Below are 70,768 nucleotides of genomic sequence, written 5' to 3'. Positions count from 1 at the left end.
AGGTCAAAACTGTCCAGGTAAAATATGGGCTTCTTGTCTAACTGTATCTTAAATACCATGCATTAAGTTACTTTAACTTAATGGCAGGCGTTAGCTGTGCAGACGTCCAATTGCAGTTTTTCAGCCTACGTCATTGCTTATAGATAATGGAGAAAAACAGTCACCTCCAGGGTCTGAATCACATTTTGTAAAAGGTGCTTTCACGATAGGATAAGGTGAGGCATCCCTAGAATATAATGGGCCAAACAGATTAAATAAAATGTCAGTAAAATAGAACTTCAAAATGTAGAAGCCTGAATATAGGCATTCAGTGCCATCATCGATCTCCTCGACCTCCGAGTATTCAGCAGTGTGCAGATCTCTTGTAAATGCTCTATCATATCTGTCTGCCCTATATGGAGCTCCAAAATAATCCAGTGCTTCTAAAGCTGAACTAGGCAACTGTCGTGGTTTGGCCTCAGACGGCAACAAAGAACCACGTGCCGCTCGCTCGGGCCTTCCTAATACAGGAAGAATCAGAAGAAAAAGGCAAGACTCTTGCGTTGAGACAAAGGCAGTTGAACAGAACAGCAAAGGGAACAAGAAAAAAACAACAATAACACGGACAGAGGCATATACGATTACGGAACCGCTGCTCCCCGCCGCTCACCGATCGGACCCCGGGACGCCCCAGCCCGCTCCCAAACGGCGACTTCCTGCCCCCTCCCCCGGCAGCTCAGGGTGGGCATGGCTCACATGGCATGGAATACCAGGAAAAATTAACCCTATCCCTGCCGGAACCAGGACAGCAACTATATCCATTTTCAGTAGTGACAGAGAAGGTGTTCACATGGAAAAATCTACTTTCAATCAACTACTTTTACCTTGTCCCATCAAACTGACTTTCCCCTTACTGCAGTTTCAATCTCTGACTGTCTCTCCTACGCCTCCTTGCACAGAAGACAGATCATCTCCTTCCACTTACCAACTGTAGGCTTTGATTTAAGGTGATGGGACTTGACTTATAAAGCACAAGCTGGTCGGGAATTGTGATAATCATGCAAGGTCTGAGTGAGAGCTGGGAACTTAATTCTGGAAAGGAAATGTGATCAAGGAAAGGATTATGAAGTGCAGAGTAGGTGGCTTTCAGTTTAGGCAGGTGGGTGAGGGATAATAGTCACAATCAACAAAAAGATGCTATCAAATTTTATTTTCCATACCTGTAAAAATAATTTATATCTCTCTGGAGCAAATAGACTTGATTCAGTTGTCCACACAGAGGCCTGTGATTCCATTTGAGATGCCTTACCATACTCAGCCTTCGTCACGTACCTTTCTAAAAGAGTATGAGTGTTATTTCAGTCCTGTGTCATGACTTTTGGCCCCATGCAAATGACTCACCACAGGTCCCTAGTACCAAAGGTTCCTAGTTACGTATCTGTGGGTACTTGAGTCAAGCCCAGTCTCTTCCCTTCATTGACTCGAAAGACTGTGAAGGCAGGCAGTTCATATGACCAGAATAACTCCGATGCCTGTGCATAAGCATCAGGAGGCCTTTGAGATATCTAGCATATCTGAGAGATCTGCACAGAGCTGTACAATATGACACACGATTTGTGGGAAACCAAGACCTTTCTGTTGTGTCAGCTTGAGGCCAGGCTAGGAAGGCTACCAAGAGCATATTAAAGAGCAGATGGTAGCGTACTTATGACTAACCTTGCTCCCCATATGCCAATTCATCTTGGTCTGCTAATATCAGATGATTTTAGAAAGGAAAAGGAAAACAACTACAATGCTACTTTGGGATGGTGAGGTCAGCTATGCTTCTGAATACCGAGTGACAAATCTGTTTGATTTCTCGCAGGGACTTGGTTTGAATTCACTCCACATGAGGCTGGATATACCGCTTTAGGTGCTTTTGTGAGTACCAAAAACTTTGGAAGTGAATTTGAGGAGGGCAAGCTGAAGAAAGATGGGAAGAAGAAAACCATCTGTTACTTGCAAGGTGAATCTTCCTATTTCTGCTTTGTAGAAAAAAAAAACAGATTTAGCTATTCTCTGTCTTTCTGTAAGTTAGAAGCATGCATCTAGTATTCCATGAATGCATGCGTAACAATGTATAAATTCTGGAGAGCAGTTTGTCTTACTTAAGTATTCAAACTGGAACACCTGAATACCTTTCTATCCACTCTCTCCATTGACCTGTCTTCTGTGGTTGTTACGGGAAATTAGAGACCTACGCTGTAGATTACTGAAGTTAATAAAATACTTCCAACCTGGATGTCTAAATGTTCTATAATCCCAGCATGTCCACTTTACAGAGAGAGATGCTTCCCAAATTAGATACATCCTACTGTAAGGATTGGTAGCTCCTATTTGGCTAATTTGTTTCACGCTGTTTCAGTCCAGCTCCAAAGTTCTTTCATTCCCTACCTAAGCAGCAGAGCTGCAAATCTCCTCTCACTTGTCTGTGACACAACTACACATATCTGGCATCCTTAAACATATCTTGCATTTAATGACTTCATGCCCCAGCCTCTTCAAAACACACCTTTGGCATCATGCTACAGGGGAAAAGAAAAAAAAAAAAAGCACTCTGATTTGTACTATTTAATCCACTCAGAAAGAAAAGGAAAAAAAACCCACAAATAAATACAACACATCCATGAAGAGTACTTATGCCTCCAAGCTCATGTATGAGGCTGGACCAGGGAAGTGCTTGACCAAGACTTCTGCAATGTGAGAGCACCCAATGGTTCCCATGGGATTCTGGCCTTCCCTAACGTAAAAACCTGATCCACAAAAATGTGTAGACCTAGCAGGAGGACGAGGGAGTAAATAATCTCAGGGGGTATATATTCCTATCAGTATACAGTAAGGGAAGGCAAGGAGTTTCAATTTAGACATCTGTCTTACAGATTTTAACAGAAAGTTAAATTAGAGAAGTGTACTACTGAAAGGCAAACTTGGATTGAATTCTTAGTGGGACTATCGTAAAGCAAGTACTTTTAGCACGTTTTCTTTTTTGTTTCAGGTTTATGGGGGAGTGCTATTGGAAGCATGGAAGAAATTCTGAAATTTATACAAGGTACTACATTTTTTCTCTTGTCCATATGCTCAAATCAGTTGTTGCACCTGTTAAAATTGAGCACATACTTCACACTACCCTTGAGTTATCCCTGCAGTCCTCTAGTTCCAAGCACAAATACAGCTATGCCTAACAGAAGCTGCATTGGTACTCCATTTGTCCTTCACCCAGCATTCAGCAGAATCCCAAGCAAAACTGCTGATGCTAGTTTGAAATACATTTACGCAGAGCGGAAAGAGTGAAAGCAGCTTCTGTGATGAAAGGTTGAAACAGTCATCAGAGACCTCCATCAAAATGGAGCTACACAAGGAGGCTGCAGCTCTGCAGGTCTCAGGCTGCAGAGAGTGCTTGTGGCCTTTTGCTGGGGCTGGGGAAGCAGAAGATGGTTTTGCAGCTTGCAGTAGAAGCGTGATACCTGAGGATCTCTGTTTCAAAGTAAAGGATCTGTGGGAGAGGCCAGCAGATTTCACAGCATCAGAGAAGACAAGACAGAGATTGTGCAGTTGTTATCCAAGACTGCAGCTTGAAGAGCCAAAATTCCAACTGTACCAAAGGAGGAGTGCTCTGTGGGTATCCGATTGGGAAGTGGAGACTCACAACTGCAAAAGCTGGAAGCTGGTGACTTCTGGCACAAGGAGGAAGGCTCCTGCTCCACCTGAAGATTTGCAATTATGGAATACATTTAGTATGCTCAGAAAAGATGAGGGACTGAGAGCTCTGTCAAATGAAGCATGAGAGCCAGAGGATCCCAACCACCAATAGAAGGAAGCGGTGAGTGATAGTAGTGAGAGGCTCCATGCTGCAGTGGACAGACACCCCCATCTGCTGATCTCATGTCTTGTTTAGGGAGGTTTTCTACTTGTTGAGGGCTTGGCTTTGGGAGACTTTGTGGAGAGATCGCTGTTGTTTGTCTGGCCTTCAGTTATCACCCCTCCAGTACTCCTCATTGTGGGAACCAAGGAAACTGCCGAGTGAGACCTGAGGTATCAAGCATGGCTACATCTGAATGTGAAGGGCAACAAGAAAGGCTTCCATAGGTACATCAGCAGCAAAAGGAAGACAAGGTACAATGTGGGCCTGCTGCTGAATGGGGCGGGAGTCCTGGTGACAACGGACGTGGAAAAGGCTGAGGTACTCAGTGCTGCCTTTGCCTCATTCTTTACTGTTTAGGCTGGGCTTCAGGAACCCCTGGTCCCTGAGACAAGTGTGAAAGTCTGGAGATAGGAAGTCCCTTATCCTTGGCAATCTGTAAACAAATTACAGCAGGTTAAGGAACATGCAACCAAAGTGGACATATGCAAGTCCATGAAACCTGATGAGATACACCCTCAATTGCTGGTGGAGCTGATTGATGTCTTTGCAAGGCCACTCTCAATCATCTTTGAAAGGTCATGGCAAAAGAGGGAGGTTTCTGATGACTGGAAGAATTATGTCATTCCTGTCTTCAGAAAGAGCCAGAAGGAGGATTCAAGAAGCCTTGGGTCAGGTAGGCACACCTCAGTCCCTGGGAAGGTGATAAGCAAATCCTCCTGGAAGACCTTTCCAAACAGATTAAGGATAAGAAGCCAATGAGGACTAGTCAGCATGTATTTATGAAGGGCAAATCATGCTTCACCAACATGAAAGCCTTCTACAATGAGACGGTTGTCTTGGTGGATGAACAGAGAGCAGCAGATGTTGTTTGCCATCCTCTTAGTAAGGCTTTTGGCACTGTCTCCCGTCCCATGGACAAACTAAGGAATTATGGTCTAGCTAAGTGGACAGTGGAGTGGATTGAAAACTGCCTGAATTTGTGACCCCAGAGAGTTGTGTTTGGTGTCATGAGGTTCAGCTGGAAGCCAGGCACTAGTGTTGTATTACAGGATGGAATTCTAGGTCTGACACTTTTACCATCATCATTAATGACTCAGATGATGGGACAAAGTGCACACTCAGCAGATTTGCAGATACTATGAAACTGTGAGGACTGGTTGGGTAACACAGAGCAGTCTTGGCAGGCTGTAGAAATGGACCAACAAGAACATCATGAAGTTTAAGAAAGGGAAATGCAAAGTCCTGCACATGGAGAGGAAAAACCCAGGCACCAGGACAAGGCTGGGGACTGACCAGCTGGAAAGCAGCTTTTTAATTGAGACCTGGGGGTCCTAGTGAACCCCACATTCAACATGAGCCTGCAGTGTTCCCTTGTGGCAAAGAAAGCTAATGATATCCTGGGCTACATTAGGAAGGGCACCACCAGCAGGTCGAGGGAGGTGATCCTTCCCTTCTACTCAGTGCTGGCAATGCCACACCTGTAGTACTGTGTCTGGCTCTGGGATCCCCAGTGTGAGAAAGATGTGGACATACTTGGAGGATGGAGGGATTGAGAGCAGCCCTGCAGAGAAGGGCTTGGGGGTACTGATGGATGAAAAGCTGGACATGAGCACCCACAGCCCAGAAGGCCAACCATACCCTGGGCTACATCAAAAGAAGCGTGGCCAGCAGGTCGAGGAAGGTGATTTTTCCCCTCTTCTCTGCTCTGGTGAGACCCCACCTGGAGTCTCACCAGAGTGTCCAGCTCTGGAGCTCTTAGCACAGGAAAGACATGGACCTGATGGAGCAGGTACAAAGGGGTACCATAAAAATGATCAGAGGGGTGGAACTCGTCTCCTATGAGGACAGGCTGATAGAGTTGGGGTTGTTCACCGCAGAGAAGAGAAGGCTCTGGGGAGACCTTATTGCGGACTTTCAGCACTTAAAGGGAGCCTACAGGAAAGATGGGGACAACCCTTTTAACAGGGCCTGTTATTCTGTTCTCTTTCTCCTTCTGGAAAATTCAAATTTCCCGTGGATTTTTTTTTGTTGTTGATTTTTTTTGTTGTTCTTCTTCCATATTGAATTGTTCACCTGGAAAATTTAGATTTTAATGACTGTGAAACACAGAATGCAAATTTCCCACAGTGTTTAAAAGCTTTCCCTTGGCAATACTGGAATAAATCACACCAGGCTTCACTCAAATCATCATCACATTTCTTATTCTTTTATGTATTTGGTATTTTTTTAAATTCAAAGTTGGAATGAAGTATCTGAGCCATATTAGATAATTACTCCAATTGCTGTATTTCTGCTCCTCCTCCTGCTACTTTTTTTCATGGAACTTTTCCTCTGAGATGAACAGGAAGGCCATCTAAATCCTAATATAGTTGTGCAGCTGTCCAGATTTGAATGCTCAGTGTTCGGTTGTTATTGTCAAGAGAGAAATATGCACTTTGGCACACGGTTCCTCTCACCAGCTTTAACAACTTCTTTAGGATAAGAGGAATGAGATCAGTGTTTCTACATATTCCACTGAATGCAGGGACTACATCTTCATTAATTCACGTCTCAGTCACTGTCTAATCAGATGTTTGGTAAGATGAATTCCACTCTGATGTAACTTTTATCTTGTCTTTCTTAGCGAGTAATTCAGATACCTTCAGGGATTATGAGCCTGCTTTTCTTCTACTGGACCTTCAGTTGTGTGCTGTAAGTGGGAGTGATCCTAAGGAAGTCTTCAAGAAATTGTTGACTATATTGTCAGGCAAGTGAATGATGCTGAGCACTTGCATTCTTAGTAAACTGGCTTTACAAACAGTGATTCCTTTGTTGCGGATTCTCATATTTTCTTTTTCTTCTTTTTTTTTGTTTTTTTTAAGAAGACAGGGGAAAAAGCATACCCTACCTATTTAAGTATAGAAATACATAAAACTTGGGCAATGAAAACAAAGGAGGAAAGAATTGAGAGCTGTGATGAACTGGGGGAGAAGATAAAAACAGGAATTAGGAGGCAAGTATTGTACATTAATGCTTATCATAACGATGATCACCTCTCCACCCCAGGTGGAAATGTCCACCTGTATTTGTAGTACAAAGTTGCCCTGTAGGTTGCCACGTATATGACTGGTCTTTGTGCTTTTTCTCAGATTGTTCTTACTCCATGAGTGTTGGAGAAGAAGGTACTCTAGCAGAAGTGTTACAACCATCCCGTGAACACCTAGGCAAGTTTATCTCATTTTTAATATCTTTGAATATTTTTTGTATTATATGTACTTTGAAAAATTTCAGCTTTGGAGTTTTGTGAACATGAATTCCAGTGTAAATCTTGGGTACAGCCACTGTAGGAAGACTTGGTGAAAAACATATTGTTTTCAAGTCTCATGAAAGCACTTAGAATCTGCCTACCTAAGTAAATAAAATAAGAAGCCTAATCCCAAACAATTACTGTTTCCCATCTATCCTTGCTCCTGACTGAGTCTGTGTTGTCAGCAAGATTTCTCAGATGTGCCAGACTGATGAAGTATAGGGTCTCAACCGCTGCAGGTATTTGATTACTGAGTGGATTGCTGTTGGACGCCTAGTGCACTCTCAAGTGTCATTTGGATCTTCTGTTACTAGAGAAATTTTGAAATAAAACATCATGAACCAAGACATCCTAAAGCAAAACTGGGTTTTCTTTAACAGGCCACTCCTTTGTTACTGTGGTTTGGATTTTTTTGCAGGTAACCAGCATTTCTGCCCTTTTGTCTAAATTGAAGCTTGTTTTCAAGGAACTGAAGCCATTTAGCTTATATATGCAATATTTAATACACTTAGTTGTGGGTGAAATGAGGGTTATTTGGGTTTGTATCAAAGAGAAAAGGAAGAGGTCTGAGCAAAACACAAATAAGTTGCAAAGTAAAATTTCTCACTGAAATTCCTGAAACCCATTTGCAAAGTTTAGCTGGTACATTATCTGTTTAAATCCAGGGCTCAGCTATTTTCATCAACCACGGTGTGCGGCCAGTTTTTGTCCAGTTCCTTCTGGAGTGAACCAACTGATGCTCTGAGATAAAATCTGGACATTGCAGAGAGGTCTTTTTTCTCTCCAATGCCTCTTCCAAGGAGTGTGTTCTCAGATAAGACCTGGATTGCCTCTGTCTGCACAGTACAGTCCTCCAAACTCTTTCACTGGGCTGATCTTCTTGCATTCTCTCACATGATCTCTTGGGGGTCTCAGCTAATATCCCCCCCCTCGTACAGGTGATTCTACTGGGCTGTAGCACAGCTCTCACTTTCTTCAGGGCACTTTCAGCAGGAAAGAAGATGAAGAGAAACAACAGTCCCTCTGAACCATAAGAATGCTGTAAGAGGCCCAGAAAAGATCAGGCCTCATTGTTGTACAGCTCTGGTGTAACCGGTCCAGAGCCTGTGAGCCTCAAGCATAGGAAATGTGCCAGCTGATGTAGGGCCCAAGTCCTGCACAGTTTGTGCACTGAGTGGCTTATTCTACTCTCTTTCAGCTGTACTAAGCTTGCTTAATGTCAATTATTTGAACTAGTGGGAGGTATGGTCCTTTCTCTTCTGAAGCATTCAGTCGTTGGCCCTCAGGCTGTACACTATCGGCACCCATCTCCCCCACATTTTGTCGCACCAGTCAAAACATTATGTTCTTTGGATTCAACTATGTTCTGAGTTTATTGTCTCCTCCCAGGCTCAGTGTGGGATGTCTGTAAGATGGCATATAAAACAGTCCAATGTGCATTGACCTGGAAATGGGGAACAACTAATATCTTCCTTTACAACTGCCGTAAGAAAATACACATAAATCATTATTTCTTTATATTCAGAAAATATAGAGGGATTATGCTATACGACTAGATCTATGGAGGAGAATGCATGGGGTTTATCAGAGCTTTTATGATTCCATTGCCTGCCCTAGCTGGGTGTTTACTTATGAAAATGGAAGCTTTGGCACCTAGCATATAAGTAGAAACCTGCATTTAGACAACTGCAGTTAGGTGTCATGATCTCTAGCTGGCTCACGCATTCATTTTTCTGCTCAAAGATCTCGTCTTAAAGCTAGAGGTGCGTAGTTTTATGGGTGTGATTTCTTGACTTTCAAAAATCCCATCATGAATTCTAGTCTGCAAGTGGCCACAGTCAGAGATAGAGGTAGGTCAGGGGGATTTGGATTCCTCTTGCCAGAATACAGTTGGACATCTGGTTGGGCAGAAGAGGCAAGAAGAAGCAGGTTTCAATAGATTTTTGTGGTGCATCATTAGCAAAGACCAACACACTCTTTTGGGGATGGTCTATGTGTATATATACATATTTCTATATGCCTTTATGAAATGTCATTGGTTTTTTTCGTTGGATTAACTAATGTTCAGCCCCCTTACCTGGTCAAAACCAAAATCATCTCTTTGATTGATGCTGGCCTGGCAATAAATTCTGCCTATCCTCTGGTCCTTCGAGAACAGCGGCGAGCAGATCTGCTAATTTCCTTTGATTTCAGCGCTGGAGATCCTTTTGAGGTATATGTGTGGCTATGGCTTTGGAGAACCTCCTTTGGGGTCATTGGGTTGGGGACTGCAGAAATGCATTACAATCATTGTCAAAGCAGTTTTCAGATAAATGTCTGAGAAGATTCTGACAGGTTGGTACACTGATCATCACATTTTTTGGGCTTCTTTTCTAGGCATTTGGCAGAAACAGATACTTAGAGAATGTGAGTCATTTTGTTATCAAGCTGTTAGGCTATCAAGGGTGCCTCAGGGCAGCAGGGGCAAAGCTCACAAATTTCCTAGTGTCCCTATTTTCCTTATGGCTGACTAGAATTTTTCTACGTGCAAGTGATACTACTCCTTCCTTAAGGGCAGTTGATAATATTCATCAAAGAGAACTTCATCCTGGTGAGCAGAATGAAGAAATGACAGTCTCACCAGCAAAAAGCCTGAAGCAATCACAGGGGTTGGGAATTCCCAGAGGCAAGAACAGAGCTGAAATGCAACCAGTCTCAAAGATGACAGAAAGCAAGGGTGTTTCCTAGAGACTCAGCTGCTGAATGGAACTTTTTAAAACAATGGAAACAACAGCTAGTTGTTAAATTTTCAGTTAACAAAACTTAAGGAAAGAAAAATTTCCTCCACACTGAGCATATCAGAGATTGTTTACAATCATTTTTATTTTTCTTATTCCATGTTTCTAGCTCTGAATTTTTCTATTTTGTCAGGGGAATTAAGTGGGGGAAGGACATTATAAAAAACTATCACCATTCCTTGCTGTAGTTCATGTTCCTTACAAACATAGTGTTTGATCTGGAATTTCTTTTGGAGTTAATGAAGTTTAGTGTCTCATAAGAATTTGAAATGTGCTAGGATATCTCAGATTGCTGCTTCTCTGGCATCCGGAGGCTTTGGCTCCTTTGGGCATCTTACAGTTGGCGTATAGTTGCTGTATTGAAAATAGATTAACTGATCTCTTCAAGTGCCCATTTCTGTTTGACGACAAATAAGATTACCAGGGAGCACTCAGCACCAGCTCCTCCCAAAGGGATAGGGAACGAGGCTCAATAGCATGACCAGCAAGGCAAGGGCCTCACCAGACAGGGTCATGCACTGCAGCACCTGAGAGAGACAAGCAGGGCAGGTCCATGGGTGGCAGACAGGGTCAATCAGGAGTCCAGATTATCAGTCAAGTCCGTGGTGGAAAGGCAGGTCCAGGGTCAAGCTGGGAAGTCAGTTCGTGGATTGGGGTGTGGATAGACATACCTGTGGCTGAGCTGAACACTGCTACTTGCACAGCGTCAATGAGGCCCCTGGGCCAATGGCAAGGGTACGGGAGCAGGCCCCAGCACCATTAAGGCCTATTAGTGCATTAAGGACCCTGACGGTAGCCTTCCATCCCAGCAAAGTGTGTCCTCATGAGTGGGTGGTCTGGGGTCAGAAGGACCTTTCTGTAGAGTGATTTCATTGGTGTGTTTGTCGTGGGCTATTTCAAGGGAGACAGAGCCAGGGGAGGGTCTAGGTACCTGAGAAAGGGATATGGCATGAGAGATTTGGGGATGGGTAGGGGTGTTCAGGCTGGGGTCCAATCTGGATGGGGAGTAAAGAGGGTGGGCCAGGGTTTTCTCTGATCTGTCCCTGGTAAGCCTTGGAGGGTTGGCAGGCTTGAGGAAGGACATTGCTCAGGAACCTGGGAATGGGTAGGACATTGGCACCATGGGGATACCAGAGCCCAGGGCCAGGCTTACCCCTCAAGAGGAGTCATAGTGGCAAGGTCCTGCATAGGTGTGGGCCAGGCTCCATGGTGCTTGGCACAGGGGTCAGGAAGGCCTAGGCTGACTGCCAAGAGACAGCTGCCCCTAAGGGGAAGGGAGACAGGTGTGGTAACAGAGCAGGCAGGGCAGGGCCTTGCTGGCCAGTGCCCAGTTTTACAGGATCCAAGTGAGACAAGCAGGGCAGGCAGATGCCAGTCAAGTTCAACCAAGGCTCAGAATCATCAAGAAAGTCTGTTGTGATGAGGCAGGTCCAATTAGGGAAGTCAATATGGATGAGGATTGGTGGCGGGTAAGGATCAGGTCTGCTGAGGGTAACTAGTCCAGTTACTGCTGGGCAGATTCATAGTGGCAACACCATTCCAAGTCAGCCTTTGGGTCAAGGCTCAGATCTAGGGGTCTAAGGCACAGGCATGACTGTGGCTGAGCAGGAGACCGGTGCGCCTAAGACATAGCTCATGTAGGGGTTGAAGGCCCAGGTCTGAGATTTAATGTAGCTCATGGGAAGGATCTAGTACTTATCAACTCACACCTCAGCAAGAAAAAAGGGAAAGGGGGTTGGAAAATATAGTTCTCCAGGGAAGAAGAGAAGAAAACATTATTAGAGGTAAGAGAAACCCTTATCAGAAGGCAGAACACTCTTTGACAGACAGTATTTACAGCAAAATAGATCTTTTACCTTTGAGGAGACCTCATATCAGTATCTGTAAGAATTTTGCTCAGTTTTCCTTTGTTAAGGCTTTTTCCTCCAAATGTAATCCATCTTTTTCCCTTTTTTAAACTAACAAGCTCAACATGAGCCAGCAATGTGCACTTGCAGTCCAGAAAGCCAACTGCATTCTGGGCTGCATAAAAAGAAGTGTGGCCAGCAGGTCAAGGGAAGTGATTCTGCCTCTCTGCTCCACTCTTGTGAGGCCTTACCTGGAGTACGGTGTCCAGCTCTGGGGCCCCCAACATAGGAAGGACAGGGACCTGTTCAAGCAAGTCCAGAGGAGGCCATGAAGATGATCAGAGGACTGGAGAACCTCTCCTATGAGGACACTCTGAGAGATTTGGGGTTGTTCAGCTTGGAGAAGAGAAGGCTCTGGGGAGACCTTATTGTGGCATTCCAGTACCTAAAGTGTGCCTCGAATCAAGTGGGTTAGCGTCTCCCTTTGATGGTCATAAGCAACACATAGCGAGTTTTTAATTTTGTTAGAGTGATGGAGCAACAGGAGGGGTTGCTTTGGAAAGTAAAATTTCTTCTGAAAGTCTGTGAACCTAGTGATATCTTCAGACTGTTTTATAGATTCCAAATCCCTTTAATGTTGACATCTGTCAGTGTCAGCCATATGGTCTTTCTGGGTATAGCTGTAATTTGTTAAACAAAGGTTCCTGCTAGAAGTGACCCCAGAAGTGAGTGCTTGATTTTCATTTATTTTCTAGACTTAACCTGTTCCTCAGAGAATGCTTGAAGAAAACTTAGACTTTTAAATGTGTTATATGTTACAATTAAGTATAACTTAAGAAACATTAAGACCATTGTTCTGTAGCAATTAATTTTATTACTGAAGAGAGGATGGATTTATTCTAGGAGTTCAAAAACAAATAACCAAACTAAAAAATGCATATAATTTCTCTGTGTCTCAGACTATCATGAAAACAGCTACGTACTGCCAGACAAACCATATCCCATTTCCCAAGACAGAGGATCAGAAAATGGATAAGAGCAACCAGTCTGATTGCTATGTCTTCCGAGGAGGCAAGTCATGCCTTACAGTCATGCACTTTCCACTCTTCAACAAACTGAATTGTTCTGGTAACATGTACTTAATGCAACTTTGTCACTGTATATTTGCATTTCATATTCTCAGCTTCCAGTGCTGTGCATTTCAGAGCCCTTCTTTACTCCGCACTGCAGCCGTGAATGGACACAAAAGAAAAGGAACAGGGCAGGCTTAATGTGTATTGGATAGAAACTTGCATGGGCATTAATATAGTTGCCCTCTCAGGCAATGTATGTCCTGGGCTATAAGGATTTTACAGTCCTCTTGGTTTGTTCTGTAAATCAGTGTAATTAAATTGTGGCCCTTCTACTAAAGAGGAGTTGGGGAGGCATCACATTTAGAAGCCAGAGTATCCAAGTCTGGGATATTTACTACTGCTTCCCTTTATGGTTACTGGTGAGGAACAGGCAGGTACAGATAACTGATGAGGCAGGTGATCAAAGAAGCACCTCTAGACTTTGACTGATCTCCTCCTCTCTCTCTTCACTGGCTACCACTGGATCTTAATGCAATAAAGAACTTGTATGAGAAATTGCAGATCTTCAGGGATTCATGTTTTCCTCAAGTCCATGCTTTTCTTGAACGATCTTGTAATTTTCTGTTTAGCATTTACTTACATATTTTGTCTACCTTTTTTCTAGGTAAAATAGAAGAATACAGAAAAAGGTATCCCACTTTCATCTGTCCTTCCCCGAGGAAGACATCAAAGACCTCCTTGAGAAAGCTGGGTTGAATGTGTTCAAAAATAAGAAGATTCTAGAAGAGATAAAGTGGTTTGTGCCTTCTCCTCATGCAAACTAGTTCTGAACGCGAGGGCTTTTTCCTTCAGTACAAGATAATGAATTTGTGAATTGCTATAAATGGTATACTTTACCCCACTGCACTTTTCATTTTGGCCATTTGGTGTGTTAGTCTTCATACTGTGCTCTGGACAACTGTTATGTAGATTTCTGTCTCTCAGCTACCTCTCTAACCTTTCTACAGTCAAAAGAGTGAAAAAGGTGCTCTTAGGGAGTGAATCATTTGGCCAATTTTGAACATATTTGTGAGAATGAGATGGCCTGAGCTTCTGAAAGGCTGAAGAGGCTCTCTTTAAAATTATCTGTTTCCAAAGCAAAGCATCAGTGTTTGCAAAGAAATTCTAAAAATCACAAAAAAAACCCTTAAAATAACAAAGAGGAAGAGAAAGGCATGAGGAAGAAAGATAGTTTCCACAGAAGAACAGCTAACCAGGCAGCATGTCAGATAATAAAGAATTAGACAGATAAGTACTAGATAAACATGCTAAAAGAGAATAAAAAAATACTATAACTTTTGCTTTTGGCAGTGGAAGAGGAATAATAGAGGAACCATAACAGATAAAGAAAAATCCAATGGTTAGAGACTTACAAACAATGCTGGTAAAACTGGAGTGTCTCTGCACAAGCGGAGGGTCTCTGTCTACATGAACCTAATGTGAACTAATGCTAGGCTCTACCTTGCTCATCACAGGCTTTTCGACTTTCTTTTTCTGTATTTCTTGCTTGTTCATTGTTCTGCATTTTCTGTGTTCCATATTTAAGCTTAATTGTTTTTTAAATAGATGAGCTATAGCTTGTTCCTAATGGCAGCCATATTTGTCTTTGTCTCACAGTGTACTGCTCTTGTGGTTTAACCCCAGCCAGCAGCAAAGAACCACTCAGTCTTTTCGTTCGCTCCCCTCCCAGCAGTGGGACAGGGGGAGAACTGGAAGAAAAAGGCAAAACTCGTGGGTTCAAACCTGTGTTAAATACTGTGGCCTGGTCCAAAGGGAGCAGAACTGAAGATTGTAATGTATATACTTTTTACACTGTAATCTATTATTTGACTTGCACGTTATAGAAGTACTATAGCAGGAACCACCCAGACCAACAGAGGACGAGCCTCACAAGAAGTGCAAGTGCAGGAGTGGCCCAACCTGAGCTGGCTTTGACACCACACAACATATAGCCTCAATTGACTGAGCAACTGTCATAACAGACAGAACCGAAGTCATGGACTAAATTAACTCAGTTAACAATTTATGGACGCATTGTTTACCTTTTACAGGGGTGGCCTAGATGTTAAGGGAATGATATCTATGTATAAATCAAAGGATGGGGAAGGGGGGAGGGGCGAGGGGGGAGAGGGAGGGCAGGTGATTAATGAGGGTGTATTGGACAGTGTGGGTCCTAAGCATAACACAATTGGTATGGAATGAGAGATGGAGGCTGTAGTCAGTCTGTCTGAGACTGAGTTAATTTCTTTTCATAGTAGCTTTTATGGTGCTGCCTTTTTGATTTTTAACCACAGCAATATTTTAGCTATTGCTAGTAGCTAGTAGCTACGTATCTAGTGCTTACATAGAATCTAGACCTTTTCTTTTTCTCACACTGTCCAACCAGTGAGTAGGCTGGGGGTGCACAAGAAGCTGGGAGGGGACACAGCTGGGACAGCTGACCCCCAACTGACCAAAGGGATATTCCGTACCATATGATGTCACTCTCAGCAATGAAAGCTGAGAGAAAGAAGGAGGAAATGGGGGATGTTTGGAGTGATGATGGTTGTCTTCCCAAATAATAGTTACGCTTGAAGAAGCCCTGCTTTCCTGGAAAGGTCTAAACATCTGCCTGCCGATGCGAAGTAGTGAAAGAATTCCATATTTTGCTTAACTTGCGTGTGCAGCTTTTGCTTTACCTATTAAACTGTCTTTATCTCAACCCACAGTTTTTTGCATTTTTACCCTTCTGTCGTCTCCCCTGTCCCACTGAGGGACAAGTCAGCGAGAAGCCACAGGGGTTGGGGGGGAGGTGTGGGTGGGTGTTGGAAAAGATGATCACAAGGAGTCCCTTCAAACCTCAATGAATCTGTATGTTTATGTGCTAACAAATTGCTAACTCAGCAACAGCATTATGTAGAAAATGCTGTTTCCTTGAACCCAGAATAATGCCTTTTGAATCCTGATATTTGTGTTGGAATTCCATCTGGAATTCAGGGGTATTGGTTGCGGGCAGTGGATGGGCTGAAGCTACTACTTCTTGTTCCTGACTCTAGTATGATTGCTATATCTGTGGTGTGGAGTGCCAAAGCATCATGAAACAAGTGTTTTCTTGGCAAAGAGCAGTCATTACGCACCCAGACTGGCAGAGCTGCGCAGCTTGCCACAACAAATAGAAACATTTTGCAAATGTTTTTGCATTTGATAACTGACGTAATGAACATTGTCTGTGCCGTTTTCCAAAGGAACTGTGTATCCCCTACATGTTCACTGATTTTGTGCTCTACTGCATGATTTTGTTGGGCCAAGAACAAAAGGGACTTGTACCTCCGCCACATACACCAGCTAAGACAGATCGTGACTCAATTTTTGGGAAGTCCTGCTAAGCAAAGAAAAAAGCCTTGGTTTAATTTCTTTTTTTACTTATAGCCACAGTTCAAACCAACCACACTGTTAGCATATGAGGCCACACTTTAGGATATCTTCACATGAATTGGTCACAGCAAACAATCAGGGACAAAATATTTAAATAGCTCTTCCAAACTTTTTCCTCATGGTGTGAGCATCTTGCAAGATGTGCCAAGCTCAGACTCCTATGTGCTTTGCCTTTTGTGTAGGACCTATTTCATTCCATTTACCTGCCTAAAATATAGTGTTCATATACTAGCATTTATATTTGCCTATGGAAGTTTTGATCAAGTTTGTTCTTAAGCTCTTTCATCTAAGCTATGTGAGCTTGGTTTTTCTGTGCAACACGCTGTGGCAGAGTTCAAGTATGAGACTGTTATCAAACTATAAAACATTGGCCTCTGTTTTCTTGCTTGAGAGACATTTAGAATCAAAAACGCAGAGAATCATAGAACAATTTAGGTGGGAGGATTTCGTCTGAAGAGAATCTATCTCTGCTTTAAGATGGGACACCATGTGAAATGACATGTGTCATGGTTTAACCTCCAGCCACGTGCTTACATCCCTCACAGTGGGATGGGGAAAAGAATCAGAAAAGTAAAAGTGAAAAAACTCGTGGGTTGAGATAAAGACAGTTTGTCTGAGTAAAGCAAAAGCCACACATGCAAGCAAGCAAAAAAAGGAATTTGTTCACTATGACTGGATGTCGGAATGAAAGAATACAAGCTCTTCAGGAAGGACAGGCAGGGGAAATGAGGTCAATGGCCAACCTGTGTGCATGGAGCTCTGCCTGGGGATGGATGAGGAGCTGACCGAGAGTTTATAGGTCAGGATTAAATGGAGGGCAGGGACAGGTGATGTTATAGTCGGGGTCTGCTACAGGCCACTTGACCAGGAAGAACGAGTGGAGAAGGCCCTCTACAGACAGATAGGAGCAGCCTCACGTTCACCATTCCTGGTCCTCATGAGGGACTTCAGAGACCCCAATATCTGTTGGAGGGACAATACAGCAGGGCATAAGCAATCCAGGAAGTTCTCAGAATGCATCGGTAACAACTTCCTTCTCCAAGTGGTAGAGGAGACAACAAGGAGAGAAGTCATGCCGGACCTTGTTCTCACCAAAAAGGAGGGGATGGTGGGGAATGTGAACCTCAATGGCTGCAGTGATCTTAGGTTGGAATTCAAGATCCTTAGGGCAGTGAGGAAGGCACACAGTGAGCTCACTACCTTGGAATTCAGGAGGGCAGACTTTGGCCTCTTCAGGGATCTGCTTGGTATTGTACCATTGGGAAAAGCCCTGGAGGGAAGAGGGGCCAAAGAAAGCTCATTAATATTCAAGGACCACCTCCTCCAAGCTCAGGAGCAATGCATCCCAACAAAGAGGAAGTGAAGCAAAGTCAGGAGGCCTGCATGGATGAACAAGTTGATCCTGGACAATCTTGAACAGAAAAAGGAAGCTTACAGAGGGTGGAAGCAAGGACAGGTAGCCTGGGAGGAATACAGAGAAATTGTCTGAGAAGACAGGGATCAGGTTAGGCAAGCTAAGGCCCAGATATAATTAAATCTGGCCACAGACATCAAGGGCAACAAGAAAAGGTTCTATCGGTATGTCAGTATGGGCCCTCTCCAGAAGGAAACAGGAGACCTGGTCGCTCAGGATATGGTCAAGGCTGAGGTACTCGATGACCTTTTTGCCTCAGTCCTCACTGGCAAGTGCTCTAGCTACACCACTTAAGTCACAGAAGGCAAAGGCAGGAACCAGGAGAATGAACTGCCCATTGTAAGAGAAGACCAGGTTTGAGACCATCTAGGAACCTAAAGGTACACAAGTCCATGGCACCTGATGACATTCATCCATGGGTCCTGAAGGAACTGGCATATGAAGTTGCCAAACCACTATCCATCATATTTGAGAAGTCATGGCAGTCTGGTGAAGTTCCAGCTGCTGGAAAAGGGGAAAAATAACACCCATTTTTTAAAAGGGAAAAAAGGAAGATAAGGGAAACTACAGGCCAGTCACTCTCACCTCTGTGTCCAGCAAGATAATGGAGCAGATCCTCCTGGAAACTCTGCTAAGGTATGTGGGAAGTAGGGAGGTGACTGGTAACAGCCAACATGGCTTCACTAAGAGCAAATCATGCCTTACAAATTTAGTGGCCTGCTACAACAATGTTACAGCATTGGTGGACAAGGGGAGAGCAACTGACATCGCCTACCTGGAGTTATGCAAATTGTTTGATAGTGTCCTGCACGACATCCTTGTCTCTAAATTGGAAAGACATGAACTTGATGGATGGATGGATAAGGAATTGGCTGGATGGTAACACTCAAAGAGTTGCGGTCAATGGCTCGATGTCCAAGTGGCGAGTAGTGACGAGTGGTGTTCCTTGGGGGTCAGTACTGGGACTGGTGCTGTTCACCATGATCTGTGGCTTTGGTGAAGAAAGTCAGAGGAAAATAGACTCAGCATGTCAAAGAGTTACATCTCCAGAATCAAAACTGTTCCATAAGCTAAAGAGTAAAATCTGCAAAGACAAGTGTGGTAAGTCTACTGAGTCAAAGGGAGGGAGTAGACAACTGTTGGGGATGAAGGGAAAGAAAAGAGAACAAAGATTTAGCCTTGACTTTGGATACCTTCAGTGAATTGTCTACTGCATATGCAGCTAAAAGCTACCTAGGTGTCTGAGCTCCCATGTTTGCCAGTGAAAGGGTCTTTGAGAGGTATAGAATCATATTGTTCTTCATGGTTGGAAAGGACCTTTGAAATCATCGAGTCCAACCATTCACACACACAAAAAAAAAAAACCCTAAAATCTCTGTCACTAGAGCATGCCCTGAAGCGCCAAATCTAGATGTTTCTTAAATACCTCTAGGGATGGTGACTCAACCACCTCCCTGGGCAGGCTGTTCCAGTGCCTGACCACTCTTTCAGTAAAGTAATTCCTCCTAATATCTAATCTAAACCTCCCCTGCCACAACTTCAGACCATTTCCTTCAGAGACCTCTCCTCTGGGAGAAGAGGCCAACACCCACCTCTCTACAACCTCCTTTCAGGTAGTTGTAGAGGGCAATGAGGTCTCCCCTCAGCCTCCTCTTCTCCAAGCTAAACATGCCCAGCTCCCTCAGCCTCTCCTCATATGCCCTGGTCTCCAAACCCCTCACCAGCCTGGTAGCTCTCCTCTGGACACAATCCAGCACCTCAATGTCCCTCTTGTACAGAGGGGCCCAGAACTGAACACAGCACTTGAGGTGAGGCCTCACCGGTGCCGAGTACAGAGGCACCATCACTTCCCTGCTCCTGCTGGCCACGCTATTCCTGATACAAGCCAGAATGCTGTTGGCCTTCTTGGCCACCTGGGCACACTGCTGGCTCATGTTAAGCTGTCCGTCCACCAGCAACCCCACGTCCTTTTCTGCTGGGCAGCTTTCTAGCCACTCTTAGAATCATAGAATCATAGAATATTCATGGTTGGAAAGGACCTTTGAGATCATCGAGTCCAACCACACACACACCAAAAAAAAAACAAAAAACCCCACAACCAACCAACCTACAATCTCTGCCACTAGAGCATGCCCTGGAGTGCCAAAAGTCTTCCCCAAGCCTGTAGCATTACTTGGGGTTGTCATGACGGAAATGCAGGACCCGGCACTTGGCCTTATTAAACCTCATACAGTTGGCCTTGGTCCATTGATCCAGCCTGTCCAGGTCCCTCTGTAGAGCCTTCCTACCCTCAAGCAGATCAACACTCCCACCTAGTTTGGTGTCGTCTGCAAAGTTACTGAGGGTGCACTCAATCCCCTCATCCAGATCATTCATAAAGATATTAAACAAAACTTGCCCCTAAACCGAGCCCTGAGAGACACCAATGGTGACGGGCCACCAAGAGGATTTCACCCCATTAATCACGACTCTCTGGGCACGGCCATCCAGCCAGTTTTTACCCCAGCGAAGAGAACACTTGTCTATGCCATGATTTACCAGCTCCTCCAGGAGAAGAGCTGTCTTGAAGTAAACATGATATTCTGTTGCTTAACAAAAGTATCTAGGGTATCAAGACATGTCAGAGAGCTTGCAAATCCAACGCATTCCCTGGGAAGGGACAGGATCCCAGGCATCCTTTGCTATGTGTACCAATTCTGGTTTTTTTTACACTAGGGCAGTGCAGAAAATGCCAGCCATTTCCTTGTGTTACAGCATCAGACAGAATTCTGAAAACAAAGAGAATCAAAATGAAATTCAGTGATCCAAGACGAAAAAAAATCAAAAAAAAGACCCAAACCAACCCCCTCCCAAGAATTTCTTTACAATTTAGCCATGAGCTGATATTAACATGTCGAGAAGCAATTCTTCCTTTTCTTACAATGACAAGACAGTCAAGTCTGGTTGCCACCCAGTGTACTATGAATCGACATCCTACTGTGTGTACATCTAGTTTTTTTACCTGAGACCATAGTTGGATTTCCATTATATGAAAAGCATTCTATTAGCAAGTTGTCCGTTTTGACTTTGCAGTTGAAAAATACACCACGGATTAGCTTTGTCTTTGTGCTTCTGAGCTCCTATGCAGGCCTCCAGAGTGCTACTCCCACAAGTCTGGAGGAAGACATTAGTAGGCTGTTTTCTTGCAGTATTGATCATATCCCTACAGCGGAGCTGTGAGCCAGGCGTACACAGCTCTTCCTGAGGTAAATTGGTTTGTATCTACTGCTTTAAGTTAATCCTGACATGAAGGTATAAGGAGACTGCAGCGACTGCATCTTTCATACCTAGACAGCACAACAGCATTTCTAGTGTTTCAAATTGTTCATTACTGAGTCATTCACAAAGAATCTCCATTTCAGAGGACCAGAGGCTTCACATCTTAGAAACGCATCCAAAAGAAACAACGTGTTAGGTTTGCCATTTCAATTCAAGGTAATAACAGTAATGCCGTTAATATAAAATAGAAGAAATATCATATGAATTCAGTAAAGTTTGAGCATTTTGCTTTGTATTTACTCCTACTGCAACAAGTTCAATAAAAAAGTTTATTTTGCAGGCATTTCCAAATGGAAAAAATAATGAGAAACCATAGACTGTTTCTCTCTCTGAGATTGCATGTGCACCACAGCACCAGGATGAATCATCTTCTGGAGATGGGCGAATCATTGCCTGAGAAGAAAAGTGGGGTCCTAGAAGGTCTAAGTATGGACTTATCTAACTTAATTTTAACATCTAAAATTGCCCATTTAGATCCAGACTAATCATGTTGCCCTCCTTTAATTAGCAGAGGAGAGGTTGGGCAATGAGAGAGAGAGATTTGCAGTTCATCCTTACACGGGATGTTTACAAGAGGTCACAGGAATTCATTCTGACTTTTTCTTCCCATCCTACAGTGGGAGTCAGAAGCTTAAACGTGTGTGTTTAGTGTGTTTTGAGATGCCTTAAGGTTGCTGATATGTTTGCATGAGATTGTAGGTTACCTGCCACTTTCTGAAAAGTGGAGTCCAGGATGTGAAATACCAAGACCAAGACAAACACCAATTGGCACTTTCTGTCTCCATTTAGGCACCAGGATCTCACTACAGAAGGCTGATGAGTCACACTTCATGAAAGATAATAGTAGCAACTCTTGCTTGGGTTAGAAGAAATACTCTGAAAGCTCCACATAGAATCACTGCAGACGTGTTGGGACTCTTGTTCCTACCTAGACGTATTTCTGGGAAAAAAGTACGTTGCACTGGGTTTTCGTCATGGAGATGAAATATAATTATTATATATTATTCATATATTATGTGAAGTATCATTTATAACCAGGCTGATGTGGAAAAGAGACGCATCTAAGTGTGTGTGTGAGGGACTGCCCAAGAGGTCAAGACATTTATTTGCAAACATGATGAGAAATCCAGAGAGGTGTTTTGGTGGTGTCCATTTGGTTGTGTCACAACTGGAATGTTTGTTGTTTCTTTATTGTGTCAAGTACATAAAGTACTATTATGACTACAGTGCAAGATGTGCATCTGTTTTATCATCACTTTACGTCTAAATAAATGACTGTTCACATCTGCTCTGTAAGTCGTCTAAACTACCAGTATAATTGCACATCTTCCTTTCTCAAAGCAAATTATCACTGCCTTCCACCTCGTCCTACCCTCACGCCCAAATGCTCACAAAATGGAATGACTGCAGCCTTATTTTGAGCAGCTTAATCATTTTAAATTGTTGGAAATTCCCAAGGTTTTCTGTGTGATTCTAAACACTGAATCCTACTTTTGCTTTCAAATCAGATAACCCCATTAGAAGAAATACTCATTTACTGTCTTTGACTATGCAGGGAGTGTGGAGGCGTGATTCAAGTGACCAAAAAGCTACATTTTAAACTCTGCAGGATGCTGTATTAGGCTTGCGGTTGCTGTTTCTAAAAAGCATGTCTCTCGTGTTGGCTTTCTGTTATGTTCTACTTCCATACAGGTGCAGGAATGACTTCACTCTACTCAGCCTTGGGGCAGTCTCACCTCAAGTACTGTGTGCACTTTTGAGCTTCACAATATAAGAAAGATATAAAAATATTAGAATATGTCCAAAGGAGGGCAACAAAGATGGTGAAAGGACTAGAGGGCAGGACTTATGAGGAGTGTCTGAGGATACTAGGTTTGTTCAGTTTAGAGAAGAGGTGACTGAGGGATGACCTCATTGCTGTCTACAATATCCTCATGAAGGGAAGCAGAGAGGTTGGTGCTGATCTCTTTTCTGGTGATAGGACATGAGGGAATGCCCTAAAGCTGCATTAGGGGAAGTTCAGATTGGATATTAAGAAAAAGTTCTTCACTGAGAAAGTATCCGACCACTGAAACAAGCTCCCTGAGGAAATGGACATGGTCCCAAAACTGTCAGTGTTCAAGAAGCGCTTGGACAAGCTATGGAGCCCCCAGCATAACATGGGCCTGTTGGAGTGGGTCCAGAGAAAGGCCACAAGATGGTCAGAGGGTTAGAGCAGCTTTCCTATGAAGACAAGCTGAAAGATTTGGGAGGGGTTGAGCCTGCAGAAGAGAAGGCTTTGGGGAGACCTTATAATGGCTTTCCAGTATCTGAAGGGGGCCTACAAGAAAGACAGAAAGGGACATTTTACAAGGCCATGTAGTGATAGAACAAGGGGTAATGACTTAAAACTGAATGAGGGTAGATATAGATTAGATAACAGGAATAGATAACCCTCACTATGAGGGTGGTGAGCCACAGGAAGAGGTTGCCCAGAGAAGCTGTGGATGCCCCATTCCTGGAAGTGTTCAAGATGACTGGCTGGCTGGGGTTTTGAGCAACCTGATCTAGTGGGAGATGTCCCTGCCCATGGCAGGGGGGTTAGAACTGGATGATATTTAAGGTCGCTTCCAACCTAAACCATTCTATGATTCTACGACAACACTGTTAGGTATATGGATTAACGTTTAGGTTGCTCTGTGTGGAGTCAGGAGTTGGACTCATGGGTTTCTTCCAACTCAGAACTGAAACTGACTCCTGAGGAATGAATACCTTGTCCAGGCTCCTCCTGGGTCTGTCCCTGAAAAGTCATGAACTCCATTCTCCAGGCATGAAATCCATCAAGATGGGTCACCAGGAGGAGCTCTCCAGGTGACTCCAAGGAGCTCACCTTTGCAACTAACGGGTGGTTGGTGCATACGGGTGTGGGACACATTATGCGGGAAGGACAGTTCCCCCCCGCTTTCCCCAGGGGAAGAGCATTTTGGGATTCGACAGTACATCTTATGGGATGTTTAGGGGAGGAACCAAAGGTGAGAAAAAGGGGGGATTTAGTGACATGGGAAGCAACAGGTGTGAAAAATAGATGCACAAGGGAATAAAAGGATCCATTCACAGGTAAGCAGGGGCTGCTTGCTTGGGACGCTTGTCTGATCATGCCCTGCCCCTGATCACTGCAGTTTGTCTTACTTCCTTCTTGAAATCCACCTTCAACTATTTTACGGCAAGGGTCTCGCTCTTCTGTGTGAATATGTGTGGACAGCAGTCAGTGGTGCCAGCAATGGAAAGAAGTGTTGGTGTGTGAGTAAATGTGATCACTAGTGAAGATAAAGCTGGACTAGCCAGTGATTAGGTGTCACTGCACCTAAGTTTTGCCACAGGGCTGAAATCAGAGAAGTCTTCTCTTTCGTTAGGGACACAGAAGGTTCATATAATCACAGAAACAGAGAATGGTTTGTGTTGGAAGGGACATTGTAAGGTCTTCTGGTCCAATCCCCCTGCCATGGGCAGGGCCACCTTCCACTAGATTAGGTTGCTGAAAGACCTTTCCAACCTGCCTTTGAACACTTCCAAGGCTGGGGCACCCACAACTTCTCTGGGCAGCCCGTTCCAGTGTCTCACTACCCTCATTGTAAAAAACGTCTGCCTTATATTCAATCTAAATCTAGCCTCTTTCACTTTAAAACCGTTGCCCCTTGTCCTGTCACTCCAAGCCCTGGGGAAAAGTTGCTCTCCATCTATTTTATAAGCTCCCTTTATAAATTGAATGGCTGCAATAAGGTCTCCCCGGATTACACTTTTCTCAGGTTGAACAACCCCAACTGCCTCAGCCTTTCTTCATAGGAGAGGTGTTCCACCCCTTAGATCATTTTTGTTGCAGTCTTCTGGACGTGCTCTAACAGGTCCATGTCTTTCTTTTACTGGGGACCTCAAAGCTGGATGCAGTACTCCAGGTGGGATTTCATGAGAGAAGACTTAGTGCAGACACCAATGACGTTATAGCAATACCATAACACTTTTATCCAGGAAACACATCCAAGCCAAGGCAGGGACTTGTGGTTTATCCAGTTTGTGTAATGTAACGGCTTGCCTGTTGCCAAATATCAATCACAAGACACTGCTGCCAGAAGGTAACATTCAATAGCTCCCAATGAATGAAAGAAGAACGTTTGTGCAAGGCAGCCACTAGCAGACATTCTCCTACCCCTGTCAGGAAGCTGGCCAGCATCCTAGGCAGGATGGTGAAGGTATAATCAGTCTTCAAGGACAACAGCTTCCCTAGAAAAAGGTACATTGATGCTTAAAGGTGCTGATCAGTTACAACTAGGAAACATAAGGATGTTTCCATCCACAGAAACCCTGTAAATGATGAGGAAAAACAGGAAAAGGAAACCCGTTATTCAGCAAGGTACTCAAATGCAAGGATACTCAAATATCAAGACTCCATGATATTAGGTTGATTTCTGCACTCTGTTTCTGGTAGCAGCATTATCTAGTCAGCAAGGATGAACCAGAAATACTTTCAGTTATCACCAAACATCTTTGCTTTTATTCTTGAACACAGAAATTCTTGATTCCCTTGTGGTGTTTTTGCCTATCGGCTGAATCAGGAGTTCAGATGTGAAATGTGCATTGAGAGGGATGGAAGGAGAGAATCAGAGAATCACAGAATTGTAGGGGTTCAAAGGGACCTAGAGGTGAACGAGGTTCACCTAGAAGGGACAAGCAGGTTCACCTAGAGCAGGCTGGACAAGAATGCCTCCAGAGGCAGAGACTCCACAACCTCTCTGGGCAGCTTGTTACAGTGCTCTGTTACCCACAAAGTAAAGAAGTTTTTCCTCATGTTTAGGTGAAATTTCCTGTGTTTTAGCTTGTGTCCATTGCCCCGTGTCCTGTCACCAGGCACCACTGAGAAGAATCTGACCCCATCCACTTGATACCCACCCTTTAGGTATTTATAAGGATTAATGAGACCCCCTCTCAGTCTTCTCTTCTCCAGGCTAAACAGACCCAGGTCTCTCAGCCTTTCCTCATAAGAGAGGTGCTCCATTCCCTTGATCATCTTCATAACCCTCTGCTGGACTCTTTCCAGTAGTTTCCTGGCTTTCTTGAACCAGGGAGCCCACAAGTGGACACAGTACTCCAGATGTGGCCTCACCACGGCAGAGTAGAGGGGGAGGATGACCTCCCTCGACCTGCTGGCCACACTCTCCTTGATGCACCTGAGGATGCCATTGGCCTTTTTGGTCCACAAGGGCACATTGCTGGCTCATGGTCATCCTGTTGTCCACCAGGACTCCCAGGTCTCCTTCCACCGAGCTGCTCTCCAGCAGGTCAGCCCCTAACTGGTGTGTGGGGTTATTCCCCCACGGGTGCAGCACCCTACACTTGCCCTCGTTGAATTTCATAAGGTTTCTCTCCGCCCAACTCTCCAGCCTGTCTAGGTCTCACTGAATGGCAGCACAGCCTTCTGCTGTGTCAGCCACCCCTCCCAGCTTTGTGTCATCAGCAAACTTGCTGAGGGTGCTCTCTATCCCTTCATCCAGGTCATTGATGAATATATTGAACAAGACAGGGCCCAGTACTGACCCCTGGGGAACGCTGCTAGTTACAGGCCTCCAACTAGAGTCTGCACCACTGATCACAACCCTCCGAGCTCTGCCATTCAGCCAGTAAAGCATTCAGCCAGAAGCAAGAAAGATTCCTCAGTAGCTCAACTACTTCTGCTTTTATTGAAGATGCGTCTGCTTCTCTGATGAGGACTGCTGAGCTGCAGCCAGAGTCTTTCAGAAACAAAGGGTTTTACAGGGAAGCCCAAGAAATCTCTCCTGAATGTCAAGAAGAGCACCAGCTGTCAAAGGACTGCAGGGTGATTCCTTAAATAAATGCCAGGCAATTACCTCAAATCAACTCTGTCTTCCCTGCACACTTACATTTTTTTATTTCTTTATGATGTAAGAACACACCGTATACTTGGCAATTGCATGCTCAAGTAGCTTTTAGTTATTTTTCCTCAAAGTCCAAGTGACTTTCCAGTGACATGAGATACCTCTTGTATCGTTCGTATCTCCCCTGATACCATTGCTGCCCTAGCCCGGAGTGGAGGCTTATTTTCTGGTCATATTCTCTTCATCAGGATCTGGTAGCTCTGACATCCAAATTCAATGCTTTCAAATTGAGTTTGAAATTTGAAATGCATTTCAAGTGCATTCAAATTCCAATGCCTTCTACTGTTTGGAGGGAAACTGCAGGTGGTGATCTTAGCACGCATATGACCACACCATTCTAATGTTGGTAGGCTGGGGAATGCTGTCTTTTTGAAATAAAAGACACACAGTAAGCTGAAGTAAAATGTAACTTTCTTGAATAAAGAAAAGTGAAACCTAGCTAACCTATGAAGTGGCAAGGGATGCATTTTTTTTTCTCTTCAAGTGTTTTCAGTATGTTACACTCACTATATGAAAATGAAAAAATGAAATTAATGAAAAAAGTACTTACTGTGAATTCCATCCCTGTTCACCATCTAAGACATGCATCTAGGCATATTTTATGTTGCTAGTTCTACGGGGGGGGGGAAAAAAGAGGTTTTGTGGATTTGACTTCCAGTGTCACTTTCAGGGTGACTTATTTCTTCTTTATGAAAACATTCTCAAACGATACATACTGAGATTTTTGTCCTGAACGGAGTAGGAAAAAAATAAGGAAATTTTTCAGCAATTCTGATAACGCTACATGGTTGCAAATGAAAACACCAGTACCTACAGTCAGAATCATTGTATTTGAACTTTTTTAAGGCAAATTTCCAAATCTAAAAAGTTTGTAGAGATGGAAAATCAGATATTGATGTCCATCCTGAGGCAAGCCCTGTTTAATTTGCTTGTTAGTATCAAAGGGAGTGAGAAAGGGCAAATGAAATGCAAGCAAATAACAATAGGAGAGTTTCAGGAATATGAGCTTTGAGTTTAGTAGTAATCTTAACAAAAATAAAATAAAAATGGAGTATTACCTTTCTTACAGTGACTTGCTGAACACAACAAAAACCATTTTTACTGTAGGGGTAGTCGAACAGTGGAAGCAGGTGGCCCAAAGACGATGTGGAATTTTCATCTGTGGAGATATTCAAAACCTGACTGAACACATTCTTGGAACCTGTTCTACCTGACACTGCTTGAGCAGGGGGAGATTGGACTAGATGAACTCAAGAGTTCCCTTCCCACCTAATTGTTACATGATTCTGTGACATTTTTGGAAAATTATTTAAATGGCTAAACATAACCGAATAGGGGAAATTTACTCTAGTGTAGTTTGTCTATTGAAAAGTCCAGGCGCTACCATTCAAAGGCCAATTCTGAATTGAATGATAAGAATCTGTGCATGAAGGAGGATAAATCGTCTCCGGTGTCTGCTGGTTTTGGCTGGGGTAGAGTTAGTTTTCTTTATAGTAGCTAGTATGGGGCTATGTTTTGGTTTTTTGCTGAAAACAGTGTTGATAACACAGGGATGTTTTAGTTCTGGCTGAGCAGTACTTATACAGTGTCAAGGTCTTTTCTGCCTCTCACACCACCCCACCAGTGAGTAGGCTGGGGGGTGCACAAGAAGCTGAGGGGGACACAGCTGGGACAGCTGACCCCAACTGAACAAAGGTATATTCCATACCATATGATGTCATGGTCAGCGTATAAAGCTGGGTAAGAAGAAGGAAGGGGGGGGGACACGTCTAGGTGATGGTGTTTGACTTCCCGAGGAACAATTATGTGTGATGGAGCACTGCTTTCCTTGGGATGGCTGAACAACTGCCTGCCAATGGGAAGCAGTGACTGAATTCCGTGGTGTGTTTTGCTTGCGTGCACAGCTTTTGCTTTACATATTAAACTGTTTTTATCTCAATCCACGGGCTTTCTCACTTTTGTACTTCTGATTCTCTCTCCCATTCTACTGCAGGGGGAAGTGAGTTACTGGCTGTGTGGTGCTTAGTTGCTGGCTGGGGTTAAACGATGACACAGTGATGCTGTCTTAGTGAGGAAGATAAATCTAGTTTGCTTAATGTCAGACTCTCGCCAAGGTTGGAGTGAAGTCATTGTAGTAATTCTCCCTAAGTTCCTACAGTTTTCATTTGTATGACATTGTCTCTGTCCTCCTGATCCCTTCTACATGCTGACCCAAGGAACAGAACTTCTGTGACAGAATTCAGTCCACTGGGATTTTAACCAGACGGCACTCTGTATTGCTCTTGCTTTTTTGACTTGTAGTCATTTCTGGGAACACTCTTCTCCCTCTTGCCATATATGCTGACTAAAGCCTCCACAACCCCATTTATTTTTTCTTGAGTAGTCTTTCCTTCTGTGAGACCTGCTATACAGACAGTACTGTTCCTTGGATGCTAACCAATTTCCTCACAGAGGAGAAGCCTCTCTTTCAGGGACTATACTGCACAGTTATATGTTTGTCTCCTTGGGAGGAACTGAATGTCTTCGATTAGTCATGATGCTGTGTGATTGCTATTTAGCTATCTGTAAACCTCTTCATTATACAGCTATAATGAACCGGAATATTTTTTCAGCGCTCAAAGCTCTTTTCTGAATTACTGCCTTTGCAGTCACCCTGGTGATCATTGTATTGAAGCTGAATTTGATTTTTGGTGGCCAAAATGGGGCTGCAGAAAACCATTTGTACTAGTTCATATCCCCTCACTGTGGTCACTACTTTTTATGGGATTCTTGCTATCATGTGTGTATTACTACCTACCAGTATTTCCCTATATCTGAATTAAGCGTTCTCCACCTGCTATAAAACTGTGATCCTAATCCTCTTATATACAGCTTGAGAAATAAGGAGGTCCAGGAAGCCATCAAAAGGTTGTGGGGTAGAAAATCAACTTTGTGTTAATATTTTGGGGGATTTCTGGGATACTGTAACCATCCATGCATATGGGGTAAATTTGATCTAATCTTAAGTGTGAGATTCAACTTCCCCAACAATCAGTATAAAAAGTGTAGATGTAGAAAAGTAACCACTGTTAAAATATGATGATTTTTTTTTTTTCTTAGGGTTTGACCTTGGCTAGCTGCCAGATGCCCATACAGCTATTCTCTCATTCGTCTTTCTCAATAAGACAGCAGGAGAAAAATAAGATGAACTAATGAGGGTCAAGAAAAAGACAGGCAGATTGCTTGGCAATTACCATCACAGGCAAAACAGACTTGTCTTGGGCAAGATTAATATAATTTATTGACAATTAAAAATAGAATAGGATGCTGAGAAACAAAACCAAAAACATAACCACTCTTCCCCCCTGTCCCCATATTCCCAGGTTCAGTTTCACTCCTTAGCTCCTGCCTTCTCCTCTACCCCATGCCCCTGCCATCTGTACAGGGGGGATGGAACACAGGGAGCTGTGATCAACACATAGCATTTTCTCTTTGATGCGCTTTCCTCCTTACACATTTCTTCTGCTCCAGCATGGGTCCTCTCCATGGTCTGCAAGTCCTTTAGTAAACATCCATCTGCATGGGGCCCTCCATGGGCTGCAGCATGAATATCTGCTCTACCATGGACTTTAGGGAAATGCCTCCTCCTTCCCCTCTTATCTTGGTGTTTGCACTGCTATTCTCATTTTTTTTCCCCCCTCCTTCTCTGGCTGTGTGGCATTTTTTATCTTTTTTTAAATATGCTTTTATAGGGACGCCACCAGCTTTGCTGATTGGCTCATCTTTGGCCAGCAGTGGGTCTGTTTTGGAATGCTCTGTGACTGGCATGGGGCAGCCTTTTACCACAGAGGTCACCCCTGCAAACCCACTGCTACTGAAACCTTGCCATGTAAACCAAATACACTTGAAAATCCTAGAACAACCATGTATAGGCAACTGAATCCCATGACACATGGTATTCCATTCACTCTCCACCTGCCACCTCAGAAAATCAGTCCTTTATATCCTAGCTCCTATCTGGCAGGTGTTTCAGATACCTCAGAACAGCAGAAATGGCACTGGGCACCTACGGTAGGCCCTACAGTGATACGGTGAAATCCACCCCTATATTTGACCCCTTTAAAAATAAACAAAACAAAACAAAAAAAAATCCTCTAGCTTGTGGGGATGAGTGAATATGCAAAACCAAATAATATTGATCTTACATTTCTATAAAAGGCAGAAAAAAAGTACATACATAGACAGATAGATAGATAGCTTGATTCGTGTAGAAGGTGTTTTTCTGTTGTATCTGAGCACGACTTTTCTCCCTGCGATCTGGTATTTTCAGCAGATGACTGTGTGGGTAAACCTCAGAGAAAAGCAGAATGTGGAAAAATGAAGCAAAGTTTAGTGTATGTATTTAGGGTTATTTTTCAGAGCCCAGTGGAAACTCGCATATTATGGTGGAGAGCATATGTGTGAACAAGTCAGCTGCAGTGGGTTGGCCCCATGCAGCATCTGAGCACCCACGCAGCCATTCACTCAGTCACTCCCGCAAGGGCATGATGTTAATGCTACAGAATATGCCTTGGGCTAGTTTGGGTCAGCTGTTCTGGCTGTGTTCCTACACAGCTTGTTGCCCGCCCGCAGTAACAGGGTAAGTTCGAATCCTGAAGATGGTGGGCTCCACAAAGCAGCCTAGCAGGGAATTTGCTGCCTCCAGACATGCATCCAGCTGAACCTCTGTAAGCAGAGAGGAAAAGTAGAGGGTGACAACAACTCAGTGAGGAAAGGCTGTGTATTGACAAATAGCCATGCAAGAGCACTGGGAAAGAAGGACATGGGTCAACAGCTGTCAGCTGTAGATTTGGTGGGGAAGGCCCAAAGCGTGACTCCTCCCAATAAAATCTTCTTACCAGCTTGGTCCCGCAGCCAGCTACGCGCTTTGGTCTCCAGAATCTCTGACCAAGACACTTTCCATTTATACTGATGCAACCAGACTAAAGCCAAAACTGTTGCCCAGACAGTTGGCTGCACATCCTGTGGGGGAAACCAGAACAATCAGGTGGAAGAAAGAAAAAGAAAGATCAAACCTAAACCAGCACATTTAAAAAGTAAGATCTCCACATGTACACAGAAAATCCCTAAGCTTCTGAAATCCTCACAGGGAAAGTTCCCAGGTGTCTCTGCGGATTCTGCCCCACAGCCCCCATACCCCGCTTCCACAAGCAAAGAGGCTCTATATCCCAACTGCTTTGATCTCTTCCTCTCGGTTCAGCTTAGACTGGAAACTTGGAGCAGAGGAAGGTTCAGCTCATGACAGTGCCTCACTCCTGCCCTTGATCTGCTTACCGCACTGGGCCTTTGTAGCTCAACATCAGCCTTGCTGAGTCCCAGGGCAGAGGCCAGAGCTGTGGTGAGGGCCCAGGAGCCATTTGCTTTCTGGAGTGCCACCACTACCCTAAGCCTAGAGAAGTCGCACAGTCTTGTTGACAGTGGTGAGATTGTCCAGTCCCAACTCATTTTAAATGCTGTTGGTTCTTCCATTGGCTGCTCTTCAGGAGGAGGCTTCTGGTCTGGAAGACAAAAACTTCCACGTAGCTCATATGAGACAGGCAACAGCTCATAACCTTAAATTCTGCCTTCTCCAGATACACTTAATAGATATACGCCATCGTCTCTGTGCTTTCCCAATCTTTTCTAGTCCTCCACAAGCATCCCTCCCAGAGCATCCACAGATTTTCCCAGTCCTTCATAAGCATACTAAAAATCTGCCCTATAAGCTCTAGTTCACTCAGCATAATTCCCTCTGAACACCCTTAATTCCTCCCATGAGCATCACTAATGTTACTCCTTCCCCCATGCAGTGCTACAGGCTTGGGGAAGAGTGGCTGGAAAGCTGCCCGGTGGAAAAGGACCTGGGGGTGTTGGTCGACTGCCGACTGAGTATGAGCCAGCAGTGTGCCCAGGTGGACAAGAATGCTAACAGCATCCAGGCCTGTATCAGGAACAGTGTGGTGAGTAGGATCATCCCCCTGTACTCGGCACCAGAGAGGCCACACCTTGAATACTGTGTTCAGTTTCAGGCCCCTCAGTACAATAAAGACACTGAGGTGCTGGAGCGGAGCATGTCCAGAGGAGGGCAACAAAGCTGGTGAGGGGTCTGGAGCACAAGCCTTATGAGGAGCGGCTGTGGGAACTAGGGTTGTTTAGTCTGGAGAAAAGGAGGCTGACGGGGAGACCTTGTCGCTCTCTGTAACTACCTGAACCATAGAATCATAGAATGGTTTAGGTTGGAAGGGACCTTAAAGATCACCCAGTTCTAACGCCCTTGCCATGGGCAGGGACACCTCCCACTAGAGGTCCCGTCCAGCCTGGCCTTGAACATTTCCAGGGATCAGACCTCCACAACTTCTCTGGGCAACCTGTGCCAGTATCTCGTCACCCTCATAGTGAAAAATTTCTTCCTGATATCTAATCTAAATCTACCCTCTTCCAATTTGAAGCCATTACCCCTCGTCTTATCACTACATACCCTTGTAAAAAGTCCCTCTCCATCTTTCTTGTAGGCACACTTCCAATACTGGAAGGCCAGTAAAAGGTGTCCCTCGAGCCTTCTCTTCTCCAGGCTGAACAACCCCAATTCTCTCAGCCTGTCTTCATAGGAGAGGTGCCAGAGGTGCCAGGGAAGTATGAGAGGCTTCCCTGTCTTCCTGTCCCGTAAACACATCTTCTCAACCCCTTGTGCCCCCACTTTTCTTCAGGTTACTGTAGCCCTTCCTCAACAAACCTGCTTTACAGTCCTCCTTGCTAGGTTTGCAAGCCTGTTTGCAAGGGCACTTTTGTTCCACGTGGTCAGACCAATCCTGTTCCTTTTCAGTAACACTTGTTCCTCAGAGAGGGTCCTGCAGTCATGGTAGTAAAAGTCCTGCATGTGACACCAGCTATGCATCCAATTGACCTGTAGGATGAGTCAATTTCTACCAATCCTTTCTCTTTCACTGGAAGAACTGAAGAACACCATGTGGGCTCCCATGCCCTTCACCCTCTCCCACAGGGTTCCATAATTGCACATGATATGCTCCAGGTTATCCCTGTTAGTGCCATTGCTGTCCACAGAGAAGAGCAGCAATGGGTAATAGCCTTGGCAGTCTCTGCAGATTCTTCAGTCCTGGCCTCTGATGAGCATCCGGAAGTGTGAGGTTATATGTGAGATATATGTGTCCATCCCCTGCAGGAGACAATTTCCAGTAACTATGACATGCCTTTCCCCTCTGCTTGGACACTAGGTTCAGGCTCAGCTGGCTCTGGATGCCTCTCCTGACAGGCCTTGTTTGTCCTCACCAGTGCCCAGGCACTATACCTACTCTGAAGCTGTAGGTCTGCAGGTTGAGCAGAAGCCTTCCCCCTACTGTCAGAAGCCACAAGGTACCTTTCCCTCTTTTCACTACATCCTCCAGATCTTCCATCCTCCTTGCTTCACATAACTCAGGCTTTTTTCTCTGCAGACTTTCCATAAAAAACAGGACAATCTCCTCTTCATTCACCCTGACAGTGTGCAGTGTGCTTACTTCTTCCTTCTAGCTCCTCCAGTTAGCAAGTCCGAGCCTTGACCACAACATACCTCCAATAGAGGAGGGCACTTCTGCCCCAGCCCCAGGGTGAAACACCAGCTTCTTCTCTCTTCAGTTCAAGACCTAGGCAGCACTATCTTACTTTTATGGTCTGTCTGGCCTGAGGCTTCCAATGTACCAAGGGTAAATGCACCAGTTAGTGCTGGAGAGGGTGTTGTGTCGCATGCTGCACAAGCTTCACTCAGCCCCACGCAGGATTGAACAGCTGATGGACCCCTCTGCATCCCTGCTGCACTAACTGCTGAGACAACTGCTATGTCTCTGTTAACTAGCTGTAAGTTCTTGCCTACCTGATATATTGCAACACCAGCTGAAAAAGTGCTTGACACCTTCTCCCACTGTGAGAAGTTTCTTGAAAACAGTAAGCAGACACACTCCCTGATGTGGAAACAGTCAGCAGAAGCCGATCGTTAGAGATGACTGAAGTACAAGTCTACAGAAGCTAACACTCGTCAACAGAAATCACAAGAAGTTCCCAGCAGGTGATCCTTGGAGATCAGAAGATGAGACCTGGACAAGCAGAAGGCTGGAAGAAAAGGAAGTACGGAAACTGCTGTGCAAACGCTGCGCTAGCTGGCTCATTTTTGCTGAACTGTATGAGGATAAAGCTAAAGATTCATGCAGATATTTTGTGACGAACTTAGTGTTTGGGTATGGAGTTAAGGATAGCTGAAGACAAGAATAAGGTTACTTCAGAAAAGTAATAAGGCATTTGATTCTCAATTTCCAGCCCAGAATTGAGATGTAGGAGTTTGCTTAGTCTGTCACTCCATCTGTCCCCAGCACAATGACAATCAAGAAGTCTGGTGAGAAGATAAATGCTGAAAGGGGAGTTCAACCCTAGACCAATACATTTTGAGAATGCCTGGCTGAGAAGTTTCTCCTTACCTTTACAGGTTGCTGAAAGCTGAGTGAGTGCCTCAGTGTCCGGGGTTTTGCGATCAAGTATGTCAAGCAAGAACTGGCACTTCTGGACCATCCAAAACTTGGTGGACTTGAACAACGCAGGCCTGAAGCTACTTAGCCAGAGCAGCTGGCAGGGAACCAGGTTGCAAGAGGGAGAGAAAAACATTGAGGAGTCTGGAGGCAAAGAATCTGGGGAGAGAAGCAAGGAGATGGGGGTTAGATCCAGAGGTACTAGAGATAGCCAAAAGGGTGGTCAGGTCCACAGGATAGAGGGCTGCAGATGGTGAGGAGGCATCAGACCAACAAGCCCCACTTTCCCCTCCCAGTCCTGTCCCCACTGCTTCTGGCCTTACCGTGGTGCCAGGCATCCCTCTGTTTCATGCGTACTGCCACAATGGATGTGAAGGGGGACAAGACCCCCAGGCTGAGGCTGGACTTAACTGCATTGTGCCAGATATCCTTCTCTGTCCTGCTTGTCCCTTCCCAGGCCAGTTTCCACAGCAGGTGCATCATGGCCATGCGGTGCACAGGTAGCCTGCAGGGGCAGGGAGTTAGTCCTTGGCTTCACCTTGGAGAGGGGCACAGGACACGTGGAGTAAAGAGGAGGGAGCAGCGGGGCAATGGTCACACAGGTCATCTCCCGAGGTCAGGGCAGAGGGGACAACAGGGGAGCACTGAATGCCCAGATCCTCTTCCCACCTCAGGCTACAGCAGGAAGGATGCAAGCGGGAAGGAAGAGGGACACCTGCTGTCCCTCTTCCAGAACTCATGGGCAAGTGTGTTACCCTCTCACCTGTTGTCTGCTGATGGGGACAGTGAGAATCTGAGCGTGTAATCAAAGGACTGGCTGCCCACGTGGTACTGAAGGGTCACAGCTCCCTCACCCACTTTTGGATCCTGGCGACACAGGGGAAAGAGTCAGACAGAAATATTCATCTGCAAGGCACAGGCAGCCTGGCTACCTAGGTAGCCTGATCTATTAATGTAGTAGATGTCCATGGTTGGAGCAGCAGCAGTGGTGTCTCTGAGGGAAAGAAGGGGGGTCAGAAGAGCCCTATCATGGTGTCTCTCAGGTATAGTGGAGGTGAACGACTCTGAGTGCTGGGAAGATGAAACAGGCAGTGGGTCCTTTACTTTCCAGAAAGCCCTGCCCCAGTGCATATCGTTCCTGGATCAATCTCACCTGTGTTTGCCCATGGATCTGGGCATAGATGGAGCTCTTATGTCCCTGGAAGATCATGTCAGGAGCTTTTCTGATCATTGACACCTCCAGGCCAGGTGGAAGTTCCCAGTGTAGTGAGATCCCACTTGCCAGAGGCTGCAATGCCCTCTGTAAGCATTTCACTGCCTGGTAAGGGGAAGAAGAGAGCACAGATCACTCAGGTTCACTCCCAGTTCTGGGGCGGGGGGAGAAGTTGGAGGTGGATCTCTGAGTTTGAATGGATGGTGGTATCTAGATTGCCTTCCATGTCTAGGAGAGCCATGGGAGGTATTGAATAGAGCAGAGGGGTACCTGGGTCATTACCTCGGATGTCATGTCCATCCTAGAGTGGATGCACACACATTCACCTTTGGTCTCCAGGGCCATGGCCTGGGAAAGGTTGAAGCTGTCACATCGGTTAGTAGGAAAACAGAAACACCTGTACAGGAAAAAGGAGGACGTTAGAGATGGGACAAAGGTGAGAGGTATGAAGGACAAGAGTGGTACAAAGGACAAAATCTGGAGAGGTAAGAATACTTCTAATCACAGAATTACAGAATCACAGAATGATAGGGGTTCGAAGGGACCCCTGGATTTCATCTAGTCCAGCCCCCCTGCTACAGCAGGGTCACCTAGAGCAGGTTGCACAGGAATGTGTCCAGGCGGGTTTTGAACGTCTCCAGAGACGGAGACTCCACCACCTCTCTGGGCAGCCTGTGCCAGGCCTCTGCCACCCTCACAGCAAAGAAGTTTTTCCTCATGTTGAGATGGAACTTCCTACGTCCAAGTTTGTGCCCATTACTGCTTGTCCTGTCACTGGGCAACACTGAAAAGAGCCTGGTCCCATCCTCCTGACACCTACCCTTTCAGTATTTATAAGCATTGATAAGATCCCCCCTCAGCCTTCTTTTTTCCAGACTAAAAAGACCCAAGTCCCTCAGCCTTTCTTCATCAGAGAGGTGTTCCAGTCCCCTAATCATCTCGGTAGCCCTTTGCTGTAACCTCTCCAGCAGTTCCCTGTCCTTCTTGAAGCGGGGAGCCCAGAAATGGACACAGTAACAGTACTCCAGGTGTGGCCTCACCAGGGCAGAGTAGAGGGGGAGGATGACCTCCCTTGACCTGCTGGCCACGCTCTTTTTAATGCACCCCAGGATGCCATTGGCCTTTTTGTCCACAAGGGCACATTGCTGGCTCATGGTCATCCTGTTGTCCACCAGGACTCCCAGGTCTCTTTCCACCGAGCTGCTCTCCAGCAGGTCAGCCCCAGCCTGTACCGGTAATAGTACATAACAGAAATGGAATTGACTCGGAGTTTCCCCATTCACTTCGGGGTGAGAAACATTACCTGCTGGACAGGGAGATCATGGGAATGTGTTTTGGGCCCAAAGAGAATGTTAAGGTATTGCAGGCTGAGAGGGAAGAGGAAAAGTGGTGAGAAGAGCAGGGAAAGTTTGGGACAGGAGACTCACTAGATGAAAAGTACAGGCATTCTTTGTGAGGTAAGGAAAACATGTGGGGGTGTCCTTGCTGAAGTTCCACCAAGGTAAAGAGAATATCTGTGGCAAGCTAGGATCTGAGAGAACGTTTGAAGCACTCTGACAGTCAAGGGGAGGGGAAGGTTGTGAATTAGTATGTTAAGGGACAGGAACAGGGCTCCCCCATTACCGGTGGTGGTCCCGGTAACGGTAGACCTCAGCCATGACAGCTTCCTCTTCACTGGAGATCTTCCTTTGAATGAAGATGAAAAGCTGAGGGAGAGAGGAGGGGAAACAAAGATTGACAGGGCTGGGCACCCCCGTAGAGGAAAAACGCCCTTCTAAAATGCAGGAAGCCTTCCCAGTTTGCTCCCTTACCCTCTCACACCCACTGGCCTTGAAGCAGGAAAAGAGATTGTTTGTCTCCTTTCATTAACACCAGGCCACCTCTTTGCACAAAGGGGCACCCCACAAGGAAAATCCACCTTCCTCAAGTGCAGGCAAATTCCACAGAAGCCCTCCCACACTGCCCACACCAAAGATGGTGTCACTTTCTGCCATGAGGACACCCCCCCGCCATGCCAACTCCCAGTGCAAACAGCAGCAGACTATCTCACCCTGAGCCCTGACGTCTACCTTTACCCCATTGTTTACGCTCATTCCCCTCCCCATAACCACTTGGCCCCTGATACCTGGCGGGCGTGCCCATGAAGCAGAGGAGTGCTGTAGATAAACCTTAGAAGGCCCAACAGGTCACAGCCCCCCAGATCAGGGCAGATGGAGGAGATGCGCCCCACTGCATTGTCCATGCTTTCCTGCGTGTATTCCACACTCTGCCTGTGGGATGGCACCTGGAGTGTCAGAGGGGAGAGAACCTGGCCCACAGCTACCCTCACATGGCCACTCCCTAGAAAAGCCCTACCTCATTACCAGTGCTACAGAAGCACCCTGAAAAGAGGACTTACCCCCTCACTGCTCCCAACATATCCTGCCCCATAACTACCCTCTAGCAAGAGCTTGTCCCATAGTTTCACTTCGAAAAGTCATACTGTACTTACCCCTTGGCCCTGCCCCATCATCACCCGCAACTCACAGATAGAAGGCTTTGAAAGTGGCCCCAAAACTGTAGATGTTGAAGTAACAGCCCAGAGGCAAACTCTTGAGGAGGAAGAGCAGGGTGTTCTGGAGACAGACGGAGGGATGAGCAGAGCTCAGATGGGGAAACTTGGCAGAACATCTGGCTACGTGAAGTAGCTTGCCTCTAACCCCACCAGCTGGGCATGACCAGCGTGGAAAATTCTCCCTGATGACCTCCTCCGGTGGTACCTGTGCATCCTGGAAGAGGCTGCAGTCCATGAGAAAGAGAAATTCCCCCAGATGGCCTGGACTGGGCTCGACCTCAGGAATACTGGGCATCAGTGTCACCATCACCACAGGGTCTCCCAGCAGAGAGCCTGGAGTGTGTGGGGGGAAACAAGGAGGACTTTTAGGTTGGAGTTTTCTTCTCTGTCTCTTTGCTTTTGTCCTCCACATAGCCCTCAGCTTTGACCTATTGCCTGAAAAGCCCCTCAGAGACTCCCAGGCTCCCTGACAGCCTCTCTCTAATGCTCACTTCCACCCTCCTCACTCACCAGGTGGGGCTTTGGGATCTCTCCTCTCCACCACTGCGCTGAGTGTGTGAGACCCTCTGTAATACACCAGCACGTTCAGATCAGCCTGCGTACAGGGTGGACATTTCAAGGATACCTGAGGACAAGCAGGGTGTGGAGAGGAAAGAGAAACAAATAAAAGGACTGAGGAGTCCTAAGGAACATCAGCAGGTTGCAGACCCTTCCATCCTCTTCCCCTTTGATATTCTAGCATCTGGCAGGGCCGTACCACAGCAGATGTTTGATCTGGAGTCGTGTATTGCAGAGGAGTGTAGCTGCTGTTAATGGCTATATGGGACACACCACGGGCTGAATTCAGACAGATGCTGAAGTGCAGGTTTTCAGATTCTGTCTCCTCCTCAGAAGAATGCCATCCTGCAGAAAGAAAGAGGTGTGAGAAGATGAAAGAAGAGACCCTAGGGCAGCAGACAGCTATGGTGGAGCACAGTTTGTCATTGGTAGGGGGAAAATGCAGCTTCTGAGATGTCCCTCACTGTGGTGCTTAGTTGGGGGGTGGTGGTGGTGAATCTGTAGACACTGGTTTGTATAGGTATCTGTGGGGATCTCTTCCTGTGGGATACATGGGGAGACCTGTGGAGTTCCTGACTATGAAGTGCAAGGGGGAATATTCAGATTTTCTCACTGAGGCACGTGTGCAGATATAGGGGTCCCCTCCAGGAGGGGTGCTGGGCAGTGATGTGTTCCTCCTTAGGGGATGCACCTGGGTGATCACTCACTAATGTAGTTTGTCCGGGGGAAGAGCTCGTGTGGCCAGCAAAACTGAGCAGCTCCATCAGGCTGCATTGGCAGCTCCTGGACATAGCACAGGCTGATGGTCACTTCGCTGTTAGGAGGCAGGGTCCCCAAGAAACAAGCGAACACAGGACCCCAAAGATCCCACTGGTTCTGCAGGTATCCTAAATTCTCCATGCCTGAAGTGGCTTTGCACAGCTGCTGGGCCTGCCACAGAGGGAGAAAATTGTGTCACAGGCCTCCACAGGATTCCATTCTCTCACCTCCACCCTTCATCCCAATCTGCTGACCCCCTCTCACCACAGTCCCAATACCTCCTCCTTCTCCCAGAGCATTGCTTCAATGCGAGTGTCCCCCATGGTAGCGTAGAAGGTGTGTACAACAGTATCAGAGTCCACAGGAAATACGAACATGGTCTCCTTAGGGACTTGGTGCGTATTGCGGAAAAACAGCTCAGACACCACATCAGCCACAAAGTCCTGGATGGTTACATTTACTGTCACACTTTCCAGCTCCATTTCAGAATAGGAAGAAAAGAACCATATTCCCCTCTGGAATAAGCCTGAGGAAGACACAACAGCTGTCAGATTCCCTGGCTGCACGTAGGAAACTTTAAATTTGAGGTGTCTGCTTGTAATGGGAAAAAATTTCGTGTCCAAACCTGCCACAGAAATGCCAGTTGCAGAAGCTGACAAATAGTAATAAAAAGTCCCTGAGGCTGTCAACGTGTTTCCCATCTTTCTAAGCCCCTTTCTGTCCAACACACAACAACTGTGCCCTCAGATCACCTAAATGCGTTGTGCTTCATCTTAGTTCAGGCCTTCCATGGCATTGAGAGGAGTCTGTCTGTCCCCCAGCACATAGAGTGTGACAGTCCCACAATAGAGCTTCATGCAAACTGCAGGAGGTGCCCTGCAGCTCCTCAAACCTTCAGACCATATCTCAGAGATAGGAGCAGGTGCTGTCACCTGCTTTGAGACTAATGCTCCAAAGAGATTATCTTGATTTTCAACTTAAGTAGATATACTACTCATTTTGGACTACTGGAAGGGAAGGGGGGACCATACCAAGGGCACTTAGCATGGCATCAGAGGTACAGTCACAGGAAGTTACTTCATCTCCTTTTCATTGTCAGCAGTGGAGATGTTTCTTGATGACCTCGCTTCCTCACCTGTCATACCTGTAGCATATGTTTTATTTGAGGCCAACAATATGCACATGCAAATTTGATGATCTGTCTTCCTGTTATGACAGCAGCCCATGGAAAGGCAACCTTCTCCATACCTTTGCACGCAGTTTGAGATGAAGAGCATCTCGTATTAGGGCAAGGTTTGGCATCAGTGGTGTGTCAAACCTGATGGCAAAATGCGTTGGAGTAGTGTCTTAGTCAAGAATGGCATAACATTGTAGTAGGAACAGAGGGACAGTTAGCAAAGGAAGGTATAAGACCTTCACAGGAGTTGTTGTAATGTCTTGGAAGGGGATGGTATACAGAAGATGGTAGAGTTCACCTGGAGGGAACAATGCAACTCACCAATCAAGTGATGTACCTAGGTATCACAACACAATTCAGTAGTGGATGATTTAGCACCACAGTAGAGGTGATGCAATATCCTAGCACTGAGGAGTGTTGCCCCCCCATCCCATAGTGCCAGACGTCTCTTCTGCATCATCCCCTCACTTTGTGATGGTTTCCCTGGAAAGCCTTCAGCACTTACAAAATCACACTTACAAAAACATCTTTTACTATGTCGTCCAGAAAAAGTGAAGGCTGACTACAGGCCCTGCTCCTGAGTTCCCAGTACATGGTGAGGTATGCCTCCTTGTCAATGACCCAAGAAATCAGTTGCTTCCCACATTGCTCTCCCAGATAAAATCTTCCCCACTGCTCACAGATGCCACCTTTATGGCCCCAACTCACCTCTATACATATACCTTTTGCTCAGGATGCCACTTTTCCTCATCTTAACTCTTTAGTTGAAGACAGCTTCTGTGTGGGAAAGAGCATGAAGTGAGCTATGAGGACCTTGTGGGAAAAAAAAAAGGGCACCTCCATCTTGCCTTGCTCCAAGGTACGGAGCTACCCCCGCATACATGGGACAAGATGACTCTTTGCTTCTTCACATCCCACCTCAGGATCCTTTTTGCCCCTCTGTCACCAACCTGGTAGCAGATTAGTAGGAGACAGGCGTCGGATGGGAATTGCAGGTGTCAAAAATGCCTATCGGTTCAGTGGGGTGGCGGTGCTTAAATCAGATTGGAGCACAGGGAAGGTGGGCGCAACGATGTGTCAAAGTCTGAGACACAAGGCACGGGATGCGTTTGGGCCTGAGTGATAATTGCACCTGGAAGACACCAGTACCAATGATGACAGAGGAAGAAATAGGCAGAGAAGCAGAAAGATAGAGCAGGCGAAGAACGGTCTGGGAGGATGAGTGGAAGAATGCATGAATTCGTATGAGGAGAGTGGCATAGTTGGATAGTTGGAGGGGGCTATATTTAGTGGCAGTAAGAGTCAATGGCAGAAAACAGTGAACGTATGGGGAATTGGGGAGGGGAATGGATGAATGAATTTGTAGTTGGGATGCATGGATGCACATCCAAGGAAGAGGGGGGCAGGAAGTTGTTGGAGGAATTGATGAGCAAATGCAGTTGTGTGGAATGTGAGGGAGTGGGTGATAAAAAGGTGCCCGGTTTGTGACTAATCTGTCAATTAGGCAGATAAAGAGAGGCGTCTAAAGCCACAAGCCTTTCTACAGGTCAGTGGTCTGGAAGTCTCCCAGTACTGAATAAAGCTTTAACTCCACTGTCAAAACATTGGACAGGAGGGCCATTTGCAGTGAGGAGCCCTAGAACAGCTGAGTGTTTCTTGCAAAGGTGGGGAAATCCTATCTAGCTGTCTCCCATAGGTCCTGTGCTATGTATATTGGCATCACGTGTCTATCTTGGAAATGACAGGACATCTAAAATTATACTAGACACTCGTGTTTCAACAACTAAATCTCATCCCTAAATTTAAATAAGAGCAAGAGCCTCTTCTGCTTATCACAAGAGTAGGATTCACTTCAAGATTATTATATAGAAATGTAGGTATTTAAAACGAGATATATTCAGATTAAGTTCTAAACCAATGCAAGGCTTTTGCCAGAGGGCACAAAAAGAGGGGGTGAGAATGGGGCACAGGAATGAATGAGGAGTGAGGGGAATGTGAAGGGAGGTAGAATGAGGCAGGGAAGGAGGGATGTGCATTCTGTGCTATAGTGATCCTGATGGGGACACCATTGTACATTAAGGACTTGGTGGTCCACATAGCAGTTAACCCAAGGAGGCACAGGACAGGACTGTGCCATGCTGCACATTCAGCTTGGCCTTCAGACCTGTGCTGGGCTGCACAAATCCCATGGCTGCAGGATAACTTCAGCCATCTCACTGTAAGAGCCAGCTCTGGAACATGCGCATTGTAATATGCTGTGTACTGACCGGAGGCCCATTTGATGCTGCACAACCCGGGTTCCCAGCGTCTGAGGGGACGTAAGATTATCTATACTGTCTTTATCATGTCGGCTCTAAGAAATGTATTTCAAATGATACTTTGCAGAATTTGTGTGTCTTTCTTACTGGGATCATAGTGAACAAGCACCTGGCTCCTGGGGCAAAACATTTTGCACAGACAGAAAGTCCCAGTGAAAAATACTTTTCTGGAAACGGGATAATTAGGAAGATACAGACTGAGAGCCTGGCTGGTCCCTGCACAGGGCCATGGGGGGCAGTCACAAGAAACTTGGCCCAGATGGTTTTCCTGGTGAGTTGGGAATGTGAGGAGGGATTATCTGGATGTCCCAGGCCGGCTGAAGTATTAATGCAGACCAAGAAACACAGTGTAGGGCAAGCAAAAGGCAAGAAAAACGTGTGGTGTGTTCAGTTGTTGGTAATGTGCTCAGCGCTGTCACGGGGATGCTTGGAGCCAAAGCAGTGGCCCTGTGGGAGCTGCAGGCCCAGCAGTGTAAGAGGGGCCCAGGCAGCAAAAGGGGCAGGGGGCGCAGGGGGTGGCCAGTGCCGGGGACCGCTGAGACATGAGCCACTTGTGACGGGGTAAGGGGGATGGGAGACCTCGGGACCCCAGCAGGGTCGGGGCACAAGTGCAGCACCTGCAGCTCTGCACAGACGCCGGACACTGAGACGGCCAAGGCAGGGGCATGAAGGGAAGCACCGAGCCACGGGGCACCGGCCCTAGCTGCCACTCCCTCGGTCACAGGGAAGAGGCGCCATCCTTAACTGCGCCCCGCTCCCTGCGAACAAGCCCAGGGAAGGGGCAGGTGCTCCCCGCATGGGTGGCAGGGAGGCTGGGGACAAGGGGTGCGGGGGCACAGGCCCTTACACTCTGCTTGACCCACTGCGGAGCTGGCAGAGTACGCAGCAGGTGATGGCTCTGCAAGTACTGGGGCAGATGGAACCCAAAGTAATGGAAAGCCACCCCATTACCCCAGGATTAAAGTGATGACTGTTAAGAAAATCGGGGCTTAGGGTGGAAAAGTGTCCTTCTAACCTTGCAGCCGGGAGGATGCAATGCATGATTATGCAGTTCCCTCCCAGGCACGATAACAGAACACCCAAGAGAGCTGGGAGGAACCCTTGATGATCCTGCTTGGGGTGGGATTTCCAAGGGAATGGCTATCAGGAACGTCTCTTTAGTTCCCAGGTGAAGAATCATCTCCTGCTACCCTGACTCAGCCCAGCATTAACAGCAGTCTTTTATTCTGGGCCAGCGCTGCCCCAGGCAGACCTTCTGAGTTAATGGCCCCTTTTTCTTAACACACAGGAATCTCAAACAACTCCACAGGAATCAAGGTAATTTTTTCGTGGAAGTTTGGGATCTGCCCAGAGCAAAAGCAGAGAGTGAGAAAAGTCAAAGGAAAAAAAAGGAATGAAGGAAAGCCAGCAGGTCCAAACCCAACACCAGGGATTTGGACTTCACTCACCACCAAACAGATGGACAGGTATAATTCTCCTCACTTTACTCATATGAAAAAACGAAGCACACACTCTCTCTCTCTGGTGCTCTCAGAGACTTCTGTCTTTAGTCATCCATCCTTCAAGCTGTACTTGGATAATCCTCCAAGTTCTGGAGGACACCTTTGTCAGAGGAATTCCTGGGCAAATAGCCCCTATTTGATGAAACCGAGAGTTGCTAAATCGATACAAAACTAAAGCTGTGGTTTTTTGTTCTTAGTAGAAATCCTGGTTTACTGACAACTGCGTTTAAGGATTCCAATAACAGAATGCTCAGACATCCCTGTTATCATTATAAAACATTATTTTCTGTCAGGGTAAGAGATTGAATTTACAGATATCATGATGGAGGATGTGCCTCATTTTGAATTTGGACCATAGCCTGCTGTCCGCGACCTTAGAGATCCCAAATGTGTAGGTACCATTTGAACTAAGTGGCCTGGCAGTTTGGGGCAGCAAACACAGACGGAGACACGGAAGCCTCCAAGCCTTTGCCAGGGTATGGCAAGCACAGACAGGCAAAAGCACACATGCACACAGAACAGGTCTGCAAGCATTCCACGTGGAGGGAAGGAAGGATGGATGCACAGACAAACGCACTCACCGTGGAACCGCAGCCTGCAGCAGGAGCAATGAGCAGACACGGGAATGGCCCCAGGACTCAAACCTGTCAGCTGCAGCAGGAAAGGATGTTCACAGGCGCTCTTGGAGGAGGAGGAGGGCTGATCATTGCGTCATTGCAGGAAGCAGCAGGGACGGGTGGGAGCTGCGGTTACAGCCGCAGTGCCTGGCCAGATTCCAGGAAAGGGAATGCTGCCAAATGCGCACTCTGGGATATGCAGTTAGGAACCAGGGATGATGCCCGCCCTGCCTGCTGGGATGAGGTAGGGGCACTGGAGATGCTGCCATCCCTGCCTGCTGGGATGGGTAGGAGGCAGTGGGCGTAGGGGTGCTCCAGGTCACTGGGCAGCTCTGGGAGGTCAGTGGAGCCCCGAAGAAAGCGGGATTGATGGGGAACCCACTTAGAGGGTACTTTTTGGGCCCAAACTGGGGACCCACGCTGGGAGGAGCAGAGGGCACTAATAGAGACAATGCTCTGGGTTGTTTACTGTCCTGGGGGCTCTGAGCTGTGGATGCTGCCTTGGAAAGGACTCTCGTGTGTGGCAGGGGCGTCTTGGGGAGAGAACTGCAGCAGTGCCGCACGGGGTGGGCAGGGGAGGGGGAGCTGCCCAGTACCACCTGCCCTGCGGGGGGGTTGGAGGCAGCTGAGGGAGGGGTGGGATCAGGGGAAGGCTCCCATGTTCCCGGTTGGGAAACACCTCCCCACCAGAAGCAGAAGTGGCTGCTGCACCAGGGAGCCATCCCATTCCTGCAGCCAAAGTGCACCCACACAAGCACTTCACCCTGCCTTCCTGACACTCTCCCCTGACTTTTCCTTTTCCAGCGGGCCTCAGCATGTCCAAGAGGATACAGGTAGGAAGGCAGTTTTGGACCAGTGAGAAAAACTTGGAAGAAGAGATGTCCATCTTGTGTCTTTATTCTAGACATTGCTGAGCTTGCTTGGAGTCATACACCTCCAGAAAAGTGAATGCGAAAGCGCCAGACATGGAAGGGGTGCTGATATGAATGAAATCTGGGGGCCTACATCAGAAGACAAGGTCCCATTTTCTTGAGGGGCACCGAGATCTCCTTGTTCCCCAGAGGACAGACTATTTAGGTTGAGAGCCGGAGTCACCAAAGTGCACTAGGTAGCTTGGGCATGATCTTGTCAGAGGAGCAGCTACAGTGTAGTCAGATGTCCATGTGCATGACTGTGGAGTAACAGACATGGTCAGACCCTGATTTGCTTCTGGAACAGTGACATTTTCTATTTCCTACCTTGTGGCATTTCAGTAAGCCAGATTTCATCAATTTCTTTTCAGGGATTTTCTTCTCTGTTCTGGTTTTGGCTGTATAGAGTTAATTTTCTTCACAGTAGCTAGTATAGGGCTATGTTTTGTATTTGTGATTTGTGCTGAAAACAGCATTGATAATATAGAGATGTTTTCGTTACTGTTGAACAGTGCTTACACAGAGTCAAGGCCATTTCTGCTCCTCATACCCACTCCACCAGTGAGCAGGCGGGGAGTGCACCAGGTGTTGGGAGAGGATAGGTGACTGTTTAATAAGTAGAGCAAAAGCCACGCACACAAGCAAAGCAATCCAAGGAATTCATTCACTACTTCCCATTGGCAGGCAGGTGTTCAGCCATCTCTAGGAAAGCGGGGCTCCGTCACATGTAATGGTTCCTTGGGAAAACAAACAACACCACTCCAAATGTTCCCCTCTTCCTTCTTCTTTCCCCAGCTTTATAGGCTGATCATGATGTCATATGGTATATGACATCATGATAATAGGCCTTTGGTCAGTTGGGGTCAGCTGTCCCAGCTGTGTCCCCTCCTAACTCCTTGTGCACTCCCAGCCTACTCCCTGGCTGGTTAATAACAGGCCTCAGTTGGCTGCCAGGTGCACACCAAGCTGCTCTGTCCCTCCTCTTTCTCAGCAGGACTCGGGGGAGGAAATAAGGACAGGCAAATTGCTCATCTGATACCATCATGGGCAAAAGAGACTCATCTTTAGGAAATGAATTTAATTTATTGTCAATAACAGAGTAGGAAACTGAGAAATAAAAACAAAACTAAAACCACCTTCCCACCACCTCTCTTCTTCCTAGGCTCAACTTTACCCCTGACTCTTCTACCTCATTCGCCCTGAGTGGCCCAGGGGAATGGGGAATGGAGATTGCAGTTAGTTCATAACATGTTTTGTCTGGCACTTCTTCCTCCTCATGCTCTTCCGCTGCTCCAGCATGGGGTTCTTCCCACAGGATACAGTCCATGAACTTCTCCAACGTGGGTTCTTCCCACGGGCTGCAGTTCTTCAAGAACTGCTCCAGCATGGGTCCTTTTCAATGGGCCACAGTCCATCAGGAACAGACTGCCCCAGCATTGGTCCCCCGCTGGTCACAACTTCCTTCGGGGCATCTCGACCTGCTCCAGCATGGGGTCTTCAGTGGGCTGTGGTGTGGATATCCTCTCCTCTGTGGTTGTCCGTGGGCTGCAGGGGGAGAACCTGCTCCACCATGATCTTCTCCATGGGCTGCAAGAGGTGCTCTGCACCCATCCCCTGGAGCCCTTCTTCCCCCTCCTGCTTCACTGGCCTTGGTGTCTGCAGGGCTGTTTCTCTCACATTTTCTCACTCCTCTCTCACAGCTGCTGTGCGGTGTAAATATGTTATCACAGAGGTGCCACCAGCATCGCTCATTGGCTCTGTTTTGGGTAGTGGTGTGTCTGTCTTGGAGCCTTGGCTCTGTCTGACATGGGGGTAGCTCCTGGTCTCTTCTCACTGAGGACACCTCTGCAGCTCCCCTCCCACTTCCACCCTCAACCCAAGCCACATAAACTCAATACAAACACCATGTGGGATTTCACAGATCTTAAAGAGAGTAATGCAACCCTATCCCAACAGAAACCTGGGCTCACAGCAGGTCACTAAACTTCATCCATAGGGAAGAATGCTATGGATTCCTTTCTCCCTTTTGGAAAGTCTTGTTTACAATAAGCAGATGATTAAAGATTGTCTCATATGCAAAACCAAGCCATGGTGACAGAATTTATTCTCATGGCAGTCACAGATGTGTCGTCTCTGTAGGTTCTACTATTCTTTTCAGTTCCCTGTTTCCTATTTACCCTACCCAGAAACCCCATTATCCCACACCAAGTGACCCAAGTTTAATGTAAAAGCCCCTGGACTCAACCAGGAGTAACTGTCTTGGATGCTTTTATAAGTACTGGCATAAGGATACATTCACAAAGAGATGCATTGTGTCCAAACACAAACCTGGGCCAACGTTCCTTCTGAATGTGTTCATTACATCCCTTTGACTTTCAGTAAGACTCAGCAACAATCTAAAACCAGGCAGCTGGGATAGGGCAAAATTCAAAATTAAGACCCCATGGCATCTAGAGTGCTTTCACGCAGGGTGAGCTATCAGTGAAAAGGAACAAAAGTTTCCTGTATGCCATGGGTTTTACCAGCAAGCTCCATGATTGTATCCAAAATAGCACTATCTTTAGGCAACTACAGAGAAGGCTGAAATTTAACCCTCATGGGTACATGTGAGTGTATAAACAGGTCACTAAACTACATCTGTAGATGTACACTCATTGAGGTCTTTTAGGTTTTCTGTTGGATTGTTGGTTTTATTTTTTTCCCATTCCTGAACCACAAATTCTGCTCCCAGTCAATTTTAGAAACCAAAATGTCAAATCTGGAGCCTGGCCGTAGGGATGGAAGTTTCCCCTGTACTGCACTGGAGAAGAAACCACAGGAGCTACTTGGGAAATCTGGCCAGGCGCTGAGATTACCAGGTGAAATGGCACATACGGAGTGATGCCACACTTTCACAGGGCCACTTGCGGACACAGAACTTACCTGGGTCATGCAGGAGACTAGTTTCAGTGTCCTTCTCTCTCAGAGAAGGCTAGCAGTATTTTCTTCCCCCCACACCCATCCCCCCTCCCCAAAAATGATTACTCCAAGGTCGTAGCATACCTTTTTCTCCGTGTGCTTGTGGAGATCTCAGCTGCTCCTCTTGGAACTGTCCCGTGATCGTGCCTGGATGAATCTCTCCATCTGAGTGATGCAGAATGCTAATTATCCCATGACTCAGACTCTAAGATGCTTGTGGGCACTGTACTATATGAAATGCTTAGTTCTTGCTAGAAACAACAAATGAGCACTAGTTTCTCTTCCTTTCCTTTGCCTTCTCCACACCTTCAATAAAAACCATGAGTCTCTTAAAGAACTGCAGTAATGTCTTTATCACTTTCATGTAGTGGATCCCTTTTCTGCTGGAAGGAATGGAAATCATATAAAATGAAAAGAAAAAAAAAGTGAAAGCAACCTGCCTACTCACTATCAATTGTGTATGCTTATCCTGAAAAGTTCACTGTAAAAGAATATATCTTAAGTGAGAGGGGCAGCTGAACTCCTGCAATGAAAGTGAGAACTTCAAGCCTGAATACCTGAAAAAGATGTGGGAAGTGGGGTGGGTTTTGGCTGCTCTGTTTTAGAAGAAATGTCTGGTATACATTTCATACTCCTCAGGAAGAAATGTAAATGGAAATTCTAAATAATTTGCTTCTGAAGCCAAGAATAAGGACAAGATATTCTCAAGTATGAAACACTTTGCTTCTGGTGTTTCCAGTGAGCTAGTAAACCTTACACACCCACTGAAAGTGGAAATAACATTTTTAAAACACACGTTCTCGGACAAGAAAAGATTTATTTCTTCATCAGCTCAGACATCATTCTGATTAGTACTTCTTTCACATCTTTATTCCTCAGGCTGTAAATCAGAGGGTTTAACATAGGAATTATGGCTGTGTATGTGAAAGGCATAAATTTCTTTGCGTCTTGAGAGTAACTGACTTTGGGCCGTAAGTAAATCAAGGTCCCACTTCCACAGTGCAATGTTACAACAATTAGGTGTGAGGAACAGGTGGAGAAGATCTTGTGTCTACCCTCTGCAGAGGAAATCTTCAGGATGTTGGAGATGATGTAGGCATAGGATACCAGAATGAGACAAAATGGCATAACGATAACCAGTGCTGTGGCTATAACGATCTGCTTTTCATACAAAGAAGTGTCAGTGCAGGAGAGCATGATGAGGGGGGGAATATCACAGAAGAAGTAGTTAATCTTCCTGGGCCCACAAAACGGCAATGCGAACACCCAAGCTGTCTGCACCACGGACACAACATTACCACTGCAGCATGACAGCAGGACCAAGGAAAGACAAACTCTGCTGTTCATGATGATTGCATATCTAAGGGGGTTGCATATGGCCACGTAACGGTCGTAGGCCATGGCTGCCAAAAGGTACCACTCAGTGGCTCCTAAAAAAATCACACAGTAGAGCTGTGCGACACAGCCCATGTAGGAAATGCTCCTGTCCTCTGACAGGAAGTTTACCAGCATCTTGGGAACAACCACCGATGCTGTGGAGATATCCAGGAAGGACAGGACCCGGAGGAAGAAGTACATGGGCATGCGGAGGGAGGGGTGCAGTGTGACCGTGAAGATGAGAAGGTTCCCAAAGATGGTGATGGTGTAAATGAAGCAGAATGTGAAGAACAGCAAGTGCTTCAGTTCTGGGTATCTGGACAATCCAGAGAGGACAAATCCAGTCAGCAGAGTGTGGTTTCCTGGTTCTGGATCATCTGTTGGCTTCATCTGGGAGGAATTAAATGGACGGACTGTCAGAGGGGTAGTCACTGGACCAAGATCACGGTGCTTCAGCCAGAGCCAGTTGCTGAAGTGAGGAGTTTCTTTGAAATCCCTGGAGAGCCACTGGATCAAAGGGTGAAACTCTATAGAGGGCTCAGCTGAACAAAGGAAGAAGGCAATGTCCATGCGTGCTGCAAGTGCGTGATGTTAGCACTCCCTACATTTCATAGTTTGGGACAGTGACCAAGCATACAACTATGAGGAGTTAGTATTTAAGGGTTGGCTCCATTATGGGTGTATGGTTAATTGCTGAGAACATGGGCTCCCCCCACATGTCAGGTCTGTGGTCCCAAGTGGTTTTGTAGGTGTTTTCTGCACTGCAGAGAAAGCCCAGCTGACAGCCAAAACACCCACAGTCCAAAGAAAGCAAAACCAAAACAAATCAAAGCAAACCCAAATACCCATTGTATACAGACAAAAAATGGAAGAAGGAGTAATTAGAGGGAAAGATACCCACAGAGAACACTAATAAAGTGTAGAGGGTGAAGCTCAGTACCATCTCCTTCATTAGTCACATTGCCTCATTACCGTGGTGAGTGTTGCTGTGTGTGCGATGCCAATGGGATATTCATGCAGCGCTGTGCCAGCCGTGGTACCTCTGTGTTTTCTTTCTGCCCAGAATGGGAAACTGATGCACAGAAGGAGAGAAGAAATTAGCCTGGCACAGAGGAGAAAGTGGTCATTAATTCTGCGTTCTTCCGACTTGTCATCTCTTCCCAAAGGGGCAACCAACCTGTGGACGACACCAGTAAATCTCAAGGCACAGAATGCATTTGGGCAGCAGAAATGTATGCATATATGGGCACACAGCAGGGAAGCACCTTTTCCACTGTGCACACATGGACCTGGTCAACAGACCACCACTCATAGAGAAGGACACATCATCAGAGCAAGAGCAGTGCACACAGCCCTGCCATGATGCAATCATTTCTCATACTGACTTCATCTAAATTCTTTCTGCCAAAACTTCACTCACACAAGATGCCTTTCTGTCAGCGTTCTTTTCTGACATGAACATGAAAATGAAAGCTGTGGAATTGGGAGTCACAGATGATTTTAGCTTACAAGCACAATAAAGAAACTCCTAATGTTCTTGGGCATTTAAAGGTCTGATGTATTTAAAAGGAATCTTTCTGGTTTTGACTGATTCCGTTAACAAAGAAATGAAAGAACACTGTGCTATTTGAAGCTCCAAAGTCTGAGAGATACCTCAATATAACCTGTGCGTAACAGAATAGAGAATGACATCAAATATTTTCTGCAGTTTGTAATGGCACACATTCACACCAGTTTTCTTAACTTGTCAGATCCATGCACCTGAAGTTGAATCTACCTAATTCTGCTCTTTGATCCCTTACTAAAGTTTTAGACTATCGCTTTGGTCATCAGCTGTTAATTAAAGTCAGTAAGTCTCACAGCAGTCATTGGTTTACTGAACAGAAACTGAGAGAAACAACTGAGAGAAACAACTCTCACTTTGTGTAATTCTTGTTTAGTGCCTATGAGGACCTTCAAGTTTTGGTCTTCACTCTTCCTTGGATTTGCTTTATGTATTCACAAAGAGCATTTTGAAGTAAGTGTCCTACCTTCAGCAGTTCTGTCATCCAGTGGATCATGCAGAACGGATCATCCAGAACGGATCATGCAAATTTCACTAGAAGTATTTCCCTTGTTTTCTTACATTAAGGACAGTGTTGGGCTGATGACTCCTACAGTCAGCTTACATTGCAGATTTTAAATTGTATGTTAAATGTAGATTCTCTCCTGCCACATCTTGAATAATCTGTGACATTATCACATGGTATATTCCATGGGACATCAGGCAAGTTTTCTCTGAAACACGATAAATGGAATTTACCTGCCCTTCACACAGATGTCATAATGCTAGTTGTCAAAGATTAACCTCACAGAGAAGAAGTAAAAGAATTTGTTAAAGTTGTTTCAATTTAGTTGAATTGGGTGCAACTGAAAAGACAGAGTCCTTAATGCATCTTTATTTTTTGTGGCCAAGAGGAGAACAGCTGAGCTACCTCTGATACATGACTTACTCCACGATTAAATAGACTCTCTTGAAATCCCCATTTAACCTATGGGTGGGATTGATTTCAGCTGATTTTAGAAATGTCATAGTTGGTTGTTCAGAACTTAATGCTCTCTCTGTGGGCAATGGGAGGCAACAAGGTAATGATATCTTTACAACAGCAGATGAAACACTATTTTGAATGGCAACTTTCCCTCCATAGTCTGCAAAGTGGGACCAGAGTGACTCCTTCAGATTTAGGCATATCATGTCTTACATGACTAATGCTATGAACTGTGCATCCTGAACCAGCTGAAAAATAGCTGGAAACATCAAGGGATGTGTGATTCAAAGGACAGAATTAGCTTGATCTAGCCTACTGCCTTCGCCTAATTGCAGTGGATTAGAGGAAGAGCTATCTCCTGTAGCAGAGGTTTCATTCACATTTGAATCTTTAATCTTAACTTTGAATTTTTCCCTTCCCTTCCCTTCCCTCATTTCCATTTTCACCCTCCTTTTTTCCCTTCCTTCTTTCAGTAGGAACAAACAAACAAACAAACAAAAATCAGATTTGAACTGGAATTACTTACTGGAATTAAACGTGTACCTATTGACAACCTAACAAAAGGTTCTGAGTATCTATTCCATAATAAAGTTGCACTTAAATTTAGTCAACCTCTCTTTTACAGATGAGAAGCAAATTCATTGAAAATAAAAGACTTGGTCATTGAGTACAAAACTATAGTTTCTTCCGCATTTGGATTCATGGATTTCATTTCACTTTTTTTGCCTGGTGTACCTTATTTGCATAGGTCAAAGATCTGTCTTTACATTTTTGGCTTTGATTATTTCGCATGATCTTTTCCGTGTATTTCCACGAAGAGGATTTCAGCTTCAACCAATTGTTGAAGGTCTCTTTAGAATGGCCTGAGAACCAGAAATGTTTAGATAAAAACTTCTCCATTTTTGCTGTCTTTACACAAGTTTTGCTCTGAAATGTCCCATGCTTGTAATGCATGTTCTTTCTGAGTAACCCAGTTGCCAAGGAAGATCAGAAAAAAAAATGTTATTCTCTAGGTACTCTAAGTGCTGTGTCTTCAGCAGCAGTGTCATCACTACTGACATCCAGTACCTAAAAGACAGAAAAGAGTAGATGGCCACACACTATTTAGCTTAAATATTTTACTAAGTGTGCAGTATTTGGACTTGCTCTGTGGAATCTGTCCAAACTGATGTCCTTTCTGTGGGTTTCATCTTACTAGAGAATGAATATAACCTCAATCTCATTTAAAATCACAACTGTTTCTGAACACTATATTATTTCAGCCTAACAGTGACTCAGGTCCAGCATACATTGGGTCTGATCTGACGAAGCATAGCCACATGAATTATTTTGATTCACACAAGAAATCACATTGTTTGCACCAGGAATTAAAAATTATGTAAGGAGTGTCTCAAATTTACTAGCAAATTTCTCTAGAAGTACACAAAAAAATACTTTTCGGTTAACTTAGGATTGGTACTACAAACTTAATTCATCTAAGTAGCCCTGACATGCAGAGTCTGAAGAGCCATGGAACCAATTATTGCATGAGACAATATTCAAATTAAGACTTTTTAAGTTGTTCATTGTCAAGAGTGTGAGAACGGAAAATATCAGGCAAGTTTACAGCTTTTGTTTCTTGAATTCTTTGAGACGCCCTTAGACACCTGCTTTAATACTTAAAGTACTCTATGGAGACATTGGGAAAAAGGATTTTTGTCCTTCAAATGGATAAGAAATCTTTGTTTTCTCAAAGAACAGCCACATTTTTCATCTCTTTTGTTGGGGTTTTTTGAGTTGAGCTTAAAGTAAGCGCTACACTTACAGTGCAGTTACTGTTCAACAGTACCTGAACCATGACCTTTCTGTTAAAGACCTACAAGGAGGGGAATCTCAAAGGGAAACAGCCACAACCAGTTTGGAACTGGAAAAGCATATACAGTTCTCTGTTTTTGGAGACTGAAGGAATGTTCCATCTTTTTTTCCATTTCTTCTATGAGTGATTGACAGAATCTTTAACTTGTAGTCTGAAAATGTGATATGAAAGACAGAAAGAAAGTAAAACCTATGTCGCAGAATTGTGACCTTCCTCAAGTTAACTGTTTACATGTAAGTTAGTTATTTATAGTCTGCAGAGCCATGAGAAAGAGGAATCTGCAGAGAACGATTCATCACATAACAAGATAGTCATAATTGAAACTAGGGCAAAGCATCTTTGTTCCATGAACTGAATAAATATATTAGTACAATTATGCTTATAAATTAGAATTTTCACTTAAATATATTTCATAGAATCATAGAATGTCTTAGGTTGGAAGGGTCCATAAAGATCATCTAGTTCCAACCCCCCTGCCATGGGCAGGGACACCTCCCACTAGACCAGGTTGCTCAAAGCCCCATTCAGCCTGGCCTTGAACACCTTCAGGGATGGGGCATTCACAGCTTCCCTGGACAACCTGTTCCAGCACCTCACCATCCTTATAGTGAAAAATTTCTTTCTCATATTGAAGATATGGGAGAAAAAGAAAGCAGAAAAATATGTCAGTATGCAATAGCTTTCCCTTAACTTTTTATGTTACTATTTGTCCAGCTCGTACAATACAATTGAAAATCTTTGCAGATTGGGTGTGCTCTCAGTTCACATTGTTTTGGCCTATTTTGAAATTCTGTGTGAATCCCAAACCGTTGCCAGGGCCTGAGTGTACCAGGAGGTTCTGCAGCCTCCTCCTCCTTCTGCCCATGCCACAGGACTTAGCTCCCTATACTTAAAGTCAGCTCTGATCTGGCACCTTAAATCAGACCAGTAAACAAACAGCTATGCTGTGAGAGGCCTCCTCAGGAACCATCATCTTTTGGCTTGGAATCTGCTTTTAATGTCAAACTCTTGCTTTGCTTCCTCGTCTGAACTATGTTATAGGTGTGCCTACGCGCAGCCTTGTGCCTTGTTGTTCCTGAGGGAAAAAAAAAAGGCGTGGAGTGCCTCGGCTTCTCCCAAGTACTGTGTCACTGTCTACCCTGCACTGCTGAGCAGTAGGCCAACATTATCTTTTCATTTCCTTTCTTTTTTTCTGCCAAGGAATTACGGGCAACATCTTATTAACCATCATATCCCTGGCTACTTTCAATTGCAGAAGAGTTTTGTCTTTCCTAACTCCATACCTATATAGCCTGTATTTCTCCTGGGTAGCCCATTGCCACTTCCACCTTTTGAGTACTTCTTTTTTGCATCCGAGTTCAGATGGGAGTTTTTCATTCATCCATGTCAGCCAAACTTACCGCACTAGTTCAACTTTCTATGTGTTGGTCAGGACCATTCTTGTGTTTTGAGTCAGAGTCCTCCTCAGAGATCAATCAGCTCTTCTGCGGCCGCTTGACCCTCCAAGGCCTTGTGTGATCCAGCCAAGCAGCTCCCTGAAAAAGGCAAAAACTGCTCTCCTGAAATATAGGGTTGTAGTTATGCTATTTATATTATTCACTTCTGTCAGCTTTTCAGATTCACGGTCACTGAAGCCAAGGCTGCCCTAAACCTTCACATGCAAAATGTTTTCTTATCGGTTGTTTATGAGTATTAGGTCCATCACAGCATCTTCCCTAGACAGCTCTTCAGTCACTTCTGACAAGGTATTTTATTTGACCTACTCCAGTGGTGCCCAGTGACAGGACAAGAAGTAATGGGCACAAACTTGAACACAGGAAGTTCCACCTAAACATGAGGAGGAACTCCTTTACCCTCAGAGAGGGCAGAGCCCTGGCACAGGCTGCCCAGAGAGGTGGTGGAGTCTCCGTCTCTGGAGACATTCCAACCCCGCCTGCACGCGTTCCTGTGTCACCTGCTCTGGGTGACCCTGCTCTGGCAGGGGGGCTTGGAGGGGATGATCTCCAGAGGTCCTTCCAACCACTATCGTTCTGTGATTCTGTGAATATATAAGTAGGGGTTGGCCGGGGGGCAGGAATCTGCGATCACTGCTCGGGATGGGCTAGGCATCCGGTTCACTGGGTGGTGAGAGTGACTTGTGTTGTATTACCTTTTATTGTATATTCTTTTACCATTATAATGATTGTCATTGCTATTTCCCTTTTCTGTTATTGTTCTATCAAGCTATTTTTTCTCAACCCACAAGTTTGTTTTTTTGGTATTTTTTCCTTTTCCTCTCCATTTTTCCCTCTTCTCCCTGCCCTTCCGGGAGGCAGGGGAAGAACTGAGAGAGTGGCTGTATGGTCCTAGCTGCCAACTGGGGTTAAACCCCAACAGTCTTTTTTGGTGCCCAACGTGGGTACAAAGGTGAGGCTGCAGGAATGGCCTCTGTGAGAAGAGCAGCATGATGTTTCCTGAAGCAATTGCAGGCCATGGGAAGGACCCCACTGGAGAAGGGGAAAAGATGAGGAGGAAAGAGCAGCAGGGAAGAATCGTTATGTACTGACCATAACGCCCCCATCCTCCACACCCTCCGCACTGCTTGAGGTGGTAGTCAGAGTAGGGTGGCGGAGTCAAGAGTAATGGAGAGAAGCTGAGCCTGGAAAAAGGGGAGAGGCAATGTGTTGTTCTAATTTTTGTCTTTGTTTCTCATTACTCAAACCTATTTTAATTGGTAGTAAAGGAAATTCATTTTCCCCAAGTGAAGCATGTTTTGCCCGTGACGGTATTAAGGTGAGTGATCTCCCTGACTTTACCTTGACCTGTTTTCTCCCCCTGTGCTGTTGAGGAGGGAAAATGAGAGACCAATTGGGTGGGAGTTCCGCCTTTAGCATACATTAATATATCACAATAACACACCAACATTCTGGCTCTTACTGAACAGCCCTTGCGCAGCATCAAGGCTTTCTCTTTTGCCCCCTGCCCCCATGCACACACAGAGAGTAGGCTGGAGGAGGGCAATAGGTTGGGAGGGCGCATAGCCAGGACAGCTGACCCAAACTGACCAAAGGGATGTTCCATGCCATATGACATCACGCTCAGCGATAAAAGCTATGGGAAAAGAGGAGGAAGGGGGAGCATTATTGGTTATGGCATTTGTGTTCCCAAGCAACCAATGTGCTGATGCTCTATTTTCATCAGCAGCATGTGCTGATGCTCTGCTTTCCAGGCATTGACTGGATGCCTGCCTGCCGATGGGAGGTAATAAATGAATGCTGCGATGCTTGCACACGCAGCTTGTGGTTTTCCTACTAAACTCCCATTATCTAAATCCATGAATCTTCTCTCCTTCCTTCCATTTTCTCACCATCCCACAGGAGAAAGGAGTCAGAGAGAGGCTGTGTGGGTGTTTGGCTGTCGGCTGAGTCACCCCCACAGAGCATTAATTGATACAGTCAGTGGAGTCTGGAGAATGAACCAGCTCACTCAGAAGTGGGCCCTCACTTGCTCAGATGAGGTGATCTTTATATGCGGCTGAATGTATTGAGTAAGGACTAAAGACAGTCACCCACACGTACACACCTGCTGCCACCTGATACATCCTAGGATGTCTCCTCTGGCAACCACCTGTACCTCCAAAAGGGAACAGGTCTACCTCTACACTCTGTCCATCACCACAGGCAAGAAATGGACTTTTCTAGCTCGTGTTCACAATGAGGTAAAGACCTTTACTTGCTAGATCTGTGCACCAACAGAAGTCTTCAAATCTGTAAAATTACCTTTCAGCAAAACAAGTCAAATTTCCTACGCCTTCATTCCTTTTGTGTACAAACATAAACAGGCTTGAGAGAGAGGCAAGCTAGAGAGAGTTTATTTTGATTTACGTCATGTATGAAGATTTTTAAAAGCCTTGCTTTTGAGACTAAAAGTAACTTACACTCGCAAAACCATTTATTTTGATAGAAATATTTAATTAAGGAATTATATTTTTCTTCTATCCACCATGGGGAAAATTAATAGGAGCTCGTGATATGCTGGCGGCAAAGCCACTAATGGTGTATTTGGTGTATTCTGAAAACAATAATGACTGTGCTTTACGCTCTTGACCCTCATTTAGCATAGGAGGGAATTTAGGCAATATTTTCCATGAAGTTTCACACGTTCACTCTTTGTTGTTTGGTTAAGATCGTAATAAATCATAAATAAATGAATACATAAATAAATAGAGGATGAAATATTTCCAGTGTGCTGTACTACACAGGAAAATTGCCTCTTAGAAGCATCTCAGAGATCAGACGCATATAAGTCCTGTGTTTCTGACATTTCCGTGCCACAGCCAAAAAGGACAGCTGCATGTTGTTGCACTTCTATGTCCCTCCAGGGAACATCTTCCCATCTGTACAGAAGGCATCTCCGTCTGTTTTCTGCTGAAAAGAAGGGGAAAGAAGGGGCAGACTGCGTGGAAGACAAAGCTGGGAGAGAAAGGAAGAAGATACTGAGGGTTCAGGTACTGGAAGCATTTTAAAGCAGTCAAAGAATACTGTTGCTCTCATCCTAGAGAGCTGAGGTTTAAACATCTCCAAGTATAAGTAGCACTGTTACATCAAAAAAAAAGAAAAGGTGACTGCTGTCTTCATGCTTGATTGCTTGCCGCTATGAGGGAGCAGCTGTCAATTATTAAAAAAAAAAAAAGAAAGAAACATATCAACCTGCAGTAATCTGCAGCAACGTTCATGCAGCATTCTGCATGCACTGATCATTCCTCCCTTATCTTAGGAAACCGCATACTAAGTTGCTTGTATTGTGTTTGAACACAGAAGTCACATAACTAAATGGCTTGATGCAGTTATATCCAGAAATCATGTAGAAGGAGACATCCATGCAGTCTTTTCATTTACTATACCTATAAGTTAGTACAATCAATATCATACATTTAATAATACTTTTATAAGCCTAGGATGACTTGAAGGCGACACTCTGCTCTGGACAGGGGATTCCCTGGGGCGTGCTGGTAGAAGGAATCTGCAGCCTTAGTACTCAGTGAAAGGTCTGTGATGACAGCTGAGGTGAGATCAGGAAGGAGTAAATGGAAGATTTCGTGTAATGCACAACTTACTACTGCTTCTGAATGAATGCCCAAAATTCATTTCCTGTCAGGCCAAAGCAGAGGCAGCTGTTGGAAGTGGCAGTGCCTGGAGGGCTGGGGTCCCAGAGGACACCTCACCCCAAGCTGCAGGGGCCATCGCATGATCTAGGACCCAGCACAGGGACTGAAGCAGCAGCTGCAGTGCCTCCTGCCAGGGTTTCCCAGAGCAGATGGACCCCTCCAGGCACATTCACATGTGCACCCCTGGCAGGACTACATCTTCAGGCTGGCCACACAGATCAATGTGGATAGAAACACTCTGCAAATGCTGATGGCACCTATCCCGATTCACCTCTGGCTGATCAGGTTGAGGATCTGTCAGTGGAGCATACATACGAGTGTAAACATACATACATGTACACATACGATACAGATCTCCCAGTCACTGCCCTAGACACTTAGAGTGTGCAGTGCCTGTCCTTGAATCCCCAGTTACCCTCACATGGGCCTGTGTGTCCTGAGGTCCAGCACCACTACAACAGCTGGCACAGACCCAGACCGACCTACAAACCTCCCACAAACATGAGCAATCCCACACAGGCACACTGTGCATCTCCCCACAGCTGGGCTGAGATACTCAGTCTACCCAGTAACTGACCTGGGACCTCCACCAACAGCTTCCCTGTTCCCATCCCATTGCGAATAAAGTTCTGTGTTTCATTCATGGTTAAAGGAATCATTCTGAAACTTCTTTTCCTCTCTTCCTGTTTAATATGAATACAGGCTTTACAGAAGCCTGCATAGTTTGCCACCTTAACAGCTCCTCAGGATAGGGGCGATGTGCATGAAAATATGAGAAAAACCATGAACTAATCCTTCTTTAGGCTATTTTTTACAGGAACCCCTCCTTTTCCCCTTGGGAATTATTAAGCTGTCATAAGGTCCCACTAAGCCTTCTGTTTTCCAGGAACAAGAAACTCAGTTCCCTGAGTCTCATCAAATACAGTGTGTTCTTCCAGCACCTTGGCCATCTTACTTATCTCCACCGGACTCACCCAAGCTTATGAACATCTTTCTTATACAGGAGGACCCCATACTGGATGTGCTATTCCAGATTCTGTCTAACCAGTGCTGGGTAAAAGGGAATAAACACTTCCCTCCATAGCCTGCTGGCTGTCCTCCTCATGATACAGCCCAGTACACTGTTAGTTTTCAAGCCCAAGAATCATAACCAGCAAGTCTGAGTAGAAATCAGCTTTACTAATACCAGGGTTGTCAAGGAGGGAAAATGAAGAGAAACTTCTCCCCTAGAGGCAAATTAGGTAACAAACCTGTCTGGGTCTCACTCCACGGGGCATTTGGTTATTGCAGGTCATGACTTCAGTGCTGAACTGAGTTAGAAGTACTTGCCTCCTCCTCTTGGGGCATGCTTTTGAGCTCATTCTAGCCTCCATTCATGAGGGAGGAGAAACCTCCAGCAGAAATTACCTTGATAGATGGGGTGCATTTTAAGATACTATTTCAGAAAGGCTTGTGAAGACTATTTGTGCTTCTGATGAAAGGTGAGAATATTAATCCTTTGCTGCTGGGTCCTTTTCTATTTTCTTTGCTGTTTTCTCTTTCGTACATTCTTCACTGGGTCTAATAAAGCAACAATGAATTATATTCCTTGTTCTATATTTGTCTGACTCTTTCAATGCTATAGGTAAACAGAACTAACTATTACAGTCTTAAATTAATACTTTAGTGTCAGGAACTCCATATCTCCACCTTCAATATCTCCATCTTCAATTCAATGGGAAATGAGCAGAGACTTGGTCCACACTTTTCATTCCAGTAATGCCTTAATATTGTATGAAAAATATGATCACTGGAGATTCATTCAACCCCAAGTTAGTCACCTAATTCTGAGCTAAGTTTTAATCAACACAGGGGAGAAAATGCTGGTGCCTCTGCACGGTGATTCGGGTAAACCATCTTAGACTTGTGTCTTCATCAAGAGATGAGTGTGCTATAGATGAGTCAGTCTCTCTCAGTTGACACCAGTGAAAGGGGAAATCTCCATCAGACTCTGTTTGCAGGTCGCCTGGAAGTGCAGGGAGATGAGTTGAATTCCACTGAAGAGCTAATTTTGTACCATTGCACTACAAGGCAGAAATTATAACTCTGTTTCTTGTACCTGAGTATGAGAACCTCTGCTTGGTCATTTGGAATGGAATCCCAGGCACAATTTTAGATTGTCAAAATGGGATGAACCAGATGGAACTATGTAAAATCTACTAGTAATGACCATATTTGGGAAGATCGCCAGTTGCAGCTAGCAGCACTCTAGTTTGGTGAAATGCAAGCCCAGAGACAGCTTCAACCTTACACTGCTGAGTAAATCCTCATGCAGACAGTCTCTGATCTCTCCATTATCAGCCAGATTCCTGGAGGACAATCACCAAAGATGGTCAGAAACGTTAACCTTTTCTGCTTGCAATTAATAGGCATGTACCTTCAGTAGCTGAGATCCCTTCATAACCCTGATCGGTCATAGTTAAAGTATGTAGGGTGCATGATACACAGCTGCTAAACAAGTTTCTCCGTTCCTCAGGGAACACTGAAATTCTTTTTAAAAAGTAATTATTTACATTACGTATTTATTTATAAATTAGTAAATCAATATCGCTGTTCTCTTCTGTCTATCTGTTACTCTGTGGTACAACGACACAATATTCCCTATTCCTCTCCTTGCGTTCACTTCTGAAAGGTGTTGCTTTTAGCCCAATGCAGACTTATTTTGCACCCAAACAGCACTGGAAGAAATTAGGTTTCAGCATCTAAGTTTGGGGATTCGTGTGTAGAAGTCTAAGTCCATACCACAGTCAGGGAAGATCCACTATGCAATGTGATTGCTTTAAAATGTCTCTGATACTATTTCAGGAGAAAAAGAAAAGAAGAGAAAGGGAAAAAAAAGGAAAAACCCCAAAAGTCCTGTTAGCGTTGAATATGTTCTGGCCATGATGCAGTAATGTCTTTATTTTTGTTCCTACGTAGGGGACCCCAAGGCAAATGCACCCACAGAATCTCACCAAGGTCTCTGAATTCATCCTTGAGAGTGTTTTTGACAACCCTCACCTCCAAGGTCTCTATATTGCAATATCTTTGTGTGTCTACCTCACTGCTATCCTCAGCAACTCATTTGTCATTATAGCTACCATTGTCCACCCACGGCTTCACAACCCTATGTACTTTTTCATCTCCAACCTGGCCATCCTTGACCTGGTAATTATCTCCTCAGTGCTGCCCAAGATGTTGGAGAACCTGATCCTGGGCAAGAACACCATCTCATTTGAGGGTTGTGTAGCACAGCTCTACATCTTCACTTTCTCAGGCTCAACAGAGCTTATACTGTTAACAGTCATGTCCTATGACCGGTACCTGGCCATCTGCCGGCCTCCTCACTATGTAAGCATGATGAGCAAGGGGACTTGCATCACTTTAATGGCTGGTGTCTGGGGAATCGGTACTGTCAATTCCCTCATAAACACCCTTCTTGTGGCACAGTTGGACTTTTGTGGGCCAAATTTAGTCCAAAATTTCTTATGTGAGATACCCCCAGTCCTTGCCCTGTCCTGCAGCTCAACCTATCTCAGTGAAATCATGGTTTACACGGCAGACATCATCTTAGGCATGGGAAACTTCCTGCTGGTCATCCTCTCCTATTGCCTTATCATTATCACCATCCTGAAGATCCAGGGTTCTGAAGGGAAGTGGAAAGCCTTCTCCACCTGCTCCTCACACCTTGCTGTTGTTGGCTTGTTCTACTCCAGCATCATCTACACCTATATCCAGCCAACTAGCGCTCTATTAGAAAAGAAAAACAAACCAGTGAGCATTATGTATGCTCTGGTGACTCCCACTGTGAACCCTCTGATCTACAGCTTGCGAAACAAAGTCATCAAAGCGGCATTCTGTGAATTTGTATCATTTCTCAGGAAAAGTTAATACACGTAGCCACATCCCCATCCTTGTCGGCCCTGTTCTGCATGGTCCACGCTCATGGGTAGTCGCAGTGTTGTGTCAACCTTTGCTGCTAATAAGGGTGATGTTGTTTTCAGTGAAGTTCGTATGGCTGCAACAATGGTAGTTCTTAAGAAGAAATAATCTGAACTGAGGATACTCAGAGCAGGCTGAGGTGAAGTGTACCTTAGAAGTGTTTGTTGCTTTGAATCCAGTGATCTCTTGAGTCAATCTCTAGTTTTGGTCAGCAGAGAGGAAAAGGCGCTTTAAAGAGGTAATGCCTCTGAATTTTCCAGACCTCCTTCTGCTTCTGAGATTCTCCCTTAAAGGTCTGTTTCTCCCTATTGTAAAGTAGAATGCCCTCCTACCATTACCTCAGCCCACCTATTGATAAACTATCCAACATTTATGTTTCTAATGTTTTTTATATAGAAAAGCAGATCTTTGCTTAAGAACATAAAAATCATTAATCAAATCATCATTTAATATTATGAGAAACAAATCTCCATGATTATCTGCTCAATCTCAGGCTATTGGTCATGATTTTCCCTCATTCTTCTCCAGATTTACTTTTGTTAAGACACTGCAAAGGAAAACAATAAAAAGAAACAGCCTAAGTAGATAACAATAGAAATACATTATTTTTGAGATATGCTTCTACAACTATTTGTGTGCCCTTGGATTTTTAGATGGTGTGTAAAATCCTGTGTGTACTTGTCTTCTGAAGGATATACTGTATGCCTCAGAATACACTCCTGTCCTCATGGGGTGCAGATATTTGTCCACCAGAGATGGACTTCTAAATCCTCGTCACAGTTAGTGGAACTCCATCTTGTTGAACAAAGTGAAAAAAATGTTAACAAAATTACTTTACTTAACACTTTGGGGAAGAAATTTTAGGGGATGTAGGCTCACTTTCAGTAAACCGATGATTACTTTCACTGCTTTCTTGGTTGCTTTACCTTTTATTGCCATAATAGAAGGAAAGAAGGAGGAAAGGAAAGACTGAGGAACTTAACGATCTAAAAACAAATATTAAAAAAAAAATTAATCTTCTCCATATTGCCTTTGCATTTTGCTTACGGTTTCAGAGAGTTTATCTTCTAGAGGATATACAACTATTTTTGGAGTATTTTGGTGTTTTTTCTTAGAGATTAAGAATCACGTGTTCAAAGAAGAAATAACTTTACCTGCTGTAAGGAGGGCAGTGACCTCATGAAACTTTAGAAACCACCTGTGAAACGAAATTCCTCTGATCTTATCATCTATGCTTTTTTGGTTCCAGTGGGAAACAATCCCAGAGACAGCCAGATGAAGTAAATTTAGTTCAGAATCAGCTACGTTAGGGAAGGTTAGGAGACACCTATGTAATTTCTTCAGAGCCTGTAGGGTTTGTCTCTACATCTTGCTCTTACAAATATTTGTAATACATACCAAATCCTAAGGCAAATGAGTGCACTTTATTTCAAATGGCATGCTGATTTTAATCAGCAGAGTTTTTATTTCTTGCAAGTGAAAGGAATGTTGTATGCCTATGTTCTCACCTTAAATATTGAACAGTTTTGCAGCCCTGCCAGAGCTCCTGACTTGGGACACACTGTTAAAGCCGTGCAGAGAAAGACTTCTACAGAGCAATGCCATGCCAGTCATGTCAGGGACCTGTGACAGAGACTACTGTTCATATGAGGACCCAGCTCCCAAAACGCCACCCCAAAACTTCTTGCTGTCCAGTTCCACCTGCCGCCCTGCAGCTGAGATCCTACCTGCCACATCCTTTACACTAGATTGTCCAAGCGTTTCTTCCACAGATACACTGGTCTCTCCACCCCCTGGGACAACCTCTCCTGGTTCTGCCTCATTGCTTCTTCACACTTTATCTGTTCTTTCTTTGCATAAAGCTCTTTTCTCCAGAGAATCCACAATGCTGAAGGAAAGGGCTGATCAGCCTCTCTCCAGTTCAATCAGAAGAAGGGATGCAGCACACCAACTCTAATGCTGCCTGGGATTCTTCTCAGCTACTTTTTGGGGCTGGTAGCTTTTAGTTACCTAAAGATAAACATTTGGTAACATTTTGGTTAGTAATCTCTAATTTAGTAATCTCTAATTTAGTAATAAGTAATCTCTGCAGCCAACAGGTGATACTCCTGTAGGACACGTGTGTGTCTTGCACCTTACCTGCCAGCTCCTATGGCGTAAGATGCTCATACTTAAGCAATTCATCCCCAACCCGAAGGGAGGGAATAATTGACTCACACAGCTTTACAATTCTAAGAACTACAAAGCAAAGGCAACTTAGAACCCTTAAGCTCTCCTTTGAGCCAGAGCATAAAGGCAGGCAGGATCCATCCACATGGCAGCCACATAACTCCACTTTTTTTGGACAGAAATATTAGGGAAAATAAACAGTTGTCTCCAGATGTTCATTTCTCTACAGCGCACATCAGGGAGGACGGGTTCCAGGTTGACTACTGGCATTTAGAAATAATATTTTTAGCTTTTCTAGTTATACACAGAGCTGAGGTCAACCTCACTGCAAAACTGAAGGTGTTAATTACAGGCAATGGTCAGGATAGGCAGTCACATCTTATTGTGAGCCAGTCACAGTCTGGCTCTGGACGAATGGGATCCACCTGCTACTCGTGGTATCCGCATAGGTGCAGATGAACTCTGCAGTGCTCTTGGAGAAAGCCCATGGGATCTGCCCGTACAGAACAGATACGGGCCTCTGGAGACAGACGATGAGGTAATTAAGTATGCAATAAAGCCCCATCCGGGGAATTGCCAAAGCAGCCAGCTCCAGGCATTAAGACTGCTTCTGTGAAGAGCAGGAGGAGGGCAATACTCATAGGGGGTTCCATTCTGAGGGGAACTGAGCGTGCCATATGCAGGCCGGACCCTTCCCACAGGGAGGTCTGCTGCCTCCCTGGGGCCCGCGTTAAGGATATAGCCAGGAAGCTTCCTGGCCTGATACAGCCCTCACATTATTACCCTCTTTTGATCGTACAGGCAGAGAGTGAGGAGCTGGACACTAGAAGTCTGAGGGCAATGAAGAAAGTTTCCAGGGCGTTGGGACGGCTTGTCAAGGGTTCGGGAGCATAAACTGTGTTCTCCTCTGCCCTTCCAGTTTTGGGGACTGACGAATGGGTAAACAAGAAAATTGGACAGATCGACACCTGGCTCCAAAACTAGTGATACCAGCAGGACTTTGGGTTCTGTGATCATAGTTTGATCTGCAGGACACCAGGCCTGCTTGCTAAGAATGGGAAAAGCCTATCCCAAAAGGGGAAAAGGGGACTAGGCCAGGAGTTAGCAAGGCTCATGGACAGGGCTTTAAACTAGAAACGAAGGGGGAAGGGGATAAAACCAGGCCCACTAGTAACGAGCCTAGGGATAAAGGGCCAAGGATGGGGGTGAAATCGGTAGCCCAGCTCAAGTGCATCTACACAAATGCACGTAGCATGGGCAACAAACGGGATGAGCTGGAAGCCGTTGTGCAGCAGGGCACCTATGATGTAGTTGCCATCATGGAAACGTGGTGGGATGACTGTCACGACTGGCATGCTGCGATGAATGGCTATAAGCTCTTCAGAAGGGATAGGCAAGGAAGGAGAGGTGGGGGTGTGGCTCTGTGCATCAGGGAATGTTTTGATTGTATAGCGCTAGATTCCAGTGATGATAAAGTCGAGTGTTTATGGGTAAGGATGAAGGGGAAGGCAAATAAGGGAGATCTTGTGCTGGGAGTATGCTATAGACCACGCAACCAGGATGAGGAGACAGATGAAGTATTCTGTAAGCGGCTGGCTGAAGTCTCGCAATCGCCAGCCCTTGTTCTGGTTGGGGACTTCAACCTGCTGAGTATCTGCTGGAAATATAACACAGCAGAGAGCAGGCAGGCTAGAAGGTTCCTCAAGTGCATGGAAGAGAACTTCCTGACCCAACTGGTAGGTGAGCCTACCAGGGGAGGTGCCTCGCTGGACCTACTGTTCACAAACAGGGAAGGACTTGTGGGAGATGTGGTGGTCGGAGGTCGTCTTGGGTTTAGCAATCATGAAATGGTCAAGTTTTCAATTTGTAGTGATGTAAGGAGGGGGGTTAGCAAAACCTCCACCTTGGACTTCTGGAGGGCGCACTTTGGCTTGTTCAGGACACTGGTTGAAAGAGTCCCTTGGGTGATAGTCCTGAAGGGCAAAGGGGTCCAGGAAGGCTGGACACACTTCAAGAAGGAAATCTTAAAGGCCCAGGAGCAGGCTGTCCCCAAGTGTCGCAAGTTTAAAGGGCGGGGAAAATGGCCGGTCTGGATGAATAAGGAACTTCCGAAGGGACTTAGGAATAAAAGGAGGGTTTACCACCTTAAAGGGATCAGGGCCAGCCAAGGGATCAGGGCCAGCCAGCATGGGTTTAGGAAAGGGAGGTCCTGCTTAACTGACCTGATCTCTTTCTATGACCATGTGACCTGCCTTCTGGATGCTGGGAAGGCTGTGGACATTGTCTATCTGGACTTTGGTAAGGCCTTTGACAGCGTCCCCCACAGCATTCTCCTGGAGAAGCTGGCGAATCATGGCATAGACAAGTGCACTCTTTGCTGGGGTAAAAACTGGCTGGATGGCCGTGCCCAGAGAGTCGTGATTAATGGGGTGAAATCCTCTTGGCGGCCCGTCACCATTGGTGTCTCTCAGGGCTCAGTTTAGGGGCAAGTTTTGTTTAATATCTTTGTGAATGATCTGGATGAGGGGATTGAGTGCACCCTCAGTAACTTTGCAGACGACACCAAACTAGGTGGGAGTGTTGATCTGCTTCAGGGTAGGAAGGCTCTACAGAGCTGGACAGGCTGGATCGATGGACCAAGGCCAACTGTATGAGGTTTAATAAGGCCAAGTGCCGGGTCCTGCATTTCCGTCATGACAAACCCAAGTAATGCTACAGGCTTGGGGAAGAGTGGCTGGAAAGCTGTCCGGCAGAAAAGGACCTGGGGGTGCTGGTGGACGGCCAGCTTAACATGAGCCAGCAGTGTGCCCAGGTGGCCAAGAAGGCCAATAGCATTCTGGCTTTTATCAGGAATAGCGTGGCCAGCAGGAGCAGGGAAGTGATGGTGCCTCTGTACTCGGCACTGGTGAGGCCTCACCTCGAGTGCTGTGTTCAGTTCTGGGCCCCTCTGTACAAGAGGGACATTGAGGTGCTGGATTGTGTCCAGAGGAGAGCTACCAGGCTGGTGAGGGATCTGGAGACCAGGGCATATGAGGAGAGGCTGAGGGAGCTGGGCACGTTTAGCTTGGAGAAGAGGAGGCTGAGGGGAGACCTCATTGCCCTCTACAACTACCTGAAAGGAGGTTGTAGAGAGGTGGGTGTTGGCCTCTTCTTCCAGAGGAGAGGTCTCTGAAGAAACTGGTCTGAAGTTGTGGCAGGGAAGGTTTAGATTAGATATTAGGAGGAATTACTTTACTGAAAGAGTGGTCAGGCACTGGAACAGCCTACCCAGGGAGGTGGCTGAGTCACCATCCCTAGAGGTATTTAAGAAACGTCTAGATTTGGCACTTCAGGGCATGCTCTAGTGACAGAGATTTTAGGGTTGGTTTTTTTTGTGCGTGAATGGTTGGACTCGATGATCTCAAAGGTCCTTTCCAACCATGAAGAACCATATGATTCTATGACATTAATAAATAAAGAATTAAATAAAAGAGGTTCAGGCTATGTGTAAAAAAAACCTTCTTCACCATGAGAACAGCGAAGCATCAGAGTCAGTTGCCCAGAGAGGCTGTCCAGTCTCCGTCCTCAGTGTCAATGCCTTAAGTGCATTCCCCATCCTGGAGGTTTGATTCGCTAAGCTCACAGCCAAATTAGAGCCAGGGAGACTGAGGGTTGTTTCCC

General features: G+C 45.4%; 3 protein-coding genes and 1 long non-coding RNA gene across 12 annotated transcripts; 1 reads left to right on the top strand and 3 right to left on the bottom strand.

Annotated features, from left to right (window-relative positions):
- Window positions 1–30,227: 30,227 nt before the first annotated feature.
- LOC141732579 (von Willebrand factor A domain-containing protein 5A-like) lies at window positions 30,228–46,311 on the bottom strand. Of its 9 annotated transcripts, XR_012584139.1 has the most exons (19): window positions 46,169–46,311; window positions 42,476–42,544; window positions 40,869–41,116; window positions 40,539–40,761; window positions 40,031–40,176; window positions 39,784–39,898; window positions 39,479–39,606; window positions 39,246–39,334; window positions 38,845–38,989; window positions 38,343–38,425; window positions 37,002–37,116; window positions 36,660–36,824; window positions 36,270–36,373; window positions 35,830–36,011; window positions 35,459–35,665; window positions 34,861–35,096; window positions 32,289–32,512; window positions 31,853–31,976; window positions 30,228–31,679 (listed from the first exon to the last, which is right to left on the bottom strand). XR_012584139.1 is itself a non-coding variant. In XM_074561794.1 (18 exons), exons 2-18 carry the CDS (start codon window positions 42,516–42,518, stop codon window positions 31,561–31,563), a joined length of 2,460 nt encoding a protein of 819 aa, XP_074417895.1. In that variant the 5' UTR covers window positions 42,519–42,544; window positions 46,169–46,311; the 3' UTR covers window positions 30,228–31,560. The 9 variants fall into 9 exon arrangements, 7 of the variants coding, with proteins under 7 accessions (XP_074417895.1, XP_074417898.1, XP_074417894.1 ...); XM_074561794.1 differs by lacking the exon at window positions 34,861–35,096; XM_074561797.1 differs by lacking the exon at window positions 34,861–35,096 and having other exon boundaries at window positions 40,855–41,116; window positions 46,169–46,278.
- A 1,867-nt stretch (window positions 46,312–48,178) lies between these two features.
- LOC141732578 (uncharacterized) lies at window positions 48,179–50,298 on the bottom strand. The gene is made up of 2 exons (XR_012584136.1): window positions 50,158–50,298; window positions 48,179–48,815 (listed from the first exon to the last, which is right to left on the bottom strand). It is a non-coding gene; the product is annotated as an uncharacterized LOC141732578 (long non-coding RNA).
- Window positions 50,299–50,889: 591 nt separating this feature from the next.
- Window positions 50,890–51,840, bottom strand: LOC141732741 (olfactory receptor 10A7-like). Its single transcript, XM_074562061.1, has one exon. It carries the CDS (start codon window positions 51,838–51,840, stop codon window positions 50,890–50,892), a length of 951 nt encoding a protein of 316 aa, XP_074418162.1.
- An 11,745-nt stretch (window positions 51,841–63,585) lies between these two features.
- On the top strand, window positions 63,586–64,888 carry LOC141732638 (olfactory receptor 13G1-like). The gene has a single exon (XM_074561897.1). It carries the CDS (start codon window positions 63,953–63,955, stop codon window positions 64,886–64,888), a length of 936 nt encoding a protein of 311 aa, XP_074417998.1. The 5' UTR covers window positions 63,586–63,952.
- The last annotated feature ends 5,880 nt before the right edge of the window (window positions 64,889–70,768 follow it).

Source organism: Larus michahellis, chromosome 18, assembly GCF_964199755.1.
Source record: "Larus michahellis chromosome 18, bLarMic1.1, whole genome shotgun sequence".
NCBI classification, from domain to species: Eukaryota; Metazoa; Chordata; class Aves; order Charadriiformes; family Laridae; genus Larus; species Larus michahellis.
This window is presented reverse-complemented; position numbering and strand designations above follow the sequence as displayed.

What these genes read in the sequence shown, in the direction of transcription:
- LOC141732579 (XM_074561791.1), bottom strand. Translation starts at nt 41,291, where the DNA reads ATGGGAAACACGTTGACAGCCTCAGGGACTTTTTATTACTATTTGTCA. An exon ending in TCCCCATCAGCAGACAACAG is followed by an intron (nt 36,012 to 36,269) that starts GTGAGAGGGTAA and finishes CTGCCCCTGCAG; the next exon opens with GCTACCTGTGCACCGCATGG. An exon ending in CTGGCTGCGGGACCAAGCTG is followed by an intron (nt 31,680 to 31,852) that starts GTAAGAAGATTT and finishes CTCTGCTTACAG; the next exon opens with AGGTTCAGCTGGATGCATGT.
- LOC141732741 (XM_074562061.1), bottom strand. Translation starts at nt 51,840, where the DNA reads ATGAAGCCAACAGATGATCCAGAACCAGGAAACCACACTCTGCTGACT.
- LOC141732638 (XM_074561897.1), top strand. Translation starts at nt 63,953, where the DNA reads ATGCACCCACAGAATCTCACCAAGGTCTCTGAATTCATCCTTGAGAGT.